Source organism: Mytilus trossulus, chromosome 12, assembly GCF_036588685.1.
Source record: "Mytilus trossulus isolate FHL-02 chromosome 12, PNRI_Mtr1.1.1.hap1, whole genome shotgun sequence".
NCBI classification, from domain to species: domain Eukaryota; kingdom Metazoa; phylum Mollusca; class Bivalvia; order Mytilida; family Mytilidae; genus Mytilus; species Mytilus trossulus.
The window spans coordinates 54,330,634-54,402,722 of NC_086384.1; the positions used below are offsets into that span (position 1 = coordinate 54,330,634).

General features: G+C 31.7%; 5 protein-coding genes across 6 annotated transcripts in view; 2 read left to right on the plus strand and 3 right to left on the minus strand.

Moving 5' to 3' along the window:
* Nucleotides 1-1,488: 1,488 nt before the first annotated feature.
* On the minus strand, nucleotides 1,489-3,186 carry LOC134692583 (uncharacterized). The gene has a single exon (XM_063553041.1). It carries the CDS (start codon nucleotides 3,184-3,186, stop codon nucleotides 1,489-1,491), a length of 1,698 nt encoding a protein of 565 aa, XP_063409111.1.
* Nucleotides 3,187-9,724: 6,538 nt separating this feature from the next.
* Nucleotides 9,725-11,416, minus strand: LOC134692585 (uncharacterized). The gene has a single exon (XM_063553042.1). The coding sequence runs from the start codon at nucleotides 11,414-11,416 to the stop codon at nucleotides 9,725-9,727; it is 1,692 nt and encodes a 563-aa protein (XP_063409112.1).
* An 11,267-nt stretch (nucleotides 11,417-22,683) lies between these two features.
* LOC134692861 (EF-hand domain-containing protein D2-like) lies at nucleotides 22,684-32,586 on the minus strand. The gene is made up of 4 exons (XM_063553469.1): nucleotides 32,303-32,586; nucleotides 28,916-29,063; nucleotides 27,729-27,866; nucleotides 22,684-27,148 (listed from the first exon to the last, which is right to left on the minus strand). The coding sequence occupies exons 1-4, from the start codon at nucleotides 32,461-32,463 to the stop codon at nucleotides 27,017-27,019; spliced, it is 579 nt and encodes a 192-aa protein (XP_063409539.1). The 5' UTR covers nucleotides 32,464-32,586; the 3' UTR covers nucleotides 22,684-27,016.
* A 1,402-nt stretch (nucleotides 32,587-33,988) lies between these two features.
* On the plus strand, nucleotides 33,989-58,468 carry LOC134692862 (translocation protein SEC62-like). 2 transcript variants are annotated; one of them, XM_063553470.1, is made up of 9 exons: nucleotides 33,989-34,375; nucleotides 47,874-47,991; nucleotides 49,461-49,563; nucleotides 50,324-50,429; nucleotides 51,224-51,313; nucleotides 53,308-53,421; nucleotides 54,147-54,207; nucleotides 55,024-55,143; nucleotides 55,567-58,468. In XM_063553470.1, exons 1-9 carry the CDS (start codon nucleotides 34,019-34,021, stop codon nucleotides 55,998-56,000), a joined length of 1,503 nt encoding a protein of 500 aa, XP_063409540.1. In that variant the 5' UTR covers nucleotides 33,989-34,018; the 3' UTR covers nucleotides 56,001-58,468. The 2 variants fall into 2 exon arrangements, with proteins under 2 accessions (XP_063409540.1, XP_063409541.1); XM_063553471.1 differs by lacking the exon at nucleotides 33,989-34,375 and adding an exon at nucleotides 35,987-36,084.
* A 12,940-nt stretch (nucleotides 58,469-71,408) lies between these two features.
* Nucleotides 71,409-72,089, plus strand: part of LOC134692586 (uncharacterized) — a 2,627-nt gene continuing 1,946 nt past the window's right edge. Inside the window, exon 1 of the mRNA XM_063553043.1 lies at nucleotides 71,409-71,943. Coding sequence (XP_063409113.1) covers nucleotides 71,409-71,943 — 535 coding nt within the window. The remainder of the gene's footprint in view (nucleotides 71,944-72,089) is intronic.

A 72,089-nucleotide genomic window follows, 5' to 3' on the forward strand; every position in this document is an offset into this window, starting at 1 on the left:
TGTTATATTTTCTGTTTCGTCAAAAAAAAACATGGCCGTACTGGCTAAAATAGAGCATAGAGGTAAGCTGCAGTTTTTGGCTTATATCTCAAAAACCAAAGCAATTAGAGCAAATCTGTCATGGGGACGAATGTTCAGAAGGTAGAGTTTTATCAGCCCTGAAAATTTATAAAAGTGTTTATTAAGGTCAAGTGAACTGCAGTTAGTTACCTTTTTAAAAACCTAACAAACTTCAAAATATCACACCAAACACCTTTTTTTTGCTTTTGAAGAAAGTATGACAAAACACTGCATTCTCAGGTATAGATTACCTTAGCTGGATTTGGCAAAACTTTTAGGAATTTTGGTCCTCAATACTCTTCAACTTCGTACTTTATCTGGGTTTTTTAAAACTTTTTTGGATTCGAGCGTCACTGATGAGTCTTTTGTAGACGAAACGCGCGTCTGGCGTATATATACAAAATTTAGTCCTGGTATCTATGATGAATTTATTCAAACACTTTTTCATATACATTAAACCAACAACAAAAAAACTACGATGAAATTGGACACTTAAACTCTCAAACGAAAGCTAAAAGCAAAAAAAAAACCAAGGTAAGCGATTCAGGCTTTTGAGAGCCCTTTGTTTTTCTTGCCAAAAAAAACATTGAAAAATTTTGGTCAGTTAAATCTTGACAAACGGACATGTTCAGTTATAATTATTATTCAATATAAAGGCAACAATAGTATACCGCTGTTCAAAACTTATAAAGTCATGGACCATATATACTAAATGCTGATGACCCTTTGCTTATGGTGTCTTAGAAACAGACTTACTACGTAAATAAAATCATCGTAGATACCAGGAATAAAATTTAATATTTACGCCAGATGCTCGTTTCGTCTACAAAAGACTCATCAGTGACGCTCGAATCAAAAATGTTATAAAAGGCCAAATAAAGTACGAAGTTGAAAAGTATTGAGGACCAAAAATTCTTAAAAGATTTGCCAAACACAGTAAACCAATGTTGAATAGCGCACACCTGTTTTGTAATTCACTGTTAGGTTGTTCTTTTTTGGTTTTTCTTAGTTGATAGAATTTGGGTATCAAAATATAGATATCAATCAGCTAACAAACCTGATCAATTTATTTCAGAACCCTCGATATCAAACGATATGTATGGGTCTATTTGGTAGACGCTGCTTTTATTTCTTTTGATACTATTTTTTGTGTGATATTCTCATTTAGCATGGTAATGAAATGAATATTTTTGTTTGTAATTCAGAATGATGATCTTGTTGAAAACCGTAGTTTGATTTCAATATCTCTCTTAATTTTCGATGGGTTGCTGTTTTTACGAACTAGGCAGACTCATCCTCTTTTATTCATATCTATTCAAGATTTAAATTCAATTACACAGTGTTTTTTTATCGATAAGTCATAATTCTCCAACGACAACAAACCCGTCACCAACATAGTATAAACGTTCTCTGATGCAACCAATTAATTTAGTTTGTGGTCTGTACTTTGTACATGAAACATCGTCCAGATTTATTACAGACAAGAAGTATGTCTGTTTTACGGTTGTAGTGGACTGCTATTGGTTTAGTTAATCCATCATCACTGGTCAGCAAAACTCTGGACTCCGTCCCATTACAATTAATAATAATAACCATGTTAGCTTTTTCGCATGTCACGAAAACATTTCCGAACGCATCCTGCGCTATACCTTGTGGATGGTCTGATTTACCACAACTGAATGTCCATTGAACACTTCCATTTAAATCACAACAGTATATCACACCCTTCGCTTGTGCTGCATAACACATCTTGTCACTCATAACTGAACAGTATGTGGCATTGTCTTGTTTAGAAACTATCGACTCGTCAGTACCTGAATGATCCAAAATTTTAATAATTTTATCATTCAATGAAACGGCTAGTTTTCCAGAAAATGAACATATGCCGAAACATTTATTTACTAAAGGTATTGTCTTCAGTATCTTGAATGAGATAACATCTACCAAAGAAATTGTTTTCTTCTCGACGAAAGTTACAGCTACTGTGTTTAAGTCTATTATTGTAACATCTAACGGCGTATCTTCAAATCGTATTTGCTTTATGTAAACACCTTCATCATGTATAACCAGTCTATTATTTCGTTTATCGATAAGCACTATTCGGTTGTCTTCAAACATTTCACAACCTGTTATAAAATTATTTTCGTCGCGTTTAGACTCCACTTTTTGTATATCAAACGAACGGATTTTTGAAAGTTTTAATTTACTTAAACACCGAGAAGAAGGTATTATAAGAATTTGACCTTGTCTCTCTTTTCGTAAAGCAAATTTCGTCGGTGGTGAAAAATATATCTCTAATCTACCAAACTCGGATAATTGTGTTTCCATCTGATCTGAAATTTTATTCATTTTCAGTTGAAGATCAACATCAGCCCTCCCGTGGTCACTTTCTATGGATATAACATCCTGCTCTTGGTTTTCAATCTCCGGAATCCATTTACGAACACCAAGAAAGGTCTGGTAATCGGATGCATGCTGTTTTGTCTTTTCCAAACCCCTCGCTATTTCAGCAATGTTTGTTTTCATTTGTGAGAGTTTTCTAACCAGTAAATCGATATTTTCACTTTGTTGTCCTTTTGTGGTTTCTATTTTATACAACAAATCATTTTGGATTGAGTTTAAATGATTGTTTATTGCTTTACGGACACGTTCAACCTCAGCAATGATTGTATGGCTCTGAACTTCTAAATTGGATTGATGGTATAGTTTTTCTTCAATCAACTGACCAATGACTTGACTCATATCTTTCACTCTGTCTTCTAAATCAGAAAACGCAGCTGACGACTTTACTCCCTCTACTACTTCCGGTAGTGGTTTAAGTTCCCGGCAGTCTTTGTGTTTTTCAAAGACACAACGCGTACAGCAAGGTTCACTGTGGATGGAACAGAAGAAATTCAACTTTTGATTGTGATCTTCGCATTCCAGTTTGATGTTGGCTATATATATCGGTAATTCTTGATAATCTTCTATTGGTATTGTCTTGTGGTTTTTGGTCGCTTTCTGTATGCGATGTCTTTGTTGGCATTCTTCGCATATTGCCTCTTCACATTCGGAACACCAAACAATGGCAGATTTTGTAACATGCAGGTTCAGGCAAACGTCACATGATGGATCTAACGTCGCCATTGCAGTACTGAAATTTGTATAAATTTTGAATTACTATATTTTGAAAGCATAAATGATTCCTGTATTGAACAATGATAATTTTATTTGATCTCTTGAACAAAACAAAGGATGCCAAAAAATGTAAGATGATGATTTGCACTTTTAAAAGAGCACTTGGAATAGCTGGATATGTTGTTAACTGTGTAATATTTTGGCACTAACAACTATGAAGGTACATAAATACGCATGAAACAAAAAACAGACACACCAGCACCAATCACACGATAAAATGACTAGTCTGCTTTACTGATAAGTTAACACATATTAAGTGACGTGCAGATACAGGTCAGATTTCAAATACCACATACAATAAATATTAAAATTGATCCATGTAAATGACAAATGAGCCCTGCTAGACGAACAAAAAAGACTTACAATAACTCTATATATAATGCTGGTGGAGGCTTCTTCCCGATGGTAAATATAAAGGACAACACAAATACAGTTAATTATGTCCCATATCTTGACTTCCATCTAGAAATTGACAATGAGGGTCGGTTGAAAACAAGCCTTTTACGATAAGAGATGATTTTAGCTTCCCAATTGTGAACTATGCGTTTTTATGTATTAACATCCTAGTAACGCCTGCATGTGTATATGGGAACCTGCTGGTAAATAAAGTACCTGTATCTTTAGAAGCACAAGATAGAAACAAAATGTAAAAAATAGAATCTCACAAATGAACTCAGAGGAAAATTCATAACAGAAAGTCTATAGTCAAATCGCAAAATCAAAAGTTTCAAACAACATATTCCTGACTTGGTACTGGCATTTTCATGTGTATAACGGTAGATTAATCCTAGTTTTATAGCTAGCTTAACCCTTTACTTGTATGACAGTCCCATAAAAATTAAAAAAATCGTTAACCTTTGGAATCTTAGCCAAAAAAATATATGAACCAAATGAAGATAAAATGTCATACTTTGATCAAATGAAAAAAACTGTTTTTCCAACACAGTATTAATAGTTAGGCAAGGAGTCAAAGTTGTTCTTAACATAAAATAAACTGTTATCACAGAGATATGTCTCGCCTTTTTGTAATTTTGATTATGCAAATGTTGAAATCAAAATAGTAAAACTTTAACATCTTGCACAAGTTATGCAAATATTAAAAGTCAATTAACCATGCCTGAGTTACATGGCTAAACAATCTACATGTAAACGAGATGTGCCAAAGGTAATACAACTGCATACCAAATACCATTGATTTATTAAGTCGTTCCCAAACCTAAATACAAAACTTAACTTGTAAACAATGTAAAAGTTTCAAAGTCAATGAAGCATGAAGAGGGGGTTGGTCTATATAACCTCCATGGAAACAATACTTGTACATGTAAATAAATTTGCATACCAAATATCATTGATTTAACATTAGCAGTTCATCATAAACTGATCTAATCACAAACCAATACATGATAACTTATAAAAAAAAATCAAAGTCAATGCAGCATGACTAAGGGGGCGCTGCCAAATTATCTTCATGGAAATGAAATGAATACCAATTAAAATTGGCCTACCACAAATAATTCCCCTTGAACTGACCTTATCACAAACTAATACATGATAACATACACAAATTTGGAAATGAGATACGCCAATGCTTATACAACTGCATACAAAATATCATTAACCTACCACTTGTGATTCCCCATAAAAAGACATAATCACAAACTAATACATGTAAAATAAGCAAAAGTTTCAAAGTCAATAGACCACGACTGAGGGACAGGGCCAAATAATCTCTATGGAAATGAGATGTGCCAATGCTTATACAACTGCATACTAAATATGATTGACCTTCCACTTGTGTTTCACCATAAACTCAACTTAATCACAAACTAATACCTTAGCTGTATTTGGCAAAACTTTTAGGAACTTTTCAACTTTTGATTCGAGCGTCACTGACGACTCTTTTATAGACGAAACACGCGTCTGGCTTAAATATAAAGTTTTATTCCTGGTTTCTATGATGAGTTTATTTACATTGTTGACGCTGTCGCGTCGCCGCCGTCAGAAACAGCATACCTATGTCTCGCTTTTTGACTCCGACAAGGCGAGACAAAAAGGGGGTTTGTAATTGATAGCTCTGATTTATTGTCAGTGTCTGTCAATATTCTATTTTTAGTTTGCTTGTATATGCTCTTTGACGTTGATACACGGTTTTAGCTTACTTATATAAAAGAAAGACTTCTCAGGAATACTCAGTAAAATATAGTTACCGTTCAATGATATGATAGAAATTATAGAAAACGAAAGTATAATGTAATAATCAGTCAAAAGAGTGTTAGCCTAAACAAATATACGTAAAACATTCCGTAAATGTATAAATACAACAATTCAAAAATTACACACACCTCAAGTGTGTTTTCCTTTTCACTGATTATTCAATAGATGAATAGATTTTGAAGACCATTATTCGGCTATTGATACGTAATGTTTTCAAGTGACGAGATTGAACAGGTAAATTAAACAATACATTTTAAATATTTAAAAAAGTATGTTAAAACTTAACGTTGCGTTTAAATCAATAAGTATATACTACATTCAAAGTTAACAATTGTGACGTACTCATAGACGATTTGAATAACATGGGTTTGACTAATTGATTGTTAGTTGCTCAACGTCCAGTGGTCAACATGTCATGCATGTTTTACACATGCATAAGAATAAATACTGTAGATACAATCAATAGGTTTTGTTATAAAGGCCGTTCGGGAAGAAAATCAGAGAATTTCAAACTGTTAATGAAAAAGGTGTTTTTATTGGTTGTTGCAGGTATCATACAGTGCAAAGAGCATGGCACTTTTTCCACTAAATGGTTCTAATTGAAGGTCCCCATTTTGACCAGACGTAGCAGTGAAGTGAACATGTACATCCAGCACAGCCAAACAAAAGCCAATGCTTGCAAAGGTTTATCCGCTGGTTTAGAAAAGACCTAATATTTCTTTCTCTAGTCTGAAGTAATCTAGATTAGTCCCCCCCCCCCGGAAAACATTTAGTATGCCTTATGACTAAACAAAAAATACCAATTGTATAGAATTTCAATAACTGCCGGCGTACCAGACTAGATGTAATCACATGTTGCATGATTCACGTTCTTGTTGTTGTTGGTTTTTTAAGGGAAAAAGCCAATTTTTCTAATTAGGTTAATTACAATATAATTGATATCAAATCTTTTTTTTTAGAACAAATGATACCACAGTGCATTAACACCACCCCAATATAAGTTTCCTTTTCACCTATATTTGTTTTTGAAAGGTCGATTTTAAAAAATATATTTATTGAACTAATATTTCCAGTTCTTCCTTGCCTGCTAATGCAAAGTTTTATTTCGCATTTAGATAAACTTTAAGCTATAAATCAACTAAATTGTTATAATATGTAGAATTCCTGTTTTATGTTTATGCATAATTAGTCACTAAAGGTACCATGATTATAATGCTATATGCCAAACGCGCGTTTCGTCTACATAAGACTCATCAGTGACGCTTATATCAAAACAGTTTTAAAACCAACCAAGTACAAAGTTGACGAGCATTGAGGTCCAAAAATTCCTAAAAAGTATTTTCATGCTGAATGCTTGGATAGGATGTTCCTGTTTGTTTACACCATCGTAGTGAACAGTGAGCAGTTACCTATGATGACACCAGATTCCTGGAAATAAATAATGACCTGATAAGAAAACTGTTATTTGAGTTTGTATGTGACCACCAAAGAAAATTATTCTTTATAAACGAATTCATGCAAATCGCATCATTTATGTTAAGTAGTAAATGATGCAGCATTGTTGTTCCTGTGAAGAACACATTTGTGAGCCAAACAATACTTTCAACAGGTTTCAGTACTTTTAAATTCGCCAAACGAGCAGGTCACAGTTTTTTCATTGATGCGGTATAATGAGAGTTGTCTTTCTTATATCCATGTTCTGCGGTATGTATAATCGTGCTAAAGAGTCTGCCAAAACTATCATTGAACAAGGACCTCTACTTCTGTACTAAGTGGCATTAATCTAATTTTACTAAAAAAATTATTAGTGTGATTTCTCTATTGGGCCAAGAGAAGCATTGTTTCACATCCATAAGTAAAGTGTCAGTTATATAAATTAACTGTTATAAAATACTATGTATAAAAAATCATGCGTTAAAATGCACGATCTTTCTAAAGAACCAAAAACAACCGGCATAGTAGTCACCATTCTATCATCTAGAGTGAAAGATTAAGTAAGCAAAGCTTAGCTAATGGAGTGCAGTTATATATCTGCAAGGTCCGGAAAAGCATAGATACATCTGTAATAAGTTATTTAGAAAGCAGTATTTTTAATATTCCAATATAAGTGGGAGGTTCGGCTTCAGATAAAACCAGGTTCAACCAACCATTGGTATTCTTAAATTTTCCTGTAACAAGTCAGGTTTATGGCAGTTATTAACACATAGTCCGTTGATATGTGTGTTGGCGTGTTTTTTTTTAGCACTTCAGTGTTTCTGTTGTTCCGTTTTGTCCCCTTGTATAGTTGATGTGTTTCCTTCAAATTTGGTTTTATTGAAAACGCCAAGTTTGATAAGTTTCTCTAAAAATAAATACAGATAATAAGACAGAATCAATTCTCAAAAGTCATTTGTTTTTGTCGTATTTATGTATTTGTTAGAGAAATTAATAAATTCAATTCTGACCAGTTTAGGTATTTTTGTCTCTGTTATACAGGCTTAAATTTTAGATTGGCAAAAGTCGTAATTCGTCCGCAAGAAAATCATAAAAAAGGATCTGAGATGAAAAATCATTTAAGGTAGCACTACAGTCAGATTATTTTGACTCCAACCAACAGTCTTTAAAAAATATTTTCTCCAAAACTACTCAATGGATTATTTAAATCTTTAACTCATTTTAAAGCTGAAACAATACTCCTTCTTATTTTATAGATAAATTCATTTTTGGTATGATTAATCTTCAAAAAATAGCTCATTAATTGCCAAAAAAGTGGTCTTCCAGCTTGGATAAAAATAGCAAATTCAGGTCTAATGGTAGTAATAATTTATTTTCATCGTTTTAATCAACCATACTCCAGCTACGAAACGTTGTCTCTGATTTTTTATGTATGCCTCCAGTAAGAGGATATATTGATTTAAATGCTGGATGCCAAACCTCATTTCAGCTTTCATCTTTGGACATCTGTATATTCTATTTTAATTATTTGCTTAGCAATCTGATGAAAAATACAAAAATTACACTGAGAACACCCAGGAGTATCAATAGAACCACACACTTTATGTCTTTATTGCTCTAATACTTAAAAAAAAGTGCATTATATATATGTGCACTGACCATCACTAACTTGACATTTGACCAGAGTTTGATGTCACAGATTTGACCAACATCTGTGATATAGTAATTAACTATAGACGAAGCTCTGTCTCTGTCCAGACAGTCTCAGACAATAACATTCAAAACCAAGGAGAATACAAAGACTCACAAAACCTAAGGACGTTTACATCAACAGTTAGAAATAATAAATAAGACACAACACGGACTCCACTAAAAACAGGGAGTGAAGTCATGTGCTCCAGAAGGGTAAGTATATCCTGCACCGTATACGGCACTCGTCGAGTTATTTTTTGTACAGTTCGGAAATGATTGAAGGTTATAATGATTGAGGAAGAATATCAGATAAAATACCTGACAGACATTTGTCATAATGGCAAATCAGGTCATGATGGCGACCGTAAAATGTCTTGAGTGATGACTAAGATAAGATAATAGCAGGAATGACCAGCTGCATGCATATAATCAATATTTAACATCATTTATATCACTATAAAAAATATTTTCATTTGTATTTTAAAAAAGAAATATACTATGAAATTTTATTGAAAATTAAAATTATGCAATAAGAGACATGTTCATAAGAAAGAACAAGACCGTGATCCCCTTCCTAGAAATAGACTATCCCACATGCATTTTGAGTTTTATGAAACTGAAATATTTCACATAAACTTAAAATTGGTGAAATGCCTGAAACTCCTAACGGAAGACAGATTCAGAGAATATTCTTTTTGTTTGTAGTAAGAACCTTAATTCAAAGTTTGTCAGAGGCTTTCACACTCTTATGCATAATATTATACAGGTTTTTTTTTTATCTTGATTTGATTTTTTCCCTTTAGATTTTCTCTTTTTCATATCTTTTCCCTTTTCTCTATTTAGTTCCATGTCATAAATTACTTTTGTTGCAAAACACATGATACTATGAGATAAGACTACACCTTTTATGCTGTGGTCAGGTATTACCATCTGGTCACTAGAATTAACAAATTATTGACATGTTAGCCCCTCATATATATTTCGATTAATTACCATATTTTTTATTTAAATAATATCATTATCAATTTACCCACTGTTGTGATATGAAAATGACTTTTATACAAACTGTGCAAAATAATAGTTTCTTTTAAATTATGTGATAAAAAAAAATATCTTAAAAAAATCATTGTTAGACTGTAGCGCTACCTTAAGTTGTGATTTTGTACATAAAACATTGTCCCGATGTATGATTACATACAAGAAGTGTGTTTCTTGAACATTTGTAATGGATTGTCATAGGCTGATTTAGTCCGTCACCACTGGTCAGCAATACTCTATACTCTTTTCCATTAGGGTCAATCACAATCACTTTGTTGGATTTTTGACATGTTACGAACACATTTCCTGATGTATCATTTGCTATATCGATCGGATAGTTAGACTTTCCACAATTGACGCTCCACTGACATCTACCATTAGAATTACAACAGAATATTTCATCACTATCGTAAGCTGCATAATATATTTTGTTATTCATTCCTGAACAGTATGCTGCAAACTTCATTTGTGATAATGTCGCCAAGACATTGCCAAACAAATCAAAGCTCTGTATAGTTTTATCATCCAAACAAACGAATAGATTTCCATCTATAGAGGTTATTCCGAAACACCTCTTGTTTACATGTGTTTCCTTTAATATATTAAATGTGTTTACATCTATTATAGAAATTTTCTGTTTGTCCACAAATGTTACAGCTACTGAATTCGAGTTTATTATTGTGACATCTAGCGGCTTATCCTTAAATTTCATTTCTTTCAGGAAAGAACCGAAACAAGACATAATAATTAGTCTTTTATTCGTTTCGATACAATCGACGAAGACGATTCGACCATCCTCAAACTCGTCACATCCTGTTATCAGGCATCCTAAACCCCCCTGTGGTATTTCAAAAGAAAGAAGTTTTGACAGTTTAATTTTACTTATAGTCTGTGAAGACGGGACTAATAGACCTTGTCCTTGTTTATCTTTCTGTAAAACAAGTTTCATCCGTGGGGAATAATTAACCTCTATCTTCCCGAACTCGGATACATCTTTTTCAAACTTTTTCAAGATTGGACTAATTTTTATTTGAAGATCTACATTAGCCATACTTTGATAACTTTGAGATGCTAGTATTTCTTTCTCTTGGTTTTCAATCTCTCGGGTCCATTTATTAACACCCAGAAAAGTCTGAAAATTAGACGCATATTGTTTTGTTTTCATAACGGCATCCGCTATTTCATCGACCTTTGCTTGAATTATCGAGAGTTTACTAACTAGGCAATCGATTATATCTCCTTCTCGTTCTTTGGTTTCTCCTATTTTACTTAATAGTTCACCTTGTATTGTGTCCAAATAACTGTTTAATGCTTTTCGAACACGTTCAACTTCCGCAATGAGTGTCTTTTTCTTAACTTCTAAATTCGATTTATTCTGTGTTTTTTCTTGAATCATCTGGCCAATAGCTTGACTCATATCATTAACTCTGTCCTCTAAATCAGAAAATGCAGCAGACGACTTGACTCCATCAACTACTTCCTGCAATGGTTTAAGTTCCCGACAGTCTTTGTGTTTTTCTGATACACAACGCGTACAACAAGGCTCGCTGTGAATGGAACAGTAAAAATCTAATTTTTGATTGTGATCTTCACATTCCAACGTGATGTTGGTAATCGATTCTGGTAACTGTAGATAATTTTTAATTAATATTGTCTTGTGGTTCTTTGTCGCTTTCTGTATCCGATGTCTTGGTTCACAATCTTCACACATCGCCTCTTCACATTCTGAACACCAAACGCTGGCAGATTTTGTAACATGCAGGTTCATGCAAATGTCACATGATCGACCCAACGCTGCCATGGTTATTCTGAAATTAGTATATATTTTTGTAAGTATAAATGATGCTTTTATTGCACTATGATAATTTTATTTGATCTCATGCACAACGCAAAGGAAATCAGAAAAGTACAGTAATGTTGTGTATATGAAAAAGAAGATTTGGATATGATTGCTAATGAGGCAACTCTCCACAAGAGACCAAATGACACCGGAATTAAAAACTACGTACGGCAAAGCCCATGAAGCATTTTTAAAAGCGCCCAAAATGACAATGTAAAACAAATCAAACGAGAAAACTAACGGCCTTATTTATTTTAGAAAAATGAACGAAAAACAAATATGTAACACATAAACCAACGACAACCACGTAATTACAGGCTCCTGAATTGGAACAGGCACATACATAAATAATGTGTCCGGGTTAAACATGTTAGCGGGATTCCAACCCTCCCCTAACCTGTGACAGTGGTATAACAGTAAAACATAAGAACGAACTATAAAAATCAGTTGAAAAAGTCTTAACTCATCAGATGGACAACAAAACAGGTGAACGTGGCTGGATACTTGTACATTCAAACAACAAAAAGACACTAGGAACAGGTATGAGAGTACTCGCAGTTAAGTGATAGCTAGTTCAAAGCCAATAACAACTAATAAATAAATCATGCATCTAAACCTAAAATATCAATCCGTACACATCCAACATCCAATGGATTTAGTATAAAGACGTCATATTCAGTCAGAGGAAAACATAACATTTTGCAATGCTAAAATACAGGTATCGACAGATTGTAGATCCATGAATGTGTATATGTATATAACATACAAATAATATTTAGTTTGCTTTTAACTTACTGATTACAAATTAATATTATATTTATACCAATAAAAACAATATTCAATGATCTTATTACAGTGTTGATTGGTAACCTTTTAGAATAAGTTTATTCAAAGAAGCGATAAAAGAGGGACGAAAGATACCAAAAGGACAGTCAAGACAGATAAGTATTGAAGGATCATTTCTAAATTTCCGGGCACTGTTCTTATCTTATTTCGCTCCCCGAAAATTTAATCACATATTTTAACATGTAACAGCTTAGAAAAAATCTCAAAATATACGCATTGGGCAGAGGAATCGAGGAAACGGTTACCATTACCATATATCTGAAATAAATAGCGTATACGTACCCATATGCCTTTGTAGACAGAACCTTTTTTAAGAGTATTTCATGACATGCTCCTAATTCGTTAGACCGTCATGAAATAAAACGTTTTTTACGATATACATGGAAGTTACGAATAGAAGAAATATAACAGACAAAAGTTTCGAATAAGTTTTCCTGATAGAAACACGAAATATATTAGTTATCATGTTTTATGAACATAATATATCTCGGCTTAACTTCCGGTTTTACATTCTTTAATACAATCTTTAGAAATTATGACTATATACCCCAATTTTCAGTCAACAGAATGTAAGATCAGAGTAAATGTATAATGATTGAGAATTTAATATCCCCTGTATTAACAAGTACATACATTTTATCAAACATGAAATATAAATATAGGTTGTCATGTACTGATATAATTGATACCAAACTCTTCTACATTTGGTCTTTTATAACTTTTGAAATTAAAAAGTACCCTAAATATCAAGTCCCTCAGGAAGTGTTGAATTTGATGGATTTGGCTATTTTAGTGTTCTTTCTGGTTATATATCTTCAACTGTTTCGGTTCTATTATATTTGTAGATCTCAAATATTTGACTTAGAAAGTTTCTGATTAAGGAAAATCTGGAAAGCGACTTGAAGGCAGAAATTGCATACTATGTGGTTTTTATTTTTTCAACATTTCAGTCAATTTTACTGTATTTCTGTCACGTAATTTTGTCATTTAGCAGTATTGTTCAGATTTTCATATACGCAAGAGGTTTTTGCTGGTCATAAAACAGGGTTTAGGATTAGGGTTAAAAACTCAAATTTATTTCTTAAGTTGTACCAAGTCAAAAATATAGCAGTTGTTATCAAATACTCCGCCTCTACGTCTGTTGGTATTTTTGTCACTCCTTTGTTTTCCTCTTTTAGTGGTGATTCCCTTGGTTTTGGTTTGTGACCAATATTTGTTTTCGTTCAATCAATTGGTGACTATTGAATAGCGGTATACTACTGTTGCTTTTATCTGGTCACATGCCAATGTCTTTTCAATATTTTTTTGTTTTTCGATTGCACTTGTTCTTTGATGTTTGTACACAGTTTAAGATTATTTCAATAAATGTAAGACATTAAAAAATCAAAATTTGCATCACACGGTTATCCAATGAAATGAGTAACATATAGGAATTGAAATTAAACATGTAATATTAAATAAACTAAAAAAGCACAAGAGTTAAAATGAACATAATACATACCGTTTGCAAAGATGCTGGTTTAATTTGTTAATCAATAATTATATACATTTCGGAGACCATTATTCGGTTATTGACACGTCACTTATAAAGGTGCGAGTTTGAACAGGTAAATTAGATAAGAAAGGTTGCGATGAATAAATTATAATCAAACTTCAAAATGTTTTCATAGACGATTTCAATTACATTATCGGTTGCTCAAATTTCAGCGGCAAATATTTCATTCATGTTCAATACATGAACAAACTAGCCAAACAAAATCACAAAAATACTGAACTCCGAGGAAAATCCGAAACGGAAAGTCTCAAATCGAATGGCAAAATTAACTGATAAAACACATCAAACGAATGGACAACAACAGTCATATTCCTGACTTTGTAGAGGCATTTTTAAAAAGAAAATAGTGGATTGAACCTGGTTTTATAATATCGAATAAGTTAGGAAACGTATATCCCATATGCAGGTGAAGTTGGTATATTGCTACTAAGGTGTGGGAAATTGATAATTTCAAAAACAAATATCGTCTCGTTTGTCATAGATTCTGGTACTGAGATGACTGTGTATATCAAATTCGGGGTATAAGTCTAAAACTGATGCAACGATACAAAAGATATGTCCTGCATGAAATGGTGTCCGGAATGAAGACCGAGGAATTTTAAAACGCCACTGGAAGAGGAGTGTATATTGGATGTTGAAAGGCTTCTAAACATGCAAAGATCGTGGTATTCTCTTTAATGAGGCTACTGATTTAAAGTCTCTTTTTTTGGCCGTTCGTGGCAGTGAACTGCACATTAAGCACAGCCAAACGAACACCAATTTGAAATTGGTTTAACTGCTGTTTAGAAGAAGATCTAAGAGGCCCTAATTGTATTTCCCATGGCTATATAATCATGTGTTGCATGCTTATCGTTTTTCAAAGTCGTGTTGTTGATTATTTACGGGAAATTACAATATGTAGTAACAATTTGATAAATATCAGATCTTAACATGCTTAAGTTAAAGATATAATTTCTATGTTTATATTCATTTGTACTATGAAATTTCTTTCTTCTCCATTTCAGTTTTTGACGCGCAATGAAGTTAACATTTTTTTAGAACAAATTATACCAAAGTTCATAAACACAAAATGAATAACAATACCAGTTCCCTCTCAGATACATTTGATTTTAAAAGCTAGATCGGTGTTTTTTTTTTTTTTTTTATAATGCTTTTCCTATATCTTCTTTGTGCTGATTCTTTTATTTTGCATGAAGATGAATTTTAAATCTACTACAATGTAAAAAAGACAATAACAATCAAAACCAAGGAGTAAACGAAGACTCACAAAAACAAAGGACATTTACATCAACAGTTATAAATAATCAATAAGAAACAACACAAACTCAACTAAAACCGGGAGTGAAATCAGGTGCTCAGGGAGGGTAAGCATTTCCTGCACCGTATATGGCACTCGTCGTATTATTTCTTTGTACAGTTCGGTAATTATGGAAGGTTATAATGACTGTGGAAGAATATCAGATATGATTTCTGACACACTTTTGTCATAATGGTCAGTCAGCTCATGATGGTGACCATAAAACTACTTGAATGATGACCTTAATTTGAATGATTCATAGCCTTGTCTTAGCAACTTTTGAAAAAGCAGTATTCCTCGTTCAACAAAATCAAAGGACTTTGAGCTAGCTCTAAAGTAACGTATAAATTAAGACACATTGACCCCATATACTGATGCTGCTTGGATGTTTCTACACAGAAATGGAAAGTCATTTCGAGAAAAAAAAGTATAAATATGAAGCCGATTTATCTGTGTCGATAGTATCTTTAATTTCATTTCACTTGGATATTTTAAATATCTAGAATGTGTGCTGTTTATTTACTGATAAACGTGTTTTTGATACTTAATCAATTAACGATTTTATAACAAATGGAAACACAATGTCATTTAAAAAAAAATCTTCACAAGAAAGTTATACAGATTTGTGTAAAAAAAGGTAAAATATGGAATCTAGATATCCCTCAAACTTTTGAGCTATGCTACAAACTTATCTTTTTTTCTTTTATAGCACTAGTTAACAGTGATCTGAGATAGCAACAGACATTTTGAAATAAACAATCAGATGTCACATAAGAAAACTGAAAAGATAAATGTACTTTGGATAGTGTGCAGATGTATGTGACGTAATAGATCTTTACCCGCTGACTATCACCAAAATTAGGTTTCTAAATGAACGAATTTATTCTCATCACATCAGTTCATTTAAGTATTAACAATCTAAATGTAAAACGCCATGATTCTATATCCACAGGTTTCAGTACATTTAATATTGGCAAAATGAAAGGGTAACATTTGTTGTCATTTATAAGTCATCTTGGATCTATGTTTTGTTGTCTGTATAACAGAGGACACGACTTTGTCAAAATGAAGGAAAATATGAGGACCCTTTGCAAAGTACAATATTGCGCTATTGACTGGTATAACGGAGTACTCAACATGCTCTAATAGCTGAATTAAATGAGTGTTGTTATATGTCTACTAGGTAAGGAAATGCATTGCTTCGCTTCCACAACTCAAGTGTCAGTATACCATTGTAATGCTATATATGATAAAAGAATATGTGGTATCATTGCCAATGAGACTTTCTCAAAGAGCTAGACCAAAATGACACATAAATTAACAACTAAGGGTCACCGTATGGCCTTCAACAATGAGCAAAGCTCATTATGCAAAGTTAGTTATAAAAGGCCCCGAAATGACAATGTTAAACAATTCAAACAAGAAAAACTTACGGTCTTTTTTATGTACAAAAAATGAACAAAAAACAAACATTTAGCACACAAACAAACGACAACCACTGAGTTACAGACTCTTGACTTTGGACAGGCACATACATACAGAATACACATTAAACCTATGCTAAATTAAGTTAATCTTTATCATTCACCGTTGACTATCACTTAAAAACAGTTAACCTAGCTATTTTTGTAACAGAGTAGCACTACCCTGAAGTCGTTGACTGTCCTTTATAGTGGTACTACTGCAATAATATGAATTTCAAAGATAGATCAAAACGTTTAACAAATGTTATTCCAAATAAAAAAAAGTATACCAGCAGTGGCGTAGCTATACTATTTTCAAGTGTACACCCTAACCTCGGAGAGTTGGTTGAAGGCCTCAATCGGATCCAGATTATAAACCCTACCAGTGGTGGGCTCGAGATGGAAGCTCATTTCAGTCATTACAAATTAGTCAATAGCAAATTGAACATAGACTATTAGTCCGGGAACAGAGTTATTGTCCTTTGAAAATAGACCATAGTGTGAACAATGTGTTACCTGGTTACTTGAAAATCTTTGTATACTACTTTCAAATTTATTTCTATATGTTTAATGACTAAATAACTAGAAGGGGGATGAAATTACACTGTAAAACAAATTGTTTCATCTATTTCAAAGTAAAGTAGTGATTTGGTCCAGCTAAAAAGGTTAAAAATTAACATTTCGGAAGGTGTCAAAAAATTCCAACCATATGTTTAGTTAAAGCCGACGAAGGTTATTATGATTTTGGATATACTTGTCCAAAAATAGTACTACACACTGTAAAAAAAATATTGAGAAAGCGCACAAGGGCAGGTTGGATTTTTTTAATTTTCGTTTATTATCTAAAAGAAATACACTACGACATAGATGTAACTGTGTTCTCGAAACAGATAATAAGGTGCATTATGAAAATTCGTAAAGAGTTCCGATTAACCGTGGTTCTCGAGGCTGGGATTACCGCTTCATTTTAGTCCGTTAATGAGTCCATTACAGGATTTTAAATAAACAACTATTTTGTTCCGATTTTTTTCTTCTTGATCTTGAATATTAACCTCTGTGTAAGTTTCACGTCAATATCTGAAGGTTTTCAATTTAATCATGTAGAAAATATTAACAACAGGGCGTGAGGCCACCTATGTCTGTATGCCAAATTAAAACAAAATGTACTTTCAATATTTTGCTTAAGACATTTATCACAAAAACGCTTCTGCCAGATTTCATAGAAATCGATAAAGTTTTGACAAAATAATTGAAGTGTAACAAACTTTAACCACATAATGTATCTACTTGTTAACTGCAAAAAGAATTATAGAATAATAGGTAGTTTTGTTTTTGATACTGACTATATCATGTGGAATATCTAGACGAGCCCGTTCGGGCGAGTTGAGATATTCCATATGATATAATCAGTATCAAAAACGAAACTACCTATTATTCTGTTTATCGGTAGTTATGACGTCTCACAATGTATTGCCTAATATTTTCAGTGATACAGTTGATACTCGAAAATATACGGCAGTAAAATCAAAGGGAAAATATACGAATTACCGATAATTATTTTTATTATTAAAATAGGGGGAAAATTAAAAATATGAATTCATCATTATGTTCTGGATACACTGATTGAAAAGTAAATTTCGTCACCTTTCGTTCACAGTTACAAGATTTTGAAGAAAGATTTACAAGACGACTGATGTGCTATATATAAACCAGATTTTTTTGAATTATTGAGATTAAAATAATTTTTTTAACCAAAAATCAAGTGTACGCCAGGGCGTTTTGACGTAAACGTAGCTACGCGCATGCTGAAGCTAAGTTTAATTTTGGACCCTTTAGACCTTTATGTAGACCAATTTAAAAACAGGACCAAAAATTCAGAAATTCAATATGAATACAAGGTTGGATTTGGCATATCAAAGAATCCCAATAATTCATTTTTTTATGAAATCAAACAAATTTTAATTTTAGACCCGTTTGTTCCCTAATTCGTTGATCAAAACTTCCAAAATCAATCCAAACCTCCCTTTTGTGGTCATAAACCTTGTGTTAAAATTTCATAGATTTATATTAACTTATACTAAAGTTATTGTGCCAAAAAACAAGAAAAGTGCTTATTTGTTTTTATCCCCTAATTCCTAAACTATTTGGACTAACCAACGTGATACCAATATACGACCAAAAAAAATCATTTTTTGCGGTCGTATTAAAATTGACTATAAATAATATAGAATTACTCCTTAATGGGTCAACTGACTGTTTTAGTCATGTTGACTGATTTGTAGATCTTACTTTGCGAACATTATTGATGTTTACAGTTAATTTTTATCTATAATAATATTCAAGATAATAACCAACAAGAGGCTCTCAAGACCCTGAATCGCTCACCTTGATGTTTTGGCATTTGTCTTTTATTTAAGAGCTTTTTTAACTTAAAAGTGTCCGATTTCATCGTAGTTTGTTTTTTTGGTTTAATGTATATTTAAAAGTCTTCGAAAATGCAGGTTTTTTTTGTCATACTTCTATGCTTTGGTTTTTTGAAATATCAGCCAAAAACTGCACTTTATATTTATATTCTATTTCTAGCCATGGCGGCCATGTTTTTCAAAGCAACAGGAAATAAAACACAAACTTTAATCTAAATTTGGTTGGAATTGGTTCAGTGGTCCTAGAGGAAAAGATATTTTAAAGTTAGAATATTTATCAAAGGCACCAAGATTATAATTTACTACGCCAAACGCGCGTTTCATCTATATAAAACTCATCAGTGACGCTCAAATCAAAATATTTATAACGCACAGTACAAAGTTGAAGAGCATTCAGAATCCAAAAAGTTGTGCCAAATACGGCTTAGGTAATATATGCCTGGATAAGAAACTCCTTAGTTTTTTTCGAAAAGTTTTTGAAACAGGAAATTTATGAAAGAAAAAAAAGGACCACATAATTGATATTCATGTAAACACAGAAGTGTTGACTACTGGACTGGTGATACTGTCGGGAACGAAACGTCCACCAGCATCGACCCAGTGGTGTAATTGGTTATCATAGGTACCAGGGTTATAATTTACTACGCCAGACATGCGTTCCGTCTACACAAGACTCATCAGTGACGCTCAAATCAAAATATATTTATAAAGCCAAACAAATACAAAGTTTTGTAAAAAGGAAATTTATATTTTATGACAACATTATTGATATTCATGTCAACACAGAAAAAGAAAACATGATAAACAAATTGTGCAAATGTGTCATTAAAGGGCAATAACTCTTTAAGGGGTTAATTGAAAATTTGAATCAATATGAACTTATTTGTAAATCTTAATTGCTAAACACATTTGCTGTTTACAGCTTATCTTTATCATTAATACTATTCAAGATAATATCCAAAAACTGCAAAGTATCTCCCTCATGCAAAGCTCTGATTCCTTTCACGGCTATACTTTTTGGACCTTTTGGATTATAGCTCTTCATCTTTTATATAAGCTTTGGATTTCAAATGTTTTGGCCACGAGCATCACTGAAGAGACATGAATTGTCGAAATGCGCATCTGGTGCAAGAAAATTGGTACCGTTAATTTTATTACTACCACTGGGTCGATGCCTCTGCTGGACGACTATTAGTCCCCGAGGGTATCACCAGCCCAGTAGCCAGTACTTCGGTACTGGCATGAAAATACGGATTTTTTTGTGTTATTAAAATTTGCTGTTACAAAATATTAGAAATTATTATAAATTAAGGAATGTATCTCCCTCATGCAAAGCTCTGATTCCTTTCACGGATTTGGCTATACTTTTTGGACCTTTTGGATTATAGCTCTTCATCTTTTATATAAGCTTTGGATTTCAAATATTTTGGCCACGAGCATCACTGAAGAGACATGAATTGTCGAAATGCGCATCTGGTGCAAGAAAATTGGTACCGTTAATTTTATTCCTAAAAATTACCAATTTAGTGGCAGTAACCCAACAATGGGTTATTAGATTCATCTGAAAATTTCAGGGCTGATAGAACCCTACCTTATAAACACTAGGAAATATAAGCCAAAAACTGCATTTTACCCCAATGTTCTATTTTTTCACCATGGCGGCCATGTTTTTTTTACGAAACAGAAAATAAAACACAAACTTTATTCTAAATACCCTAAGGATCATTCAGCTTAAGTTTGATTAGAATTGGTTCGATAGTTTCAGAGGACAGGATGTTTGAAATAGTTTACACCGGACAGATGACGAAAGCCGACAACGACCGACAAGTGATGGCTAAAGCTCACCGTTCCTTTGGAACAGTTAGCTAAAAACGGCTAAAATTCCTTAAAATACCAATTTAGAGGCACCAATCAAACAACAGGTTCTCCGATTCATTTGAAAATTTCAAGGCAGATAGATCTTGACCTGATTAACAATTTAACCCCATGTCAGATTTGCTCTTAATGTTTTGGTTTTAAGAGATAAAAGCCAAAATCTACATTTTACCCCTATGTTCTATGTTTAGCCATGGCGGCCATCTTGGTTAGTTGGTTGGCCATGTCATCGTACACATTTTTAAATTAGTTACCCCAATGATGATTGTTGTCAAGTTTGGTTTAATTTGGACCAGTAGTTTCAGAGAATTTTTTCTGTAAAAGTTAATGATGACAGACGATGGGCGCAAAGTGATGAAAAAAGCTCACTTGGCCGTTCAGGTCAGGTGAGCTAAAATCTTAACTTATCAACACAAAACCCATCAAAAACTGGGGATGATATCAGGCACTTTGGAAGGGTAGTCAGATCCTGCTCCACACGTGGCACTGCCGTGTTGCTCATGTTAGTACCAACCCCGATAATAAGTCTAATAATGTAGTTCACATTCAGGAAAAGGGGATGGAATTGAAGTTACAACATTAGAAACATTTCGGATAACATCTGCAAAACAAACATTCCCTAAAGATCAATCAAATCGTGATGGAGTCCGTAACATTTAAACGTGTATTTCTTCAATGACTGATTGTGATGGTTCATTTTAAATTGATATTGCTTCAATGCGAACAGATTCTTCAAACTTAAAGGCGGTCTGGTATTTCATGTTCCAATTGCCTGCTCTGAATTGGCTTTCATAAGATGTCAATTCCATTAAATAGGTACCGTGTTCTTGTCTTTTTATGAGTTTTTTTTTTGTTCCTTGTATCAATATGATGAGACAAGCTCTCCACAACCTCTGTCCAGAATATATCTGTAATTCAGTGGTTGCTGTTAATGACTTTCTGTCATATTTGTTTTCCTTTTCGTTTTTAGCATTATCATAATTATTGCTTTGGTTTTCTAGTTTTGATTGTTTGACATTTTTCATCCCTAGACCTTTTAAGCTCAAGAAAAGGCATGAGTTTTGCTTATTGTTGAAAGCTGTACAGTGACCTAATGAAGATAAATACATGTCCTCTGATCTTTGATCAATAGTTGGTGCACTGACAATCATATTGTATCTCATTTTTATACATCATGACAGATATTTTTTTCTACAACTGACACTGGCTCAAAACAAAACCATGTAAAAATTGCAGCTTGACCACTTCCTGTTGTCTTTATCTATATATTCTATCAGACAGTTATCAAAGGTACCAGGATTATAATTTAGTATGCCAGACGCGCATTTCATCTACATAAGACTCATCAGTGACGCTCATATCAAAATATTTATAAAGCCAAACAAGTTAAAAAGCACACCCTTCAGAGTGATACTTCCTGCGATGTTGATTCCATGATATGTCACTTTTCTTCACAATTTGGGGCTCATTAAGGGTTGAAAATTAAGTTTTATTTTTGTTAACATTTTCATTATTTAAACTGTAGTCAGTTTAACTGCAGTTTAAAACGATTCAGTTCAATATCAACCTTTTATTGGATTCAGTACGAAACAGTTAAAATGCTCAGGAAACCAAACCCTTCCCAAGTTTCAAAGTCTCATACAAAGGTTTTAATATTTTTCTGACATTGACCTTAAATTGTTTATTATAGATTCTGTTTTCATGTGTTTTTTTTTTTTATTACTATAGAATATTTTTTTATAGGATAAATAAAAGAAGGCTAAAATAAATAGGTTGCAGAGATAATTTATGAGTAAACATAGCATACAAATCCGGTATATAAAATTAGGAATACATAACATAACAATATTAACAATCAAATCATGAGACCTATATATACCTAGCAAGCATACACATGTGGAGAAGGTATAAACACTTTCAGATCAATGTTGAGTGGCAGAAAAACTGATGAAAGTTAAATAATGGTTAAATTTGAAAAGTTTCGAGTTTATAATGCTCTTGAAAATTCTTTTCTTCAAGAATCATACATGCCCCTATGAACATATTACTACTGAAAACAATGATACTGAAAAAAGTTAGGAGTCATTAAAAACTAGTTCAACTTCTGTAAACCATTGCAGCTTCCGGTTACATATATTTAATAAATTCATAACTTCATGATCAAAATTAATATATTCTTATAGTTTATTGCAGTTTCATAGCATTTGTATAATTTTTCAACTAAAAATAAAAAATATTTTAAACTTAAAGAATGAAAAGCTATAACAGAACACATAAACAAAGAAGCACCAATTAAAACAGATCTTCCATTAATTTTTAATAAACTTCGACAGGGAAACAGTTTTGGCAACATATGATAAACTATTGACATCAGGGGTTCTTCAAAATAAAGTTACAAATACTCAAGATCTGAATAAGCACCACTTAAAATTTATAACAAACAATAACAAATAACACATCAGATCTTTAAAAAAAAATGCAGATCACTAATTATATAAGAAAAATTAACACCCTCATAAATATTTTTTCCTCTTTTCATCTGAAAAAACCTTGTCTCCCATTTCAAAAATAATATATCTAAATGACTAGAAAATGAGCTGTATGTAGTGTGCTATCATCTGATTAAAATGACAAAAGACATATAGCAGAAAATCTCTACAAGTACATTGATTTTATCAATAAATGTAGCGTCTTATATAAAAATGTCAAGAAATTAACAAAACAAAGATTTTTAAAAATTTCCCTAAAGGCTGCAGGTTCCTACACTCACAAGTAGGTTGAAAATATGGATAAATAAGGGTTTTTTTTATTTGCAAAGATTCAACAGCTGCTGATTTGTTTACTTTCTACAACAAAAATACTTTTTTGCCTGAACCGTTTCATGGCAAAATAAAATTTACCAAGGGAAGCAACTCAACAAAATTGGAGATAACAAAATTTGATGAAAAGATGAAATTTGATCAATTTCAGTATTTTGTAAATTCAGAAATTATTGCGATGTTTTTATTATTCATGTTATTGCAAAAATGTGACGGGCTTATAATCGCAATAATTTGAACTCACATTTAGTCATTTTTTATATGAATTAAACAGTCTAAAATGACAAAATTGCAATAATAAATGCACACAATAATTTCTGATTGTACAGAATCTATAAACACATAAACCTAGGAAAAATTACTAGTTAACAACAGTTGAGCATTATTAAGTATAACAATATCATGCATATAGCTTTCCTCAAACATGTGACAAACATTAGAAATGAAATTCAGAGTTTTTAGCATTTCAATTTGGGTTTTTGTAAAGAAATCATTACCTACTTTTACATCTTTAAAGCATATAGAAATAATATGTGGTATGATTTCCAATGAGACAACTCTCCATCAATCTCACAATGAGTAAAAAGTATATTGGTTAATTAAAACATTTTGCTTGATCAGGAGTTATCCAACACAAACAATAAACTAAAAATCAATGAATATTTGTCTACCTTGCTGTAGTAGTTTTATACTATAAACAAAAACAAAAACAGGAAATTTTTAGAATAAGCAGTTTCCCCATCTAACTTGTATTAAAATAAATACAACATGTTAAGACAAAACATTAGTGAAAGTAATTATCTTATTAATAAACATCATATCGTAATGTATTCATATATATCAACCAAGTTTAAACCCCTTGTTCTGTTTAAATATTATATCTGCCTATGATATGCAGTTAAAACAAAGTTATAGCATTTACACTGGTTATAATTTCGTTGCATACTAAAATCACATATTTTTTTTATATCTGCATTTATATATAAAATAATGAAAACCCATTTGATGGAAATGTATGTAGAAAATATGGATAAATATTCTATTTGCAGTATTTCTATGCCTGCTGATAGATTGTGACTAGTTATAATTTTTTGTGTCCATTAAAACAGACATGTCATGAAATATAAATTTAAATATTGTTGACATATTTTCACTTTTTAAAAGTACATGCTAAACAATGGTTTTGTTCAAGATTTCCCAATTCACTGAATAAAAAAGATTTTATGATGGAAGTTGGGCATGTTGACCTATATGTATTAACAAATACTTTTTTTAAATCACAATACATGATGTGCAAACTGAAAATTTGAAATATGGATTCAAAAATAAAAAAATAAGAATTTAGCTTTCACAGAAACTAAATTGTGATAGTTTTAATTTTGAGTGGGAAAAGTGTATAGAACAGAAAATAAATCTTATAGGGCCTTATGGCCAAAGATATGCATGAATTATATGGTTTATTATTTCAATCATTATTCTTGTCAACAAAATTTCAACATAAAAAATGCATTAGTAATACAAATGTTAAGAATACTGGCTTACTGGACAAAAAAAGATGATTTTATCTATCAAAACAGATATTTGGCAAGTTGCATTAATTTAATCAGTGGTTTTATAGTGCTTATTTATGAGGAGTGTGTATGGTACAAATGTACAAAAATTGTATAAAATTCTAAAAATCTACAAACACATGAAAGGGATAGCACTTGTATTGCTGTTCTGAGTCTTGTTGTTTACCAAATGTCTACACAGGTATCTTAAAAGATAACTTGTCAAGGCAGCCTCTTGTTTCTACTTGAAAGATCTCATTTAATATTAATGATTTTAAGTACTTTTTGACTTGGCAAAAAAACCCTTACATTTTTTATTTAACAAAGTAATTTTCATTTTAATTGTTTAAAATATTTATAATGCTGACAATCTTCTTAAATGTGAATGGCTATATTGTTTTATCGTATTAATGAGCATTGGTTATAATATTAAGCTGAAAAGACATGGGTTTTAGGAATGAGTTTATTTACAAGGTTTATACACAATGGTAATATTAAATGGTTGACCCTGTTTTACACATTCAACCCTGTACATTTCTTATGAAATAATATATCTAACCATATTTTTTTTTTGTCGTTTCCTTTGATTATTTCGTATCTGTTAAATCAGACATTTTTATCTTTTAAAATATCAAAATTCAATTGTTATAAAAAAATAAAATAATGGGAAAACTTTTGAATGAAATTAGTTTCGGTAAATATCATTACATCTTCAAGCTTTATACTTAGATAATAACTGTTTATGTGTTTAGCATTTATATTTCATCAATTGTAGTAAAAGCCTTATATGTTAAAGTATTTTTCTGTTTTATTTCTACATTTATGCAGCTGCATTTAGTACATATGAAACATATTAAAACAATAATAGTACACATATTAACACTTACAAAAATCTGTTCATGCCAGCACACATTTTGAACACACATATATAAAAACATATAAAATCACATAAGTTTTTTCAAGAAAATAACCATGTATTTCAGAGTTGCCGATTAAGCAGTATTTCCCCTTTAAAATGTTCTTTTAACTCTTTTAGTGGAAAGTTTTGTTTTGTCATTATAAAAATACCAGTGAACAAATGTTCTTTACAGTGATTGTTGAATATTAGTTGCATAAGGTGTTTTATCATTAACATTGATTTTGGAGGGTAGGAAATCCCCAACAACCATATTTTCTTAATTGCAAACATGAAGTGACATGACCCTCAATCAATGCCCCCAAAAATAATTCCTTGCATACCCTCATTTAAATGAACAGCCCTAATGTTCTTTTAGACAAATATGTCACTGATCATGATGTTTAGGACATGTAAAAATTCAAATAAAAAGGTAAGCCCAGTTAATGTCCAGTATGGCCAAACAACATAGGATACGAATTTGGAAATTTTGACCTCATGCTATTTTATGTATGAATATGCTTAATGTGAACAAACATTATTAGCATATGATCTCTCAATTGTTTGCTGAACTAGTAAACATTGTTTTATCCCTTAAAACCAAAACATGCACATAATTATCTCCCCTTTAAGGGCTGAAAACATGGTTATCTCCCTTAAACAACATCCTGAGCACAATTATCTCCCCTTCACATAAACAGTAATGGTTATTTCTCTTAAACAACATCCTGAGCAGAACTGTTTCCCCTTACATAAAATAAAAACATGGTTATCCCCCTTAAACAACATCCTGAGCACAAATATCTCCCCTTCACATGAACACATTTAACACATTTTATCAATTAAACACTGATGCCTTTTCTTTAAATGCCTTCTTCCTTTCCTTTGCTTCTTCTGCTTGCTTCTTCTTTTCCTCTTGTTCTTGTTTTATCTCATTTTCAAATTTCTTGTCCCTTGTTTGAACATCAATCTGTACAAAAAGACAACACAAAAAAACTTTGCAAAGGAATAACAAATCTTTCTGAACCTTAATATTGCCTATATAGCTATAGAAACTAAGTGTTTTATCTAAAGCAATTTAGCATGGTAAAACAACATGCCCTTTTTCTTTCAAGTAAATTGCCATTGCAGACCACTTAAAGAATTTAAAGAAATAAAATTTAAGAGGAGTATCTCTCCAAAAGAGTTGTATGTGTTTTAAAGAAAAAGTAATTAAGGTGGACTCAGTTTGGTCGCTGTCTGATTAAACTTTACTCACAACATGTGTTATAATGGCACTGTAGATTTTTTTTCTCATGGATTTCAATGTTTCAAATGTCATGAATGTATGATACTGCAGTATATAAGGATTTTGAGTTTTTGACTCAGAATTAATTTTTAACTAAACCTGGAAGTGTGGTAGTATGTGTCTGGAATTGTAACCTATAGATGTTTGAAGGAAATAAGACATCAACGGATGATTTAATCTTTTCAGAGTTTATATAAACCATAACTTTGTAAAATAACTTTATAAGAAAATCAAGAAGATGTCAAAATCATCAATCACAAACCTTCGCCTCAAAAAAGTTTTTGGCTCCTTTTACTCCTTCAGCATCAACATCTATTTCAGTCATATTGTCAAACAGAGCCATTAAACCACTGTCTGCATCTAACTCTCCTAAATTAGCTTTACGGAATATCAGTAAAAACTACAAGATAATAGTACATGTATCATTCATGTCAAACAGAGCCATTAAACCACTATCTGCATCTAACTCTCCTAAATTAGCTTTACTACGGAATATCAGTAAAAACTACAAGATAAACAACAATGTTGTCAAACAGAGCCATTAAACCACTGTCTGCATCTAACTCTCCTAAATTAGCTTTACGGAATATCAGTAAAAACTACAAGATAATAGTACATGTATCATTCATGTCAAACAGAGCCATTAAACCACTATCTGCATCTAACTCTCCTAAATTAGCTTTACTACGGAATATCAGTAAAAACTACAAGATAAACAACAATGTTGTCAAACAGAGCCATCAAACCACTGTCTGCATCTAACTCTCTAAATTAGCTTTACGGAATATCAGTAAAAACTACAAGATAAACAACAATGTTGTCAAACAGAGCCATTAAACCACTATCTGCATCTAACTCTCCTAAATTAGCTTTACTGAATATCAGTAAAAACTACAAGATAAACAACAATGTTGTCAAACAGAGCCTTTAAACCACTGTCTGCATCTAACTCTCCTAAATTAGCTTTACGGAATATCAGTAAAAACTACAAGATAAACAACAATGTTGTCAAACAGAGCCATTAAACCACAATCTGCATCTAACTCTCCTAAATTAGCTTTACGGAATATCAGTAAAAACTACAAGATAAAAGTACATGTATCATTAATGTCAAACAGAGCCATTAAACCACTGTCTACATCTAACTCTCCTAAATTAGCTTTACGGAATATCAGTAAAAACTACAAGATAAACAACAATGTTAGGGAATATTGATCAGTCTAAACTACAAGGCAATAGTCTCATTAGGGAATATCAGTCAAAACTATAAGATAAGAATAGCAGTCAAAACTACAAGATAAGAATAGCAGTCAAAACTACAAGATAAGAATAGCAGTAAAAACTACAAGATAAGAATATCAGTGTTAGGGAATATCAGCATTTATAGGAAACAATGAAAAAAAACTTCCAGATAAAATATAAACCATAAAGAATAAGATATAAGCAAACCTCTCTAAAGTTTATCTTTCCATCGTTGTCTTCATCAATCTCTTTTATCATGGCTTTGAGTGACAGATGGGTCTGAGGAGCTTCTAACTTTTCCATCATCAGTTTTAGTTCATGGAAATCAATAAACTTATCTTTTCCTGTATCATATCTGAAATAACACAAATATTAAGTTAACTTATCGAAAGATGCCTCTGTTTGACAATTTTTATTTTCTCCCTTGAATATAATGCAATGGATCAGGATTACCATGTTTACAGTCAGGGTAATTTAAATAATGATACATGTGTTTGTAAATAATTGAAACTGTCAAGACTTAAGATTGAATTCTGTTATCCTTGTTTTAAATTCTTTTTCATGTTTATAAGGTTTACAATGGTTTAAAATGGTTGTTATCTCAAAAATGTCATCCCATCTGATAGTGTTCTCCCCTGAGCCCTAGATACATGTACATCTAGACATTTTGAATATTTTCACCACAATTCTTTCTGAACATAATTTATTTAAAAATACATTTAAATCAATTAAATGCTTTGCTAAGGTTTGAGGTAAATGTGCTATATATAATTGCAGTTTCAATTTCTTTCTTTTTCCATTGACCTTGTCTTTTATAAAATTATCTACATGTATGTCCATGATGTCTAGGGAAGTGCTAGAGTGGATGGTACCTCAGGAAATGTCTTATAGTCCAGTCAAACTAAGATTTAACCTCAAACTAATTGCAACAGAAAATGTTTCAGTTCTAATCTATAGTATTATGCCCTTTATAAACACAGAAAAAAGTCCCTTAAAATCTAACTTGAGGAAAACTCAAAATCAGCATTTTAGATTTTCAATGGAAATTAACATTGGGAAGGGAGATAACTCTTGCAAAAATTAGTCTTTTTTGGTCAGTTTTTGGTTGTTTTTCTTGAAATTTATGTAGAGTATGATACTTTGATGGGGTTATAAGTTTGTTTTTGACTAAATTACATAATCTTCATCTCATGAAATGTACAAAACCGAAGTGTTATGGGTAGTTTTATTTTTTTCGCACATTTTTCATTCAAGAAATTGCAAATTTGAAGCTTTGTAACCATTTTGAAAAAATAATGTGAAAATTTGGTATTGTTTATATCTGTATATTATATTTTTTCAGCAACTTACTTATCTTAAGAAACTTTAAACCACAAAAAGAAGAATACATGCTTAATTATTTTTATTAAATTTGAGATTCTTCACCTTGACATGTTGAAAAATTCAATAAATGGTCAACTAATAAATTACGAAATCTAGATTATAGCTTGATGAAATATATGAAAACACCTTAGAGGTGTTTGTTTTACTCTAAAGACCGCTAAAAAAACAAGAATCAATACATTCTGATGAATAGAAGCGGTAAAGTTATAATTTTATATCAATTTTTATTGATATTTCTGCCTTTTTTGCAAGAGTTATTTCCCTTTTCAATGCAAATCTCCATAGGAATTTTAAATGGTGATTTTTTTAGTTTTCCTCAAGTTAGATTTTTTGGGACTTTTTTCTGTGTATATTTGGGGTATAATGCTAAAGATTAAAACTCAAAAATCTTCTGTTGCAATTACTTTCAGGTTAGGGTCAAATTTATGCTAGATTGACTGGACTATTATCAATCATGTAATAGTACAACTAGGACATCCTTCTAATTATGTCCACTCTCAGTCTTCTTGTATGGTCAACATTAAATGACATGTTTCAGTATATAACAGCATCACAATGATTTACCATGTTTACAGAAAAGTTGATATGGCAGGCGATATGGCATAAGTTTAAGGAAGAATTTAGAGCACAAGTTCACAAAATATGGCCAAGATATTTTTTATTGTGATATCATTGAGGTTGGAGGAAAAAAGAGATTCTCTTATCATCAGGAATGGTTTGAGGTGTTTGACAATGCAATGGCTTTTTTAAACCATTGAACCTCTGGGATGGGAATTTGTGGTTTACAAGGTACTGGATGGTTTGTTTATTGGAAGGCTTGGTGGACAAAAAGGGACAAATCACTTACCATTTATACAAGGTTCCACTCATCAAGTGTCTATTTTTGTAAAAATAAATAGAAATATAATGTACAAATATATGTACTGTACGTGTATGCATCAACTTTTCAACTTCTCTAATAAAAAAATATGAACATCGTTACATAATTAAAGATAACCACAAAATCGTATCAATATATATCTAAATGCTGAATTTGAAAACAGGTTCATGTTCAACTGTGGACCTTGAAAAATTCATTATTCTGAAATTTTCTGATTGAATATGTCACCTCTATGCACCTGGGGCCATAATTTGTTTCTATGACCATCAGAGACTGGAACCAACTGCAAACATCAGCGCTGAATTAGCAAAAAGTGGTGTCCTAAGGATTTGACCTCCAAACATTGCCAAACTTTTACAAATGACTGACACAATTTAAGTATTTTGCATTAGAAATAATAGTGAGGACCACCAGATTTTCTTTAAAGACCACAAGGGAAATTTTTGACACAGTTGAAGGATTTAGAGCTGCCTGAAGACATGCTCTGCTAAAATTTAGACAGTACCAAAATGATTTTCAACGTTTTTAAATGTACAAATGTTAATAGCCAATAGAAAACTTTTTGTGTTGTCCAACACTGCGTATAGTTTTTGTGGGACCTCATTCATTCACATATTGAAGGAAGAAGAAGAAATGTAGAAAAACCAAGTAATTAGGACAATACACCTAGCTTATCACTATTCCCTACTGAACCGAGAATCTGTCCCTCATAAACTATAGAGGTTATCAAATTATCAGTTTTCTATTGTGCTATCAGATATTTTGTTTTATGATGTCAACATTTTACGGTAACCTATGGAGTGTCCAGTAATGGCCGACAAATAGTGATGGATTTTCGTTTTTTCCAAAGAGGTGCGAGATGGTAAACAAAAGATGGGCAACTTTTCAGAAAATGGGGCAAGTTGGGTTCAAACTTGTGGCAATTAAGTGTGGGGCGATATGCCAGTAGAGCGATTGGTCATAGATTCTGTGTATTTAACCCAATAGCATGAATAAAAGTATTTGCACTTATGGTATTTAGCTGTATCTTGCCTCCGAATGACCTTAGATCGACTCTGAATCACCTTTTGACGTCAAGCAACAATCACTTTTAAATTGTGACGTCAAATATTTTAAATTATGATGTCAAAGTTTACGGGAACCTGTGTGATTTTACGTAATGGCGGACAAATTTGCATACAAGTGTAAATACGTCTACAGGCCAATACCGCTACTACATTTATGTATGTCGGGCCGGGGTAGTCCCTGCGAAGATTAATCAGCTACTGCATTGCTATACCAGTTATTTTCATTTAGACAAAATAAGCAACTGAACTTTTAGGTATGCTTACTTATTAAATATTTTCTGAAAGTCTTGGATCTGTTTACGGGAAAATTCTTTGAATTCGGTGTAAGGGTTGAAAACCTGGCTAGATTTAATGACAGTATCTTCATCTCCTTCGTTTATGTTTACTCTCCTTTCAAGCTTCTTCGCCAATTCGTCTGTTGCCATGATGCTTTCTTTAAAAATGTGTTGTTACAGTGACAAACGATCATAAAACATCACTTTACTTGGTACTTGACACTTCCTTCTTCCTCCCAATAATCACTTCCGGTTACTGTCAACAACTGAGATATACCACAAGAAGGCTTGTAATCCCGTACTTGTGAAAAAAAAAAGAGAAAATTAAAATTTGACTTGATTGATTAAATGGTAAATTCTATAGAAAATACCCTTTTTTACGTAGATTTCCAAATTACCAAATACAATTTATTTCTTCGTTTATTTAGAAGTATCATCGTTTATATAGATACGATTGATGATGCCGTTTTATGGATCTTATACATGTTATATAGTAGTGCTAAACATTGAGAAAGCTCATATTGTTTTCAGGTTAAAATCTTTTTATAAAAATCATATTTTCTTATTTTCATTGATTTTATTTTTGTTGAAGATTAATGATACGCAGTCCAGAGACATATATACACATATGTGTATATATGTCTCTGCGCAGTCAACTTCAATTTTAAGCCGTGAATGATCTCCAACCGTTATTTTATTGTTTAGAAGCTATTTTTAAATATACCACCATAGACGTTAAACAAGGCTAGCAATGTATTGATTCAATAAGTTATTAAAGTAAGCACGAAGACTCGAAATTAAAGTCAAGTGATCATCTTTGAACCACGAAGTTACCCAAGGCCTTAAACACGTCACAGTCATATTTATGATCTACATCGCATTAATTTTGTTTATACGATGCAAATAAATATATTTATATAGATGATCATTTTGCAATTTATTTTGTCTTTGCACTATAATTGGGTTTCAATCTTTATCATTTCTGTCTTAATTTGTAGGTCATTTATCTCAGGCTATATATAGATATAGGAAGATGTGGTGTGCGGAGTGCCAATGAGACAATTCTCCATGTTTTCTTTTCTTTTGCACCATCTTCTATATTTTCAATACCGTTTCACCCATAATCTCTATATTCTTTACATCTTCATAGCTGTTCAGTACTGCAGCATGATGAAACAATAAGAAATGAGACAACCCCTTCCATTTTTTTTTTAAAAGAAAAGACTTAAAACCCTACAGCCGTCTTCTTGTGACGGCAACACTGAAAGAATTAGAAATAGAACACCGCCCCCTTATCGTCCTAAAAAGAAAGTAGAAAGCAATGACACAGTCCCTTAAAAAAGACAATTGATTTCAAGTAACTGTCATGAAAGCTTGTATTTCATTTTTTCGTAAGACTTTAATAAAATATCGACCTGAACATGCTTGAAATATTTGCCCAGTGACTGCATGGACGTTACGCAACCTACGGTTAATCAATAAATTATAATTATCCTCAATAAAACAATTCCTGCATGATTTTTTAAATGAACCACCTTATTTGACGGAAGCTATGTAGATATGTATTAAAATATAGCATATCTAAACGGAGGACGACACGTTATATCTGTATAGAACATATAGCTCCAGGCTCTGTGGCTTTGTACGAAACTAGGAAGTTAAAAATGGTAAGTACTTTTGTAATTCGAGTCCAAAATCTGACAAAATGACAAAAGGACAACAAGGTATTCCTCTGCGATCAAATGTGGTAATTAAACCACAATTTATCATCACTGATTTCTCTTCTGATGAAGATGTTGATTCAGATGAAAATGTCAATGAAAGTTATGATACAGATAATGAAAAAGGAAATGATAATTATGATGGAAATTTTTTCAAAAAGCAAAGTTTTGATCATGAAGGAATTGTTCCTATGGAAGTACTTCAAGAAAATAAACCCAATTCTTTGATTGAAAATGTGACCGAAAATAATGCAGAGGAAGAAGAAGAAGAAACGCCTATTGAGGAGACTGAGGATGAAAAAAATAGAAGAAATTTCTTGGATTGGAAACAGAAGTTAGAGGTATTTGACCTGCTGGGGGTTTTGTACGTGTTTTAAACATGAAAAACCCGAGTATTTCTGAAGTTTTGGTAAAGGCACAGGTGTTATTTTTCATGTCCCCCCATCATTTCTGTAGTTAAGGTCCTTTATATAGATAATCTATTAGTTTACAGCCAAATACGCACGTTTATTGTGGAAAAGTTATATCAAATCTGAATTTCCAAATTTATTCATTTGCATTTCAAGTATCTGTATATTCAATAGTATATTTATATTACCGTTCATTTGCCTGATTTATTTTTACAAAACTACTGAACTCCGGGGAAAATTCAAATCGAAAAGTCGCTAATCAAATGGCGTAATCAAAAGCTCAAACACATCAAACGAAAGCATACTAACTGTCATATTCCAATTTAAACTTAGTACAGGCATTTGTTTTGAATATGCTTTGTTCAGACATTTCTTTTCTTTTCGTTATTAAATAGAGATTTTGCCTGATTGCTGAAGCAGAGCAGTGTAATACTCCTCAGTAGATAATTAAACTTTTATCGGGGCGATTTCTCTCAGTTATTTTGGACATTTTGTCGTCTTGTTCAATGTTGAGGTCATATGATCGGATATATAATTATGCTGTTAGGAATTTTGGTCCTCAATGCTCTTCAACTTCGTACTTTATTTGGCCTTGTTAATTTTTTTGCCGGGATTCGAGCGTCACTGGTGAGTCTTTTGTAGACCGTCGAAACGCGACGGTCTGGCGTATATATATACTAAATTTAGTCCTGGTATCTATGCTGAGTTTATTTATTTCATTGAGTGATTCAATCAGTATGCAACGTACAATAACCTTTCACCAAGTATGGAATCAACTCAAAAACATGACAAAGCTGTTTCCTAATGATTGAAATTCGTTCATTACAACAATATAACTTTATGTACAAATATGATATTGGAGACCATAAACCATTGCCTTATAATTTCTTCGACGATTTTTCCTTTTGTCTGCCATGTAATAACAACGGTTCTGCATTATAATGTGAATGTTTGAAATAAAATTTAACGGTTTTTCATTATAATGTGAATGTTTAAAATCAAATTTTCTAAACAAAAAACACGAGACAATCAATTCATTTTTTTTCTTTCGGACTCTTTAGATACATTGTAAAGATGATATCTTACAAATTGTCATTCAGCCTTGAAAATAACTTGGAGCTTCCTCATTGTAAAGTTGTTGACATGTTGAGAGAATTTGTCATGTTTGCAGTCAACTTGAACTAACTTGATAATTTTTTAACTTTGCAATTACAAGAAAGATATATTATGTAACTTATATTATTTGTTTATTTATGTATTCATTTATTTTCCGAGTGTAATAATATATAGAACAAAAATCAAAGATCACCTTTAGCAGTCAGTCACGATAAAGTTGCAGTAAATATTTCACTGACTTTATTTGAGAGAATTGAAATCTGAATTTATCATCCCGGATGTCTTATATATCTTCATTTACATAAAACAGTTTTGCAAAATGAATAACTATTCTAATTTTGAATAGTGACAGGAAAATTGAATTATTTCAAATAATTTCGACTAAGTTCAATTTTCCTTCTCGTCGATATCTCATTACGGTAAAACGGTCGTGTGTCCGGTACTCGGTACAGTTTTTAGAAAGACTCCACGTAAAATTTGTAAACATGGCAGACAAAAGGAAAAATCGTCGAAGAAATGATAAGGCAATGATTTATGGTCTCCAATATCATATTTGTACATATATTGTTGTAATTAACGAACTTCAATGATTAGTGAAAAGCGTTATCATGTTTTTGAGTTGATTCCATACTCGATCTTTGCATATATGACGTCCTTTCCGTTGGTGTAACATATGGTCGTTTTGTTTCCTATTTTTATTATTCAACTAAATAAAACATTGCCCCCTGAGTTGTAAATAACACAGGAAAAAATATGGACCACTTCTTCTTCTTCTTTTCTGTATCTTCCTCCTGCTAATGAGGAGCACATCCAAACGGATTATAAGAATTAATTAATTGGCTTATTTACACGGGCACAAATATCAATATAGAATGTTACACGGCACAATATAATCCATTTTAAAAGTATTCCATGAAACGTTATTTTAAAACTTCTATCATAAGTTTTAAATGTTAATATATACAGATTAAAAATTTCAGACTGAAATCTTTAAAAGTTAAAAAGGTATCATATAAATGGTTTTGTAATCAGCATAACACAGCAAGACAAGGCCACTATATTTGCTACTGTTATTCTAGCAAGCAAGCCAAGCCATATAGATTAAGCCATTCAATAATGCTATAGTTAAGCATGCTAAAGTCCAAGCACACAGATGATATATAAACGATAGCTATTGATTAGTCACTATGGTTAATACTGAGTATATACATGTTCACTGTTGTTAATCTATGTTCATTGCGTTCAGACGCTTCACATGCATATCATAGCACATTTTGCGAGATGTTGATTCTATATTGTTCATAAGTTCTACATCATAAGGTAGATATTCTCCGGTGAGTTTCCTACAGTCTGTTATCAACTGGCATATAATGTCTCTATCATGAAACTTGCTATTCCACTGGGATCTTCCAATTTTGTTCACTATCTCTTGCTTGATAGTTCCATAGTGTTTTCTGCGGATACCTTCAAGAACAGGACATCTTGTAATAAAATGAGTAAGGTTTTCTTCTTCAATCCTGCAAATGGGGCAGATTGAGTCAGCATTTTCTATTTGAAATTTTGCCTTGTTAGCTTGAAGCATGTAAGTTCCAGTAAGAATTCTTGCCTTAATTATTGCCCTTTTTGTTTCTCCTGGTAGATTCAGAGCTGTATTCCACACTGCATGAGTTTCTCCAATATTTATAGAGTTAATATCCAAACGATGAAGAGTTGATTTTTGAGAGATTTCTTTTTTTATCCATTCTTGCCAAAATTTTATGATTGCAGATCTTGTTGTATGTTTCCAGTTAATTTTAGTTGGTATGTTTTCCAAAAGTTCTTCTATAGTAGGCAGATTATATTTGTTTAGAATAGAGTCAGTTCTTTCTAGAAAAGTTCCTTGATTTACTTGTAGACGGTATTGTCGTATTAAAATTTCTTTTAGGTTTTGATTATCTGATGTAAGAATGGAATGAAGAAGACTCAATTGACGTTTGTGAAGCTCAGCTTCAAGTGGAAGGGCACCAAGTAATGCAAGAATTGCCACTGAGGCTGTTCTGACAGGCAGAGATTGAATGTTTCTCAGGAATGTTGAATGGAAGTCGCTGAGTGCTTTTAATTGCCTTGCATTTAGCGGAAGGACCTCTAAACTGTAAAGGAGACGAGGCAATATATATATTCTGTATATATTGTAGGACACACGTGGGTTCAGACCATTGGTTCCATGAACGCCTGTTTTCATCAGTGAATAAGATGTTCTTCGTGCCAGACTTATCCTTTCATCAACATTTAACATATTCTCATTTTTGGAAGATCTTGTTAATCCAAGATGAGTAGCTTTCTCTGATGTTGTTATTTCCATGTTCCCTAATTCCCATGCTGACAGTGTCTCTTTTCCACTATTGGAAGAGGATTGATTTTGTTTTAATAAAACTAATAACCTTTTTTTTAAAGTCAGTGACAGAGTGGTACTAAAGACTTGAAGTTGTGTCATTTTGATCTGTGTCAGTCTACATGTAAATGCATGTCATTTCGTAACCTGGTCGTTTCGTACCTGGTTGATTCGTTAATAGCTACATGGATTTGTAACTGAGACAATTTGTACCTGGTGTAATTATATATGGTTATAAAGTGTTGATTTGAATTGATTAGTTTAATGGTAAGTACACTCAGTGACAGGTCTCAGGTAAGAAACAACCTAGTAAGTTACGAATCGACTAGTTACAAAACGACCAGGTTACATACCTGTCAACTGACCCGTTTTCTGCGGGTGTGACCCGAGATTTTCACAATTCTGAGGGATCACCGGGGACACCCGCCGGGTCATTGAAATAACCCGGAAATTCCGAAAATGACCCGATTTCACCCGTATTTCTTAGCCTTGAGATTGATTTCATAAGTAATATTCCTTTGAAATACCGGCAAATTCGTAATTCTTCCATGAACAGGAAGTTCATCTTCCTATGTAAACTGTCAAATTAAGTGACTTAAGTGCATGGCTTCATTTGACAGCTTTGGTGTCAAACACACTGTTCATTAACACCAATTTCCTAAGCTTTATGTCGTAAATAAATTGCACTATAAACATAAACAAATTCAAATTCAAATATTTTATTGGACAAAGCACATATGATACAATGCGTATTCCAAGATATAAACACATTAAACATGACAATTTATGCAAATGGACCATAATTTGCTAATGGGCTCTGTTTCCTATAGAAAAGTGATAAAATGTGAATTACTGTAAGAAAAGTTGCAACTACATCTAAAGATGCCATTATTTTTATCAACATACACGTGTATGCTACTCTTCCCTAGAATTTTTTTTAAAATATACGAATTTCAAAGATTCTACAACCGTATTTGTGTCGTTTCTCACGTTACTTTTTGCTTCCGAAGAGCATAACGCTGACTGATTTATAGATAATCGTCACCGGCAAATTCATAACTTTTGCTTTCAAATAACAAAGAACATCGACCAATAAGAATAGTGAGAAGAAAATGCTGAGAACTTTAAGTATTTATGTAGCAGATGTAAGAACAGTGGCGTGATTTTTGTGTCCGATTTCGTAACGCAATTTTTAGATGATGTTATCTGCTTTGTTGTAATAGAATTCTTAAAAACAATATGCAAATATGAACTCTCGCGAGATGTTCAAACAGGTAAATCCGAGATGATTTACATCCCTGTTTTGATCTTCGTAATAATTAAGTAAGAAAATTACGTTATCGTTATGCGTTACATTTCACACGAAACAGAAGTCCAGTTATTTATTAGAATTGTTTTTGTCCTTAAGTTCTAATCATTTCCGGTCATACGTGAAACATGTGATAACGCAATTACGGCCAGATGTACGAAATACTAGGGCTAAACATTGTTTTTGTTTCTAACGGGATGTTAGCAAACATAACCTGTAGACTTGTTTCGTCTTGTTTAAAAGAGGAAAATACAATTGTTAAAGAGATTGCGCCGGTGGTCTGTTATTTTTCCTATGTGCATAATGTTACATACGATCCTGTGTGAAAATAAATGCCCAATGACTTGACAAAATCGATTTCATATTTGACAGACGTTAGAACACACTTCGTTTCCTGATAATGACATGAAGAGTCCTTGGAAAAATCAATCGAAATTACGTCTCTTATCATTGTACCAATGCTCGTTGGATTGATTTAACTTCAGCAGTAAATATTACTGGATATTTTAGGTGAATAAATATAATTTAATAAAAAATACATGTTAATATACCGTTACACTTGGAATGTACAAAGTTGGAATCTTTGTCACAGTTTTTAATTAATATTTTTTATTCATGTTCTGCAAACACTTATCAGAAACGCAATAAACTTGTCAAAGGAGAAGTAAACTTTTACCATGCATGACTTGAAAGGAAGTACTTTATTGATTTTAGCCCACTAAAGTAGGTTAAAATGTGGAAACCATGTAGATGGTGTACAGGTCACAAGTATCACATTGTGCCTATTTTAAAGATTTTAATTCCAAGTTAAAAGTTTTTTTCTTTACTGGATTTAAAGAATGTTACAATTGCCAATGATTTGGAATAAATTGTATATAACTGGAATATCAAAACCAAATATAAATACATTTTTTTGGCTTAAACATCAAGATACAACGATTATGGTATCCTGTATCAATGAAGAAAATCTGGAAAATTCTGAATAAATTGTACTAATTGTTTTCAAAACAAGCACATATTTAGGAGTTTTATAATACTGTTACATTTAAGATGGATTTTAAGAAAAAGTATACTGTTCAGATTATTTTAAGCAGATTTTGCAATAAAATAAAACTAAAAAAATGCTTTCGGTTTCTTATGGTTTCCTGTCAGGTTTAAAAAAAACTTTAATATAACATTGAAAATAGATTTTAAATATTAACATGAAGCAAGTAACACTAGTACATGTAATGGTGTTTATTTATGCCTTTTGAATTATATTGTGCAAAATAAAGAAAATAAAGATTGGTTTCCTGTTTGGTTTCATGTCACGTAAACGGTGAATCAAAATGTATTAATTTTTTCTCGAAAACTCAATTGTTCCATTCATACTATTCTAACACCAACACAACCCACAAAATAAAAGTTAAAATTTTAGAACTTATAAAAAAGGATACAAAAAGAAACCAAAGGTCGAATACCAAATTATGGTCCAAATACAACATAAAGAAAACATTTGAAGTACCAATTATATATAATATCACAGTATTACATAGTATTATACTTATGGTAGACCAACTGACATTAGATTATTATTTCGAGCTTTAAAAGCTTGACTTAAATAACTACTTCTTTGTCTGGTGTTAACTAGATTTACTGGGATAAGTAAATAGATTGTTGATTTAATATCATCATCATTATTAAGGTTTTTGAAAATATCAAACTTCTCTCGAAGGTCTTTATATAGAGGACAATGTAAAAGAAAATGAACTTCATCTTCCACTTTATCTTTACAAAGTTTGCAGTATCTTTCACTTGCTAAAATTTTTGGTTTGCTATACCTCCCAGTTTCAATTGCAAGTGAATGTGCACTTATTCTAATTTTTGTAAGCAGTGACCTATCATATTTTTTAATATCAAATCTTAAGTAAGCTTTCAAGTCAAATGATGAGCACATTTTACTATAAAATCTTAGTTTACCTGTGTTATTAGATTTAATATTCTCAAGTTGACCCAAAATCTTGCATTTATAAACAAACATATTTCAACTAGTTACTTCCCCTTATTTGTCACCATTCAAAATTATTCCTTATATTTACGTTTTATGGGTGAAAAAGATTAAATCATAAAAAATATAAATTCCAAATACATATTGAAAAGTATCTTTTCAATATTTTTATACCTTGTATACCTTTATACAATATTTAAAAAAAAGTTGAAAATTATTTTTTAATATTTATACTTCCTTTTACTGTATTACTATATTTTATCATAATCTAATTTCCCCACCATAGAAAAGCCGACCGTGCAAGGGCTGTATAGCCAGTCAAGGTCGTTAAAAACTTCCATTTGTTGTAGAAGATAGGTTTAGAGGCAACATAGCTAGTGTAAATCATAAACATTCATAAATAACATTTGAAAAATAAATGGTAGTGGTTGATGATTACAAAAAGTAGAGGATATAAGACTGAGTACCACAAATTTATAAAAATCCTTTAGAGTGCAATGAAACAAGAATTAATAAGATTTGAAATGACTGAACCAAGTGAACATGCATTAATGTTTTGGTATCTTTGATATACATTGTAAGAAAATGTACCATAAATACTGAAATTCAGCTTGATAAAGTTCGTACACTTTATGACCTGAGATTTGATTCTTCAATGCAGGTCATGACCTGCATTTTCATCGTCACAGGTTGACAGGTATGCAGGTTACGAAACGACCTGCAACCGTCAGACTGTGTCTATGATCTAAAAATTCATTCCTAAATTTCATCACTTGATCATGTTGATCAAATCAGTTTCAGTTCACCCCAAAACTTGTTCTCTCCCAGTGATGTTCACCCTCTTTTACCTTTGAACCCCAGGATTTTTGAAATGGGGTATTATTCATTAAATGGAATTATGTACCACCCTGGTACATGTGGTATCAGTAACATGTATCAAACACAAAAAACATACTAAATATTTGATTTAAACATATATTCATCTGAATAAACATCAAATAATTTGAAAAAAAAAGTTTTGGAGTGTATGGCGCAAATGAAAACAGGGGGTGAACATGTGTGATGCTAATGTCAATATGGATTTTGAAATTAAGGTTATGTGAGCATGCTTTAACATGATATGGTCCGAGACCACCATTGTCGTCCCTTGATTTTCGTTGTTCACAAATATAGTCCCTAGTGTTGACAGTGGGTTACTTGCCATTAATTTTTATACCTCTTCCAAATTTATTTCTCCATGTTTAATGCCTCAAATTGCAAGAAGGGGGATAAAATTACACTGTAAAAAAATTTGGGTCCAGAATTTTAAAGGAAAGTAGTGATTTGGTCCAGCTGAAAAAGGTTGAAAATGAGCACTTCGGAAGCTGTCAAAAGATTTCAAGACGCCCTAAACATAAAATTGTCCATATTTTGAGTTAGAGGCGATGAAGTTTTCTATAATTTTGATATAATTTGTCCCAAAAGAAGTACAACACACTGTAAAAGTTTCTTTGAGAAAGCGCAGGTGGGATTTTTTTTATTTTCATTTATGTTCTAAAAGAAATGCACTACGAATTAATTGTGTTCTCGGACCTAAGAGGTGAAATCTGTAAACATAGAATTTGTACTCTGGCAACTTCCCTACATTATTTGATGGTGTCAACTTGTTAAATAGCATGAAACTAAAGGATTTAAACTTTTATTTTATAGAATTTCTGCAAAAATAACCAATTTTGGCATTTTATGGTCAAAATAGGCATTTTATAACTTTTTCAATATTGATGCATAAATGGCATCCTGACTTTCTATCTGGCAGGTTTTCATGTGTCAATATTTGTGTTTCTATGCCTTTATCTACTTCTTTTACTTATTTATGAACTCTGAATCTACAGAAAAGAAGTTTATCTCAAACAAAATTTGCAAAATGTGTTATATAAATGACCCTTGTCTAACGCCTTGTTTGGATGAAGTCAATAGTGGGGAGCTTGGTACATAAAATTTGATGTCCATATTGAAGACCTCACTAAATTTGTATCAAATGCACTTTACAATGTCTATTGTACCTGTTCCATTTCACATAATATCTTTCTTTTCTTCTGTAGGATAGCAAGTGGTTTAAATATAAGCCTGTTGAGAATAAATTGCATGCAAGTTTTTCCCTAAAAAGGCAAAAATCTTTGTATCAGCCCATACTGCTTGTAAGAAAAGTTAATTGCAAGAGTCTTTTTGTGCTCAGATTTGTTGAATCATGTCACATGAGTATAGAAATGATAAAAAAGACACAAATTTTTATTTCTTATAGTCTCAATATGCATTTTTTAATGTAAATATGTGGCACGGCCTAAATTGACCCTAAATTTTTTCCACTCTTAGTTGGCCCATGACCCTTTTAAACTAATATGATATGTTATTTGTAACTTTTCTTTCCATTTAAAGTACTTTTAATACATATGTAAGGATTATGTATAACCAGAAAGCTTCACAAATTTAAAATTGGTGGAAAATATTACATCTTCATGTAAGGCCCCCCTTCATTGAAAAACCTCAATTTTTAGGCGCAGGCTCATATAAATTTGACTTTTGAATAATTATGCCAAGTCTTATAAATCAAATGAGTACTCTATTGCTTTAAGTACATGATAAGTTATATATTAAGTCATTTAAAGAGTATTTTTTTGCAATATTTGAATTTTTAAAGCCCCAAATGTTGATAGTTGAAATTTTTCAATGTTAACGTCAAAATTTTACACGCAAAGAGGAGTATAGAATTTTACTTAATGTCTATAATATACATCCTATTGTCATGAAACTTTGTAAGCAGTGTTATAATTCATTAAGCTTTGGTCATACCAAGTCTTTTTAAGATTTGTCAACTCTTTATACCCTATTAGGTCCGAGACCACCATTGTCGTCCCTTGATTTTCGTTGTTCACAAATATAGTCCCTAGTGTTGACAGTGGGTTACTTGCCATTAATTTTTATACCTCTTCCAAATTTATTTCTCCATGTTTAATGCCTCAAATTGCAAGAAGGGGGATAAAATTACACTGTAAAAAAATTTGGGTCCAGAATTTTAAAGGAAAGTAGTGATTTGGTCCAGCTGAAAAAGGTTGAAAATGAGCACTTCGGAAGCTGTCAAAAGATTTCAAGACGCCCTAAACATAAAATTGTCCATATTTTGAGTTAGAGGCGATGAAGTTTTCTATAATTTTGATATAATTTGTCCCAAAAGAAGTACAACACACTGTAAAAGTTTCTTTGAGAAAGCGCAGGTGGGATTTTTTTTATTTTCATTTATGTTCTAAAAGAAATGCACTACGAATTAATTGTGTTCTCGGACCATATGCATTTTTTGGAAAGATTTTTAAATGAGAAACCCTTTTAGATGATAGCAGAGTTTTAGTGTTTTATAATGGTATTTGTCTTTTGTCTTCTTCGTTTAATACTTATGCCAGTCTATCAGAAGATAATTCCTTTAATCAACATTACACTGTGACCGTGCGAACATGTTAACAGTCCTGATACCCCCACAATTGATCAACCTTCAAGATAGTCAGACCAGTTGATCTTTTTAAAGTAGAGCTTTACCCAAATGGCAAAAAATGTGTGTTCTTTTTTTGGTACAAACATTGATACATGTGTGTGTACCTACATTGTATAAGGTCTCCTCTCTGATAATTTTTTTGTGACTCCCATTCAGCCTCCTCTCCTATTTCTAAATATTCTTGATCCACCACCAAAATTTTAGTTTAGATATCTGTGTTCTGCTCATAGTGATCAGTTACAGTCATGACAGTAGAAGTCAAAATTCACCTGTACTTTCATGCACATCATAAACAAGATGTCTGTCAAATATTTAACATCTACAATGTATTTAAAAACATCGTCTAGACAGCAGACCAATGACTCCCTACATAAAAAAAATTTGAGACCAAATAAATTATTTGTACATTTGATGACAAAATCTGTGTAAAACTGTAAATATCTGACAAATACAATTTAGCCAACTCTGAGGCATTAGAAGAATAATGCTATCATTATAACATATGGTTGTGCACTCTTGTGTCAAAACTTATAAATTTGACTCTTTTCCGACAAATATTATTAGTTTTTTTGCTTCAACATGTTCAAACCACATTGTAACATATAAGAAGCACCATGATTCTTTGTTGATAGGATATATAGATCTTTATCTGACTCAGGTTTAAGGTTCTGGTCAAGGTATTTTTTAAAGTACATTTTGTAGTTGAAGCCTGATCAACATAAAACTTTTATGTACACAACATGATGTACACATGTTCATTATAATAGAATCTTTCTAAGTTAATGCCTAACTAGATATTTTACTCCGATTTCACAGTCCACTGATCATGGAAAAAGATAGTGTGAGAGGGGCATCTGTGTACTATGGACACTATTTTTTATCCTATATATTTTACCATCCAAGTTGTAACGTTGGTAGCCTATATATATTAAGTGAGAGACAAGCCATGTGTACTGATTAACATACTTTAATATAATGCTAGAGCTAACTAATCAACACAAATACATAAAGCAATAAAACGCGACCTTATCTGCTATGTCCATCAACACAACACGTGCGTGAACTCTGAACTCTATAGATATTTATGAATGAATGAAAGTTACAATATTACACAAGTTAGCAGGTTAGTGGAAGACACCCAATATATTCTAACACCTGTTATAATCTTTAAACTTGATAGTTTGATCCCCTAGGCAAATTACTGTCATTGCAGGTGTGCTAAAGGTGTGGAGGACCACTAGACAATGTTTAACATGTTAAGATCTACTTCTATCACTCCACTCAACTTGACTCAAGAATAGTTATATGTTACATGTGTTATGTTCAATTTGTCAGTTCAATTTATTCTGTTTCAAAGAAGGCCTTAGAAGTAGATTGTTTATCATGCGATTGAATTAGAATCTTGTATAAATATCATGTACAGTCGACTCTCGTTATCTCGAAGTCAGCCGGACCAGAAAATTATTTCGAGATACACATATAGTTCGACTCAAACGAAAACCAGAAGTTTGACAGAACAAGGGACACAACTCTTGCTTAGCTTGGTAAAGCTAAAATAAATCCGGGTGAATATGGGAATGGGATCGATATGCTGGTATCAGATTGATGTATTTGTATGTCATGGTCTTTCATTATTATAATAACTTTATTTTTACTTAATCAATTGTTTCAGTTACATTTTGTTCCTTTGGGAGTAATTTCCAATCGATTATAATTTCATTATTCAGGTCGTTTATAGTTGACAAAATGCTTTATTATCGGATACAAGATATTTTTAGATTTCTCTTCATTTTTGTTTTATCTCACTTTTTCTTTCCAAACAAAAACAGAACAAGATTAAAGACGCCGATTGAGTAGTTTTTAAGTGATCATCAACGGAAGTCATAATCCTTACTTTATACACACCAAGCTCATTAGTTTAAATCACAATTAATTGTTTTGTAAACATTTTAAATACTTTTTTAAACATTAACAATGTATTACTAATTATTTATAAAAAATCTATAAAAGATAATCTCAGGTAAACACTCATGGAAATAGCATGTCATAAATCAATACAGTGGTCAGTGACTGTAAATTTAATTACACGTGTATTGTCAGATTAACTCTTCAATCCTTTTAAATGCCGGAGGTCATGTTTTGACATATGTGTATTAGTTCGAGATAAATAATGAATTTTGAATGCTTTTGTTAACCTTGGGATCGTTAATTTAGTTCGACTCAACCGAAATTTCGACTCATCCAATTTCGACTCATCAGGAGTCGAATTACATACATTTATATGGAACTAAGTTCGGGACCACATGAAAATTTCGACTCATCCGAAATTTCGAGTCAACCGAGTTCGAGACAACGAGAGTTAACTGTATATACAATATATTGAACAAAATGTTGAAATTTTGTATATTTGTTTTTAAAGAACCAAAAGATACACCTGTCAGTTTTGTAATTTGTGATCTTGGTCATTAACCTATGTACTGTACATGTAAATTTATTATATTTGTGGGATAATAATTTTTGTGAATTTTGTGGTTATTAAAAGACGGACAAGGTCATGTAGATGAACCACAAACTTCAATGTTCTATGAAGTACTATTTTTATTTGTTAAATTTTGAAAAATCAACTATCCACAAAAAATGCATACCCACGAAAAATATGAGAATCCACAGAACATACTACATACTGCATTGAACATTGCTTTGTACTAAGGAAACAAAAAGTAGCTAAAAAATGTATATACAAGGTACTATAATCAAGTTGTATTTGAAATATATACAATATGTCAATATGTCACATGTGTCAATTGTATATCAACTTCTTATACATGTTATTGGTGACTGAAATAATAGTATGGGCTATAGCCACACATATATCATGTATAAACATGTAATTATCATTTATATTATTTTTTTTGCTGTCATTATATATACAACATTTTGTGAATATTATAAATAAGATACATTCATTGTTGAAATGGATATATATATATATATATAACTCTTATTAACATTAAACCATTGTCAAATAATCACTAATTGCAAGAATTGTGCTGTCTCCAACCTCTCTAGATTAATTTGGAAGCTCGAATCTGTTGTTTCAACTATTTTATTTTTATTTTGTAGAATGGAGAAGAAAAGTGTACAAAAGAAGAATATGCTGTGGCCAAACATCTTCGATTTAATATACCTATTAAAGAGGCCAAGTTTGTAGCAATGGGAGAAGAAGTCAAAAGTTTCATAGGTTTGTTATATTATGTTTTTGACTACACCCATACCTGTCAACCTCTGAAAATGAAAAGTCAGGTCATGACCTGCATTGAGAAAAAAAATCTCAGGTCATAACGCGTACGACATTTTGCGGGCTCAATTGAAGAACAAAAATATGTTTACATATAATTTATATAGTCAATATGTATATAAAACAGTTAGAACATGTATACAAGTTTATTTCAGACTATTGTTATATTCCATAGTAGCAGACTTGGCATTCTTTAAAAGAACTGCACTTGGTTTCAGTTCATAGCAATGCAAATGTGTATTCATTTTACAAGAAAGAAGAGCACACAGTGTATCCTTATTAAGATCAGCCCTAAACTCTGTAGCTATTTTCTTTACTAAAGAAAATGCCCTCTCACTGTCTGCATTGCTGTTTGGCAAAACCAGTAATGTTTTAGCAAGTTTTGACAAAACAAAAAATCTTGGCTTGTTAAGAAAAATGTCATGCAACTTGGACATTTCTCCCCAAAATGTACCAATGTCAGTTTCAGGGGAAGTGCAAAGTGGAAGTTCATCTAAAGGGGTCAACTGATAGTCACTGAACTCATCTTGTAGCTTGTTGAAAATATCGTTACGTAGCTCAGGTAAACAAGTCCTACATTTTGACTTTTGGTTACATTGAAAAAGACCGATAAAACCGAAGGTCGTATTACTTCTAAATACTGGAAACAATTCCGGTCAGAAATCCGGGTGAAACGGGTAATGTTAGAAATTCCCGGGACCCGCCGGGTAAAGAAAAACTCCCGGGTGAGAGGTGAAAATAACGGGTGTCACCCGCAAAAAACGGGTGAGTTGACAGGTATGTACACCAGTTTAAGAAGGCAAGATTTTAGGAATCTGACATTAAAGATATCGAAAGCTTTTTATAAAACTTACAAAGACACACTTTCAATGACTTTTCACAATCATAAAAACATATTTTTAAACAGATAAAACATATTAAGGAGGGGTATTTGCGAAAATACCAGTCGAGAGAATGTTAAATTTCACGAGCCTTAAGGCAAGGGAAATTTATTCTCAAGACTAGTATTTTTCGCAAATACCCCTGAAGAACATGATATCTGTTTGATTACACCGAAAGTTAATATTCAAAAACTCATTGATGATCGTGACGTTACAAGCATCCAGTCAGATAAAGTATTTTTTGGCAAATACCATGGCAGAGAGGGGAAAAAAGGCATATCCTATTGGCAAATACCTTGGCAGCGTTAAAAAATGGATAAAATTCATTTCATAACAGTAAACTGGTGAAAAATACACTGACTATCAACCAATCAAAATCCAGGAGTCTTACATAAGGTGTAATTATTATATAAATTGCTGAATTAACATAGAATATGAGAAAGTCAATCAATAGCAAGGTTTGTCTTATTCATGTTATTGTTAAGAAAATGAAAGAGAATTTAGAATTTAGATTTTTTTTTTTACTTTCAGCTAAAGATGCTATAGATGCTTTAATGGATTCAAAATGGGCGAAGAAGTCTGATGGTGAAATACAGATCTCGGACAGGAAGTCATGTGTTCATCTGATGAATACGTAAGTCTGATACAGACATAATATGATTGATATTGCAATCTGTTTTCACAGTCAAATTGCATTGACTTTAGAAATGTCAATGTATTGGTAATTGATTATGTGTCTCTGAAGAGTTTTTATAAAGAATCCAGGTTCTGCAGCATTTTAGAGTTGTTTGTTTATAATAAAAGTTGTTGTTTATTTCACTCGAAATATTTCATTTGGAACAGCTATAAGTAAAAAAACCAACCATACATTGTACACGTCTTGAAATGTAATTTTATTAGTACTCAGCTTGAACAGTCCCCAATGAAGACTCACATTCTACTCATTTCTAAGCCTCAAATGAATATTTTTCTGCTCCTTTTATGGGCATTATGTTTTCTGGTCTGTGTGTTCGTTGTTTCCTCTGTCCTTCCGTCTGTCTGTCCTGCTTTCTGGGAAAGGTTTTGGTCGTGGTAGTTTTTGATGAAGTTGAGGTCCAATCTACTTGAAACTTAGTATACATGTTCCCTTTGATAAGATCATTCTAATTTTAATGCCAAATTAAGAGATTTTACACCATATGCACAGTCAACTGAACATACAAAATGATAGTGCCGATGGGCATCTGTGTAATATGGACACATTGTTGTAATATTTATCATAATGTTTTAAATTTGAAAATTTAACTGCCTCGAGAAAAGAGATATAATGTGTCAAAGAATAAATTGCACACAGCAAGGATTTGGCATCTTTTATCTTTAATAATTTGTGCACTATTTTTACTTTTTTATTCCAGTTTCCTTCAGAAAGGATTATTCCACAGAGCAGTAAAAGTGGAGAGAAAGAAAGATAAAAGTGACAAAGCAAAGAAAAAGAAAAAAGATGATGATGCTATTGAAGAGGTTTGTTGATAGTACATCTTTTTAAAACTGTAACTTCTCTTTAATACATATTCAATGATGTTTTTTTGACATCACTTGCTTAATTTTTTTCAGCTTTGAGTGTTTCTGATGAAGTTCAGAAAAGCGCTTCCGATGCAATCAATGTATAGTTGTAATATTCTATTCAGTCCATCCTAAGAACATGTTGAATGTCATTCAATTTTTTTTTTCTATTATTTTACTTTTTAAAAAATGAGGAAAATCATAAAATTAAAGTCTTAAACAAGTATTAATGAGGAGTCTTTATGTGAAGTAAAACAGATTAGAAAATTCTTGACAGTTACATCCTAAATGAGAGCTTAATCTTCAATAATCAGGAAAAACTGAAAGAAAAAAGAATCCATAAGTTATGTCGACCTTTTAAGAATGCAGCTAGAGGCCAAACTTTATATATCTAATGCATCCAAACCACTGTTCTGGTTTTACCTTCACCAGGAACGCAAAAAGCCTTAAATTTGAAAGACATGTGTTTATATACAAGAACCAAAACAGTTGTAGGGCTATATGAAGATTTAATATGTATGAAATAGTTACGGTAGTATTGTAAAGCTAAGGTTGACCCCAATATCACAGTCCACTGAACATTGAAGATGATAATGCAAATGCTGCATCTGTGTGCAATGGACACATTCTTTTTATTTCCAACTTTATCATTAGAAACAAATTACAAACTAGATAATATTGATAAATAAAGTTAACATGACAATGTTCGATTAAATTTGCTGATTCTGTAGTTTATGAATATTTTATTTAAGGATAAAAAGTCAAAGAAGGAGAAGAAAAAAGCCATCACAGAGGGACAGGATAGTGAGACAAAAACAGAGGATAAAAAGAAAGACAAGAAGGTGTGATTTAGGATTGTTATGTTTAATTAACTAGAATAAGTAAAATATCTAGAATAGATTTGATTGTGCAGTATAAACCCAAAACTATAAGGCAGCAGTAAGGCTCTATAAAAACTGTTAGCTAAGATCCCTAGGAATTTTTATATGTTGCTTAGAGGAATTATGTTTAGGTCTGCATTTTTAGCTCACCTGGCCTGAAGGGCCAAGTGAGCTTATGCCATCACTTGGCGTCCGTCGTCGTCTGTCGTCGTAAACTATTTCAAGAATCTTCTCCTCTGAAACTACTGGGCCAAATACTTCCAAACTTTAACTGAATGTTCCTTAGGGTATCTAGTTTATTAATTGTATCCGAGGTTTTGATCTGTCAACAAACATGGTCGTCATTGCTAAAAATAGAACATAGAGGTCAAATGCAGTTTTTGGGTTATAACTCAAAAACCAAAGCATTTAGAGCAAAACTGACATGGGATAATATTGTTTATCAGGTCAAGATCTATCTGCCCTGAAATTTTCAGATGAATCATACAACCCGTTGTTGGGTTGCTGCCCCTGAATTGGTAATTTTAAGGAAATTTTGCTGTTTTTGGTTATTATCTTGAATATTATTATAGATAGAGATAAACTGTAAAAAGCAATAATGTTCAGCAAAGTAAGATTTACAAATAAGTCAATATGACTGAAATGGTCAGTTGACCCCTTTAGGAGTTATTGCCCTTTATAGTAAATTTTTAAGCATTTTTTTGTAAATCTTAGTTATCTTTTACATAAATCTTCTCCTCTGAAACTACTGGGCCAAATACTTCCAAACTTTAACTGAATGTTCCTTAGGGTATCTAGTTTATAAAGTGTATCCGAAGTTTTGATCTATCAACAAACATGGTCGCCATTACTAAAAAATAGAACATAGGGGTCAAATGCAGTTTTTGGCTTATAACTCAAAAACCAAAGCATTTAGAGCAAATCTGACACGGGGTAATATTGTTTATCAGGTCAAGATCTATCTGCCCTGAAATTTTCAGATGAATCAGACAACCCGTTGTTGGGTTGCTGCCCCTGAATTGATAATTTTAAGGAAATTTTGCTGTTTTTGGTTATTATCTTGAATATTATTATAGATAGAGATAAACTTTAAAGTGAGCAATAATGTTCAGCAAAGTAAGTTCTACAAATAAGTCTATCTGACCAAAATTGGCAATTGACCCCTTAAGGAGTTTTTGCCCTTTAAAGATTTTTTTCACAATTTGTTCATCATGTTGACTTACTTTAAAAAATCTTCTCCTTTGAAACTGCTGTATCAATTTCAGCCAAACTTAGGCTAAATGAGTTTCATAGTATGTAGTATAAATTTTATATTTTATTTCCTTGTATGTCAAGAAACATAGCTTCTATGGCTAAAATAGAACATCGGAGAAAATGATATTTTTTTTGCTTTTGAAGAAAAAAGGACGATCCAAAAAACATTTTAACAAATTGAAAAGCCAAAATAATCATTGATGAGAGATTTAACCAAAAGAATTAAGGTGAGCGATTCAGGCTCTTGAGAGCCTCTTGTTTGTTTTGTCTTTATAATTTATGTTCCTCCGTTCGTTCTTTAGTAAGTTGGTCCGTCTATCCAGCTTCAAGTTAAAGTTTTTGGTCAAGGTAGTTTTTGATGAAGTAGTCCTATAAAATGAAAGTGCAAGAAGGGCATCTGTGAGCTATGGACACATTCATGACATTATGGTTTTTAAAGTTGAAATTAAGTGTGAATTTGTGAAAATTTTCATAATCTATAATCTTGAAGTTTTTCACGTTTAAAATTTGAAAATTTAACTGCCTCGAGAGAAAAGATATATTGTGTAAAGTATAATTGCACACAGCAAGGATAAGGCGGAGAAAAGGAAAAAAGACAAGAATCACATTCTAAAAAGAAATTACCAAATAAAGATTTAAATAGAATTGCTTTAGAAAATCTATTATTTTAGAAAGGTAATTTGCAGCTGTTAAATTTTCAGGATGAAGATAAAAAAGAGGAAAAAAAAGAAGAAAAAAAAGAAGAAAAGAAGAAGAAAGAAAGAAGACTGAAATTAAACATGCATGATGACCAAATTTTCCTTGACGGAGATAATGTAAGTTTGGTTTGTCAGTTGTCAATTAGCTGGAACCAATTATATGTCATATGATAAATGTCTTTACATAACACTTTGAAGTATCATTTATTTAATATATTTTTTGTAACTATCAATCCTCAAGGAAATCATTTTAGGAAGAACATGCCCTAAAATGTAGTATTTCTAACATATTTGTTCTCAGAAATCACTTGTGACATATCAACAGGTTTAAGATTTAAAAACTTGTTTCAACTGGTCAAATTTTTAAATGTAAAATGAAATTTATGAAATTTCAAAGAAAAAAACTAAACAAAGTCACATGACATATTTGGAATCAAAACATGGTCTTTCTGATGAAAAACATACATGACTACCCTTTGCTCTTAAGGATCTAAAAAAACACTCTGAAAGATTTGTGGATAAAAGAATTTTCTGTATCCTCTGGATTTATCAAAATGATACACATCTTTAAATATTTGGAGGCTGAAATTTCATTGGCTGAAGTTAGGATTACCAGAAGAGGAAGGGGAACAGATCCTTGTTACCAAAGAATTGGACAGGGGATCTATATTTAAATCAGATTGGACCATTTTTTTTAATCACATGATCAATTTAAAAGCAGATTTCTTGATGAGGCAGAAAGTTAAATTATCGAAATAAAGTTTTGCCTGACAAAACAGGATTTTGATGAAAGTAGAAAATTTGTAAACATGTGAAATAAAGTTATATTTTTTGTCTCCTAGATATATGTGTGGATATATGACCCTATACCAGCAAAGACATTTTTAATTGGACTTCTTATGGGTAAGTTTGAAATTTGAATACTCTTATTTTATTGGTACATATTTTTTGTACATGTGTATAAGATGGGACTTTCAATGGCTTTCATTGTATTACAATAGTTGAGCATCAGGGAGGTAAAAGATACCTTAGAGACTTGAAACTTGTAAGATGAGAATAAATTAATAATGCCATGGGTAAAAAAGAAAAGCAAAAATGACAAACAATATATAGAGCACAAAACACAATATAGAAATCTAAAGACCAAACATTAGCCATTTTATTGATATAAACATGAGAAAATGTGGTATGATTGCTAATGAGACAACCCTCCACCAGAGACCAAATAACATTAAAGTTAATTATTATAGAACAAAGGCCTTCAACAATGATCAAAACCCATAACACATTTATTATGGTGATTGTTTTAAAAACAGTGAAAAAAAGCCAGATTTATCGTTTGATTTCAGAAAACACAATTACAAAAAAAGCAATTAAATTCAAAAGGACAGTTTTAATAAATGTTATGCTAATTTCATCACATTTTTCCCAATGCATTGCACAACTTCTCAATCTACAAAATTGTCAAAGAAGGAACTGAATTGATGCATTGAAATAGAAACAGATATTGAAATCTTTCAGATTTACGCATACAAAATGAAAAACAATGATGTCAACCATATTTTGTATTTAAAACTAGGAACAGAATAATATAATCAATTTTGCTTGTTTCTGAATCCTATATAATTCAAGTATCAGATTTGTATTCTTTATGATGTATATATTGATTTATTTGAATAAGATATTGTTTAAACTAACCATATTGTTTATCTTTTACAGTTGTTGGAGCTGTGGGATTCTGTTTGTTTCCCCTATGGCCAGATGAGATAAGAATTGGAGTTTACTATCTTAGTTTAGTAGGAGCTAGTTTTGTTGGATTTGTTCTATTTTTAGTTGTTTGTAAGTATTGCTTATTACATGATTAATATGGCTTCTACTAACGAAAGCTTCATTTGTGGGTACTGTTGTTAGAGACCACTTATGTCAGTACACCTTTCCTATATTGCCTATTTTTTACTTAATTTTTATTGACTATGTTTGAAAAAAAGTCATGTATAATCCATATTCATTTTATATCCTAAAATCCTTATCTTCTTGGAAAATTAGGATGTGTAACCTTTTCAGTCATAGGTGAAGATATCAACCAACTGTTTATAAGAAAATCTCAACAAAAAAAGTTCTTTTTCACTGTCTTATATGTCTTTTTATAAACTAGAAATTTATTTTATCATTGAACACAAAAAAGAAACTAAACTCTATAAGAAATGTGTTCACATTATATAATTCAGAAATTAATTAACCTCTTCTGTTTATCCATTCCAGTGAAACAGATATTGTTTTGTTTGTTATGGTTACTGACATTTGGAAAAATACATTTCTGGCTGTTCCCGAATTTAACAGAAGATGTTGGTGTTCTAGAATCATTTAAGCCATTTTATGAAGTTAAACGACCAGGTGAAACAAAAAAAGCCAAAGACGTTAAAAAAGAAATGAGAAAACGGAGGGAAAAAGCTCTTGAAAATGAAGAAACGGAAAGCGAAACACAAGAAATGGACCCAGAAAAAACAGAAGAACAAGGATTTGAAATGGTATCTCACGAAGATATAACTGAAAATGGGGATAAAGGTCAAGATGAGAATGGCGAGGAAGATAAAGATCATGAAGGAGACGACGAAGATGTGGGAGAAGAGGAAGACTTTAAAGACAATGAAACAGGAGACAACTCTGACAATGGCGAAGATAAAAAAAATAAATGAACAATTGTGTCCTTGTTTTAATCTAGTCTGTTATCATTTCGGGAAAATGGATTTTATTTCAATAGAATAGCAAAAATGAGGATAAATGTGACCCTTGTAATACGTTTAAAGGTCAATATTGGTTCAATAGATATTCATGTCATATGTAGCTTGCATAATTTAAAGAATTTGCCTCACTAAATGGTTCAAGGGTTATTTGTGGTGGCCCTTTTTATTTCCTTGAACCATTTTAGGAAATAAATTATGGGTCCATTTTTTTTACTGGTAGATTTGTAGTCATAAAAGGAAAGGTTAATAAATTATTGCATTTCATTTCATTGTATCATAAAAAATTGCCACAGAGTTAGATTTTTATATGGATGTCATCAAATAAAATTTAAAACAATAGCACGAATAGCTGTTTTATAAATCAGACATGCTTTAAATTACATAGTTGTGATAAAATACTATACATGAGGGAACCTGCAGTAGGAAGATAGGGTACCAGTTGAGTATAGAAGAGAACCAGGGTCTCTTAAACAATGTATACATAATATGCCATTTCAGAATCTGAAGAACCATGGGAAATTTCATTGTTTTTACCCCAAAATAAAAATAACAGCACCCCATTGGTGGAATTTTCATTGTTTACAACATTTTTAACCAATCACAGCATTTTGGTGTACACATTTGAAAATGTTACCAAAGATTCATCAGATTCTGAAACAGCCAATTGCCAAAGTTGCACCTTTATTTTAATTTATAATCAGGGCTATCCCATTAAAATGAATGCTGGAGGGTAAGAGGGAAGGTTTTGATTGTTGATGTAGTTGTGCATCATTTATGTTTAAATATCCTTTGATGTACATGCTGTACACACAATTTCTTAAAGATAGTATGTTTGTTATATATTTTTGAAGTTTCTTTATAACCTCCCACATTCCTTTTACTGGAATATTCCTTAGGGAATCAGTCAGAGTCAGAAAGTTTATTTTTAAATCAAATATTAAAGTAATAATTATTTCTGTGTTTAGAACACAGGCTAAAATTTGAACACTGGATATTTATTAAAAACAAAAACTTTGCCAAAAAAAACCCATCTTAAAAGCTTACACCTTTTATCTTAGAAATAATTCAGGTCTTGTTTTTTTCAATGAATTCAGTTTGGTATCTTTTATGAAGTGAACTAATTTTCTCAATATTTTACTTATTGTACAAAAAAAATCATTACATGAAAATTAAAAAAGATGTTATTACCTGTACTTCTAAGGTATTTCCTGGCAATAATACTGTATGTACCATTTCAAGTCTTCATCATGATCATCATGTCATGCTTGTTTTCTGAACATTTGTAAGCGTTTATTAGAATACAACTGCCTCATGCATGCACTATTTTATTATTGTTGAATTAAAGTAGCACAATACAAAGATTCTATAACTCCAACTCCCAAGTTTTAAAATGCTGTAACTTTCTTTATACATGTTATAATGCTCGAAAATTTATAAAAGTGGTAGTTATGGATAGCTAACAGATTACTCTTTCAAATAAATGCAATGAAAGTATGATGCAACAATTAAAGAAATGAAAAAGCTAAATTCATTAAAGTGAACTGACCGATATTTTGCCACTAAATACATAATTATTGCATAATAAAAATATTGCATTTATTTAAAAGTTTAATATTTTATCTATCTATATATACCTCTTTTATTATTTTGTATGCATTCATAAGAAAGTTACAGCATTATAAAGGTTAGTGATTGGAAGTAAAACAATTCTTTGTATTGTGGTACCTTAAAGAAGTATTGATTATTGTATGCATCTTATTTCATTTTAACATGTGATACAAAGAAATTTGTTGCATCACATTTTACTGTTCATCCTTCAACATCAACCAATAACTTAATTTTGGATTTGAAATATCTTCTGATTGGCTTATAGTTTGTTGTCTATAAACTCACGTACATAATTTTGTCATGATTTACTCTTTCAAAATTGAAATCTAGAATAAAATTATAATTGTAATATTTTTTCTGTTTGTTCAGGAATAACCTCTAAAATGTGATACCCAATTTAATAACAAACTGCACTGTTGTCAAGTGTGAACCACTTTTTTGTGTAATTTTTCAGAGAAAGAAAAAAAACTGTTACAGTCATTCCATAAAGTGATTCTATGGAAGATTGTGCATCATTATTTATTAAATAATCTAAAAAATAAAGAGGAACACACAGCCTTTAGTTAAGCATTAGAATCAAGTACTGAGAATTGGGATGCATCTTATATCATTTAAACATGTGATAAAGAGAAAATAGCTGCACCACATTTTATTATTCATTCTTCAACATCAACAAAGTGATATCATAGAAGATAGTGCACCTTTATTCATTATTTGTTATATGCCATCCCATAATATTTATTATTAATTGTATATCTATTCAGTATTGTCATTAACATTTGAATACATGTAATAAAAGAAGGAAGACACAACATGTGTTTAAACAAGCTGCATTTGTCAGTCACCTGTTGTTCAGTAGTGCTCGTTTGTTGATGTGGTTTCATAAGTGTTTCTTGTTTCCCATTTTTGTCTCACCTTGACTGCTTCCTTTATCCGAATTAAAAAAAAACAATTATATTAGTTTGTGATTAAGTCTAGTTTATGGCGAACCACTGGTGGTAGGTCAATGATATTTGGTATCTAGTTGTATTAGCATTGGCACATCTTATATCCACAGAGAAGATTAGGCCTTGACCCTTCGGTCATGGTCTATTTACTTAAAAATGTTTGCTTAGTTTACATGTATTAGTTTTTGATTGGGTCAGTTCAAAGAGAACCGTGTGGTAGGCCAATGTTAATTGTATGCAGTTGCATAGGAATAAGCACATCTCATTTCAGTAAAGACTATTTGGCCCAAACGCCCTTACTCGTGGTCTATTGACTCTAATACATTGACTTAGTTAACATGTACGAGTTTGTGTGATTAGATCAGTTTAAGATGAACCACTAATGTTAACTCAATGATATTTTGTGATATTTGCCGGTCTGGTATTTATGAAGATTATTATATAGCATACTCCTATATGAATAGTTATCAAAGGTACCAGGATTATAAGTTAGCACGTCAGACGCGTGTTTGGTCTACATAAGACTCGTCAATTGTGCTCATATCAAAATATTTATAAAGCCAAACAAGTACAAAGTTGAAGAGCATTGAGGATCCAAAATTCTAATAAGTTGTGCTAAATACGACTAAGGTAATATATGCCTGGGATAAGAACATCCTTAGTTTTTCGAAAAATTTAAAGTTTTGTAAACAGGAAATTTGTATAAAATGACGACATAATTGATACCCATGTCCTCACCGTAGTGTTGACTACTGGGCTGGTGATACACTCGGGGACGAATCATTTACCAGCAGTGGCATTTGTCCAGTGGTGTAAATAGTTATCAAAGGTACCAGGATTATAATTGAGTACGCCAGACGCGCGTGTCGTCTACATAAGACTCATTAAAGTTCATTGAATTTTAAACTTTTACATGGTTTACAGGTTAATGTTTGTGTTTAGTTTTTTTTAAAGGGAACGACTTAAATGTATGATAAGTTAATGGTACTAAGTACCCAGTTGTATTGGCATTGGAACATCTCATCTCCATGAAGATTGGTTATGTTTAGCCATGTACCATCAGTAATGGTTTAGTGACTACGAATATTTGCAAAACTTGCACGTTTAAGTATGGCTTTTTTAATTTCACCATTGTATAATCAAAATTACAAAAAGGCGAGACATATCTTTGTGATAATGGTTTTTCTTTTACAAATTTGAACTTGGATTGATAGCTGTCTCATTGACACTCATACCACATCTTCCTGTATCTTTTTGCCAAATGACAATTACTTAATTTTCGATTGCCACTTCAATTTAAAAACAATAATAAATGTAAGAAGATGTTAGCAGATTTGGTAATCAGAGGCAGTCTTCATTTTTGTCTTGTCTTGACGCACTCAAAAAATGAGACGTAGGTATGCTGTTTCTGACGTCTGTTGCGGCGGCCGACAACAATGTAGTAGATCGTGATTAGATCTAGTTTATGGTTAACTACAAGTGGTAGGTCAATGATATTTGGTTTGAAGTTGTACAAGCATTGGCATATCTCATCTCCATGGATATTGTTTGTACCTGTCCCCTCAGTCATGGTCTATTGACTTTAAAACTTTTGCTCAGTTAACATGTTTTAGTTGGTAGTTCGGTCTGTTTATAGGGAACTATATATAGTGGTAGGTCAATGATATTTAGTATGCAGTTGTATAAGCATTGGTAGATACATTTCCATTATTTGTCTCTACCCCTTAGTTGTGGTCTTGTTTATTTTCGGTCAGGTGATTGCTTGGTTTACATGTATTTGTTTGTAATTAGGTCAGTTCAAGGAGAACCATTAGTGGAAGGTTAATGATAATTGATATGTAGTTGTATAAGCAAAAGCACGTCTCATTTCCATGGAGAATATTTGGTATTTGCAAGTATCGTGTCCATGGAGATTATGCAGCCCCACCCCTCATCATGGATTATTGACTTTAAAACTTTCACATGGTTACAATATAATGTTTGTGCCAAGTTTTGCTTTTAAAACAAAACAACTTTTATTAAGTTAATGCATGGTATTATTTATGCAATTAACATATCATTTCCATGGAGATTGGTTTGCCATGTAACTTGAGTCATGTACGAGTTTGTGATTAGATCAGTGTAAGATGAACCACTAATGTTAACTCAATGATATTTTGTGATATTTGCCGGTCTTGTATTTATGAAGATTATTATATAGCCCACTCCCTTATGAATAGTTATCAAAGGTATCAGGATTATAAGTTAGTACGCGCGTTTGGTCTACATAAGACTCGTCAGTTGCGCTCATATCAAAATATTTATAAAGCCAAACAAGTACAAAGTTGAAGAGCATTGAGGATCCAAAATTCTAATAAGTTGTGCCAAATACGACTAAGGTGATATATGCCTGGGATAAGAACATCCTTAGTTTTTCGAAAAATTTAAAGTTTTGTAAACAGGAAATTTGTATAAAATGACATCATTGATACTCATGTCCACACCGTAGTGTTGACTACTGGGCTGGTGATACCCTCGGGGACGAATCGTTCACCAGCAGTGGCATTTATCCAGTGGTGTAAATAGTTATCAAAGGTACCAGGATTATAATTGAGTACGCCAGACGCGCGTGTCGTCTACATAAGACTCATCAAAGTTCATTGAATTTTAAACTTTTACATGGTTTACAGGTTAATGTTTGTGTTTAGTTTTTTTTAAAGGGAACGACTTAAATGTATGATAAGTTAATGGTACTAAGTACCCAGTTGTATTGGCATTGTAACATCTCATCTCCATGAAGATTGGTTATGTTTAGCCATGTACCATCAGTACGAATCACATAAAGTTTAACTTAGGGCGAAGAGATGAGTATGCGAGTTAACCATGTATCTATCTTTTATTCTTTTATAAAAATCATATGGTCGCTAACAATCGATTCTCTACAAATAAAGAATAATTTCACATAAATAAAATACATAAATTATAATAAGATGTACATGTTTAAGTATTCATATTAAACTAAACAAACAATAAAACCATTTCATTCATGTATCATAATTTCTCTCGTAAGTTACTACGAATATTTGCAAAACTTGCACGTCTAAGTATGACTTTTTTTAATTTCACCATTGTATAATCAAAATTACAGAAAGGCGAGACATATCTTTGTGATAATAGTTTTTTTTTTACAAATTTGAACTTGGATTGATAGCTGTCTCATTGACACTCATACCACATCTTCCTGTATCTTTTTGCCAAATGACAATTACTTAATTTTCGATTGCCACTTCAATTTAAAAACAATAATAAATGTAAGAAGATGTTAGCAGATTTGGTAATCAGAGGCAGTCTTCATTTTTGTCTTGTCTTGACGCACTCAAAAAATGAGACGTAGGTATGCTGTTTCTGACGTCTGAGGCGGCGGCCGACAACAATGTAGTAGTTCGTGATTAGATCTAGTTTATGGTTAACTACAAGTGGTAGGTCAATGATATTTGGTTTGCAGTTGTACAAGCATTGGCATATCTCATCTCCATGGAGATTGTTTGTACCTGTCCCCTCAGTCATGGTCTATTGACTTTAAAACTTTTGCTCAGTTAACATGTATTAGTTGGTGGTTCGGTCTGTTTATAGGGAACTATATATAGTGGTAGGTCAATGATATTTAGTATGCAGTTGTATAAGCATTGGTAGATACATTTCCATGGAAATTATTTGTCTCCACCCCGTTAGTTGTGGTCTTGTTTTTTCTCGGTGATTACTTGGTTTACATGTATTTGTTTGTAATTAGGTCAGTTCAAGGGGAACCATTAGTGGAAGGTTAATGTTAATTGGTATGTAGTTGTGTAAGCAAAAGCACGTCTCATTTCCATGGAGAATATTTGATATTTGCAAGTATCGTGTCCATGGAGATTATGCAGCCCCACCCCTCATCATGGATTATTGACTTTAAAACTTTCACATGGTTACAATATAATGTTTGTGGCAATTTATGCTTTTAAAAGAAAGCAACTTTTATTAAGTTAATGCATGGTATAATTTATGCAATTAACATATCATTTCCATGGAGATTGGTTTGCCATGTAACTTAAGTCATGGTTCATCGACTTTCAATATTAGCATACTTACATGTTAAAGGGTTGCTATTTTGATTTCAACATTTGTATTATCAAAATTACAGAAAGGACATATTTCTGTGGTAACATTTTATCTATCTTCTTTGTTTGCCATTTTATTTTTAGCTCCAATGACCAAGATAGCTTTCTTGGAGAAACTGAAGATTCCAGCCTAATAAAATGTATTTACCTTAATCTATTTTCAGTCTTATGTAGTCGACACGCGCGTCTGGCGTACTAAATTATAATCCTGATTTAATACCTTTTATAACAATTTAGTAAGAGATCTTGAATTGTGCCATATCAAGCACGAAAATCAATAGCCTTAATCATCCAATGGTTTAAGTTTCTTTTAAATTGATTTTTTGAACAACAGACAGGAAGACCGATGGTCGAAAGAAATTACAAAGTGACTTTTATATGCTGCCGGAATATTTGAGAGAGCTTTATATTAGAGTGCAGATGGAAAGCTGAATTTATACATCAATCTTTATTTCGTGTTTTTCCAATCGATAAGACTAAAAATAATGAACATAGGAAATTGCACAAAACATTCTTCCCGTACTTAGTTAAAAAAAAATGGTGCAAAAGACATAGACAGTCATACATATACACATTTTGGTTGTCATGACAACCATCAAAGAAACAAACCGTGATATACAACATGAGAAATATCAAAATGTGATGCAAGAGAAATCATTTATTCAATGAAATTGATATTCTCTTTCCTCGGTGCCGAAGGACTTTTTGTTAATGGCGGACTATATTTTAATTTTTGTCCTGATAGTTTTATTTCAATGCATCATATTTTCTGAATAATGATTAACTCACGTTTTGCATATCTCGGCAGGTATCCGATGACAGTTGCCGCTCCAATTACAACAACTCAAATAAGCTTTCTACAGCATGTAGCTGCAATGACTCCCCATTATGTATTTTTTAGGTCATAATTTTTCACACGTATATTTTGTGTTTGTTTTTTTTCACTAACAATTTGAACTCCCGGCCGCATGCTTACAAATGTCGTCAACGTTTTATACTAGTAAATGGATTGAAGTGCAGTAATTTTTATATAAAATTACAATTCTTAATAATATCATCATAGATACGAGGACCGTTTTATATTGTGTGCTCGATTTAGTATACAGTAAAAAAAAACAACATATTGTTTCTTGTTTTATGTGTACTACAAAAGGCTACAACACACTTCAATAAATTTATGGAATCTTATTTAAGTATTAGGTTCGGAGAAAAATATGCACATTTAGAATACATTTTTATGTAACAGATGTTTTAAGAATAACGAAAAGAGTCTATATCATTCTTGTTGATGACATTACTGAAATTTGACCCTTTTTTTTTATCACATCACGTGATTTTATGTTTTTCGGATGGAGATGACTGTAATACATGTCGTGGCCATTGCAAATTAAAATTGGATAAGAAAATTATAAAAATAGTTAATTAACTGATAAAGTATAATTGAACAAAACACAAAAGAAAAATCACATAAGACGGTAAGTTTATTTTGATTAAATTTCAAATTTTCGAAACTTTAGTAAAAGTAGTTATGATCATATAGACGGTTTATCTGTGTTGATGCAACGATAATGAAAAGTTATCTTTCCATCTATCATTATTTTTTTAATTGAGAATTTTATCCATCCTTCAAACCTTAGGAAAACTGATGGATAAAGGTCTTAAAAAATTCTTTAATAATACTCGACTGTAGTCTGAACTTGTACTCAATCATTTTAAAAGTGTCTGAACCATGGTCGACCTAGTCTGAACCATGGTCGACCTAGTCTGAACCATACTCGATCAATTCTTTACCAACGTAGACCTATTTTTGTATCTATCTATTGTATTTGTCTATTAAGGACCTTTTTATAACAACAACTTTTCCCATGGCTATTTGAAATGAAAATTGTAGTCCTTATAGCATTTAAACCAAAATTAAAAAAAAACAAGCTGATCAAATTATCTCAAAACTGAATTGTGACTAAGATTTTCAATGTTATTCATTTTGTTTTTAAATACTTCAGATATAGTATATTATAACTTCTGGACAATCATCATCATTTAAACCAAAGTCTAGTATAGATTATGGTGATAGTTAAGTTTTTTCAATAAAATAGATATACATGTAAAAGAGTATATACAGAAATTTAATTTTATTTTTAAATTACACATTTGTTTAAGTAAAACCATAAATTAATATTATAACAGATCTTCCATAGCAATTCTTGATAACCTATAAGAAAAGGAAATGAGTTCAAAAGTTGCATGGAAAATCTATTAATCTTTTATTTGTAAAGAAGCAAACGACTAGCACTTAGGGGAGGAGTTTTGAACAGCCAGCATGAACGGTTGTCGTATGTAAGTCAAATATGGAAACGCTAACAGTCATGATAAATGAATTATCAACAACGTGTGCATGGTGAAACTTGTAACAAGCAAGATTATATGAATAAATATTATTATGTTGTTAAAAAAACCCAAAAAAACGTGTGCATTTTTAATAGTTTTGGAAGTGTTTTAAGATAATGAATTATATCAAATGCATGCCAATTTGATAAAATTCATTATTCTGCAGTAGTCAATATACGCATGTGTAAACAAAAAAATATTGGATTTAGAGCAGGGGTTTATTCACAAAGCAAAAGAAGCACGTCATAGTAGAATTCTGTGTCATTTTAGTCTCTTGTGGAGAGTTGTCTCATTGGCAATCATACTACATCTCCTTTTTTTATAATCAATTAATCTTTTTCACTACCTCACACATATTCGCTATCAGTGACAACACATCCTTTCAAATGTTTTGTTTGCACATTCATGCAATTTAGAAATGTGATAATTGCAATTATATTAATATTCATGTTATAACCATGATGTTTAAGATTATATCTTCTTGAGAAAAAAAAAACCCGCTGATCAGATAATGTAACAAAAAACTATACTTTTGTTCTTGCTTATCAGATTTACTTAACATTAAAAAAATAACATAAGCTATACTTAAAAAGATATTATTTGCCTTTTAAAAAAGTTCATTACACCTAAATGTATTTCTTTAATGTGTTATAAAACTTGCGTTGCGATTATTGGATATATCTTTGTAGAAGTACAAAGGTTTTTCCTCCATATATTCTAACACATTTGCTAAAACCTTTTTAGACTATGTTGCCAATACACAAATTATTTTCATTCTTAAACTTATGTACATTTAATTTTTCTTAAGACAATGAGCGAAGCCAACGAGTTCAAAAAGGCTTCATAATGTGTCAAGCAGCTGATATTTTACAATATTAATTTTTCTTTGATTCATCACCAAACCGAAAGTCGTATTGATCTTCAAACATTATTTTTCACCAGTCCTTTGTTTCATATGACTTTGATTAAATCTTTTTTTGATTTTGCTCCCATTTTACCCTTTTTGTCTGCAACCGCAACTGAAAGTTGAAGTTTTGGGTCAGGGTTTTAATTTTAGCTGTTGTTTTAAGAGATAGCTGAAATTTCTAAGTTTTTGAAGAATATTTATGCTTAATCAAGAGGTGGATAGCGTTTCCAGAGAACTCCACTCACAGTGAACATAGACATATGTAATCCCATGCACATTTTTATGTATTTTGAAATAACAATTTGCATCTGCTGGCAGAATAACGTTTCACATTAACTTCACTGACTTTGTTACATTGATATAATTGTTGCGCATTTCTGATAATTCTTCATAAAAAAGACTCTTTTAAACAAATAACATAAAAAACTCATTTGAGGTCAAATTTAGATTTTGATTTTAAAAATTAAACTCATAACTGTGTACATATTTATTCCTGAGAAATCATGACTTGTTACAAATATTGAAATTAAGATTTATATTTTGATAGCCATATCATTTTTTTTTCTAGCTGAAATTTATATTTTTCTCTAAAGAGAAATTCATTAAAAGATATACTGTAAATATTATTGAACGAAACTGCAATATCGTCAGTAGAATTATTATTAGAAATGTGTTATTGTTAATAATGTATTGTAATTTATGTTGGAGATATGCTTTTGACATCTGACGGTAAAACTATCAATAATCACATAACCTAAGATGATTCGGAAATAACACACATCTACAATCTGATGACAAATGATTACATACAGACGTGTAACCCCGCCGTATTTTTACGCCTGTCCCAAGTCAGGAGCCTCTGGTCTTTGTTAGTCTTGTATCATTTTAATTTTAGTTTCTTGTGTACAATTTGGAAATTAGTATGGCGTTCATTATCACTGAACTAGTATATATTTGTTTAGGGGCTAGCTGAAGGACGCCTCCGGGTGCTGGAATTTCTCGTTACATTGAAGACCTATTGGTGACCTTCTGCTGTTGTTTTTTCTATGGTCGGGTTGTTGTCTCTTTGATACATTCCCCATTTCCATTCTCAATTTTATTTTAGACATGCATGTATTTACTTAAAATTTCAAAATTATAAATAATCGTAAAGATCTATCTTTCTATAACAAAATGACTTTTTAAAGTATAAACTTTAAATAATCGTCAATTGGGACTGATTTTAACGCTTTGGTTGTGATTGATAAACAAAGAGGATGAAGACCCCGAGGATGAAGATAAGCGTCATCTTATTTGTGAATGCCCGTTTGTGAACGGTTTGAAGACATTTTATATTAAAAGATTAAATGTAAAGATAAAGTAGCCACATTAAATAAACTATACAATTTGAAATTCTGCACGCCTAACAAACTTGTCGTTGTATGATTCATAAATTAAACTTCAATAAAAAAAGGCTAAAACTGCAAATTAAGTACGTTTTGAAATTAATTTGGTATTCTATTTTTTGGGTAAAAGATTCTTAGCAAGTTTTGTAAACAACTAGATAATATTATATTAAGCTAATGTCGTAAAAATAAATTTTATGCATCAATTGAAAGATGTACCCTAGATAAAAATATGCTATGCGTAAATAACCTAATGGGATACATTGTTTTCGAACATTTAAACTAAATTTATATCTAAGCAAGATACTATACAAATTCTTGAGCTAAGCTCCAGTAGTTTTCTATTGACTTTTTTCGCTAGGTAAACATGACACATCATTCACTTCAGCGTAAGTAGGTTAATCGTACGTTATGTGTAGCTAGCATTGTATGCAACTAAATTTAAAATTCGGAAGTGGAATTAGTGTTTCGGAAACAAGAACAGGCTAATTGAATAATTTGTTTTTACCTAGCACAATTTGTGATTCCGGATATCCGTTTTGTGCTGTAAGTATTATTTCAAATTACTAATGAGATATACAGTAACTTAAACGCAAATTCATAACGTCTAAACAAAACTTTTAAACACCGGTACAACCTGAGAAATATTCAAGGGTCGTATCAAATTGTACCTATTTTTATCAGACAAATGTCCTGAACTCATTAAACACAAAACCCCTCTTCCACGGATCTGATTCGTGTATTTTGGTCTGTCGTGTTTGTCTGCGCTAAGACACATGAAGGAAGGAACACGTATTGTCTATTTCCATCTTACTATTGGAAATATCAAACACTATTCCTGTCATTTTTTCTAAATTATTTGTCATATGCTTCCACTTTTTATAAGTCCATAGTATCTTTTTCTTCTGTTTAAAGTATCAAGAATAATATAATGCTAACCCTTTACAAATGATTATAGTAGTGCCATACCTTCGTTATTACTACTGTCCTGACCATGCATGGGTTATTTGCAACGCGACGTTAATCAATCAAAAATCAATTAACTTATCAAACGTTGTTACTACCATACAAATATTTAAATGATGGTGATCCAATTTTTTTTTAAAACAAATCCTGTTCATCCTTTAAAACTTTCTTAAATATGGACTTAGTTTTTCTGACAGTTCACCTAAAATTCACTCTGTGGTTAAAAGTTTTTGAAATTTTCATAACTTTCACAAGATATCCAGTATTTTTTTCAAACTTAGACAGAAGCTTGTTCGGATCATAAGATAGTTTCCAGAATTAAATTTTTGTAAAAACAATACTGTTGATCCGTATTTTACTTATAAATGTATACAACTTTCAGTTGCACTTAAATATTTTTTTTTTTTAAATTAATTATGTCGATTCTAGTAGGACAAACACGATAATTTTTATTGGATCGAAGAGCTGTAGGTGAAGGCATTATTTGCTGTTCTCGTAAATAAACGTACCTTTAAATTGACGTAAAAGAACAGAGCAAACTGAATGAGTTAAACGCTTAAACTGTTAACAATAACATATTAAGATAGGTTTGGATGAATCTAAATAATGGTTGTTCATATATGTCTTATCCATTATATGTATACAAAAATGGCGTATATAACACATTTAGCATCGTTTGTTAACGTTTCCTTGATGAGAGTATTTGCGATGTCACAAGCGTGTAATTTTCCCGTAAAATGCTTATGTTCTTACGTCATCGTTCTATGACGTCAGGTAGCTCATTCACAAAAAGCGTATGCCGTTGAATTACGATCGGAACAGACTAAACAAAATGTTCACATTTTATCACGGTTGTACTCATAGCGTTTGGAGAACGTCATGTTAGAATTTAGAACATACTCACTCCTTCTCGTCCAATGAAAAGTCAGTTTTTTTCCCCTCTAAGTTTCATAGTACATGGTTTTCCATGCATTATGAAATGCTATACATGAATAACTTTTTATTGTCAGTTAATTATGAAAGTGAACTCTTAAAACTGCACTAATAAAGTGTACAAATCCCTTATGCATTTTCCATGGAAAAAGAGCTTAAGTATTGATTAAAGACGAAAGAGCAAAGATTAAAAACAAAACATTTTGAATTTTGAAAATTTCTATGCATTTCCTAATGGTACACACATATAGAATAAACAAAAACAATTTCGGTAAGGATGTGGGTAAAATAATACTTATATTTTATTCATATGCCTGACTTTGAGAGATTGGTTTTTCTTTTAAGAAAACAATACCTGAGTCTGCTGATATAAAGAGCAAAGATTGTTTTTGGAGAAACATAAATACATGTATAAATTTACCAATTAAAAGTAAGCATTTAATGTTGAATGGTCTGAATTTTAATATTTATACAGAGTTTTATATTCATAAAAAAAGTCAAATTTCAAAAATGGGATTTATATAACATTGTGTTGCTTTTTATTTTTTTTTCATCTCATAATATACAAGTATTAAACTTTACCGTAAGCAGAAGAAAAACAATTTATCCATTCAATTCTCACAAACTGAGTCCGAGCTTTTTTATTTCATCCACTGAAATGATGGTTACCTATGTTTTACATTTAGTTCATTATAAAAAGTGAACTTTTGTTTAGGTTTAAATATTACAATGGAAAAGGATAATTTTGTAAGGTCACTCGAAAGTGTGAATATGTTCTAAATTGGTCAGACAATACTTGGTCATGTTTTATGAAGATTTAAGCCCTCGGCTTTGCCAAGGGGTTAAATTTTCATAAAACATGACCAAGTATTGTTTAAGCTATAAATAGAATTAAACACATTTTTTTCTAGAGGTTATTGATGTGTAAACCGGGACGATTAACCTCTAGAAACATATGTTTAATCCTTACAATTCTTTGGTCAATAAGCCGTGATTTTTAATTAACATAATTTGTTGATGTCTACATTAAATACCAGTATAGGCAGAATGGCGTGTCGTAGCTAAGAAGTAAATATAAGCCGTCGTCTTGACTTTTTAAAAAACCCTAAATGTTTAATAAATGCAATAGAATCTGAAATGAAAAAGCTACAACCTCAAAAACTTCATTTTAATGAGATATTATCCGCATCTGAAGCTTTAAAGAGGGACGAAAGATACCAAAGGGACAGTCAAACTCATAAATCTAAAACAAACTGACATTGCCATGGGTTAAAAATGAAAAAAAGACAAACAGAAAAACAATAGTACGCATGAAACAACATAGAAAACTAAAGAATAAACAACACGAACCCCACCAAAAACTAGGGGTGATCTCAGGTGCTCCGGAAGGGTAAGCAGATCCTTCTCCACATGCGGCACCCGTCGTGCTGCTTATGTGATTACAAATCCGGTAAATAGTCTAACTCGGTAGGTCAAATTCATGAAAGGGAAGGGGATTGTAGTTACGACGCAAGGAACACATCCGATATCATTTGTGAAACGGTTATACCATAACGGTCAACCAACTCGTGATGGCGTCCGTAAAATTAACGAAGGGATGATGTACCGATATAATCTTTCGCTTGAAAGTTTTCATTCGTATTACGTCGTGTTGTGCCATGAGGAAAATTAGCCAATTCATTCGTGAAAGTCCCGGAATTTTATACGAATTTATAGTTATACATTTTCAAACTCTTCTGCATTATTTCTTTTCTGTTATACATATATATATGCATTAAATTAGAAACAACTGTTAGGTTTTTTTGTTTTTCAATATCAATTTGCCGAAACTCACAGGATCCCTGCATGTGTATTGGCACGAATAAATCACAATAAAGGTTATCAAAGTAGTTCCAGATACATAGTTTGTCGAAGTGTAAACCAAGAGAAAAACTATAATTAAACAATGCAGTTCAAGTATTAACAGATATGCGAATCATATTATAATTATGTTATGCTTTTATCAATTTATGACTTTGAATCATACTACATGCAACTTTCCTTACATGTTTTTTTTTCAGTTTATATCACGGAGATTTAGAATCAGGAATATGTCTGACACATGCAAAAAGAGACAAGCAAAACTAGGCAATATTGTTTTGAAAATCTTACCAAAAGTTATGCAAATAATCTTAAAGGAATGTATAAGTCCTAGAGCTTTACATGTAAAATATCGACTAAAGGACATACGCACATCTCTAACAGAAAAAGAAATATGCGTCATGGAAAAACTGCCAAATATAGATGAGTTCACAATAGAATTATGCTATAAAATATTACGGTATGAAAATCTAATTTTAGAACCGTCTTGTAAATGGGGAGTATCCCCAAACGATACAGATTTTGAAATCGCCGATGATATTCAACGAATACTTATTGCAACAAATGAAGTTATCTGTAAACAGTTTGATGACGTTTCTGATAATTATTATGAAGGATTTCAGAAGAGAGTGCAAAAGATACTAAGTAGAGTGGATAAATTCCTTCACCAAGATTTTTGCGCTAAATTATACAACACAATTTTCCAGTCTGATATAAATTCAACTAAAATTCTTCAAGATCTTGCACTGTTCAAACAAATTGATGGTATGTTACATTAAACTATTAGAATTCAAATTGATGGTAAGTTACATTAAACTATTAGAATTCAAATTGATGGTAAGTTACATTAAACTATTAGAATTCAAATTGATGGTAAGTTACATTAAACAGAATTCAAATTGAAATCAACA

Bases quoted from the DNA above. Each gene is read 5' to 3' on its own strand.
- LOC134692583 (XM_063553041.1), bottom strand. From the start codon at position 3,186: ATGGCGACGTTAGATCCATCATGTGACGTTTGCCTGAACCTGCATGTT.
- LOC134692585 (XM_063553042.1), bottom strand. From the start codon at position 11,416: ATGGCAGCGTTGGGTCGATCATGTGACATTTGCATGAACCTGCATGTT.
- LOC134692861 (XM_063553469.1), bottom strand. From the start codon at position 32,463: ATGGCAACAGACGAATTGGCGAAGAAGCTTGAAAGGAGAGTAAACATA. The intron at 29,064-32,302 runs GTAAGCATACCT...GTGTTATTTCAG, and splicing joins TTTCAGAAAATATTTAATAA to ATATGATACAGGAAAAGATA. The intron at 27,149-27,728 runs GTTTGTGATTGA...CTTTTTGTACAG, and splicing joins AAAACTTTTTTGAGGCGAAG to ATTGATGTTCAAACAAGGGA.
- LOC134692862 (XM_063553470.1), top strand. From the start codon at position 34,019: ATGACAAAAGGACAACAAGGTATTCCTCTGCGATCAAATGTGGTAATT. The intron at 34,376-47,873 runs GTATTTGACCTG...TTTATTTTGTAG, and splicing joins ATTGGAAACAGAAGTTAGAG to AATGGAGAAGAAAAGTGTAC. The intron at 51,314-53,307 runs GTGTGATTTAGG...TTAAATTTTCAG, and splicing joins ATAAAAAGAAAGACAAGAAG to GATGAAGATAAAAAAGAGGA.